Raw genomic sequence first — 72,089 nt, 5'->3', positions numbered from 1 at the left:
ATTCCTAAAACAATTTGTTGCTATAAGTTAACATGAAGACATTAAAAAAAAAAATCCTCTCTGCGTCTGTTTTTTTTCTTTTCATATTCACTTTGCATTTGACATTTCAGTACATTTACACAATACCATCACAATGATTAAATGGTGAGAAGTTAAAAACTCAATACAATAGCTAAAGGAAAACAGATGTTTGGGACTTGATTTTTTTTAATCTAGTTGACAAATCAGCTGATTGGTTAGAGACAAGCCAACCAGAAAGTAGGGATTCGGTTGGCCAAAATAAGAATAACAATAAGTTTTCACATATTGAGGTATATGGGGAAGCCATTCTGGATTAAACCTGATTCAGCCTAAAACTTCATTTTCCCAGAGCAGCCACAGCCCCCCACACATGCCTTGGGCATCTGCTTCAAACTTTTTCCCAGAGAAAGGAACTCACTGTTTAAAGATCACGATGAGCGTCTCCCTTCCTCTGATGCCCATACCAATACATTTTTGAAGATAAGCTTTACTTCCCAGAAAATCAAGGTCAAGTTGACCTGCTGTGTATGTGCTAACCTGCAGCAAAACTTCCCCTTGTGACTTTGAGGAAAAAAGTCATATTTCTGTCATGTTTGATGTGTGTTCTTTGTTCTGAAATGGTAGATAACCTGCTGTAAACCACGCTCCTCCGGAGAGCTTTCTTCCCTGGTGGGCACTGCATGTCCAGGATAGTCCTAAATGTCACTTTATCTTTCTAATCTATAGATTGGTTATTGATTATTTGTGTCAACAGTCAACATTATGAAAGGAAAATATAAATATTAATTTACATCACTAACCGTTAAAATGATATCCAGAAGAATGAAAAAATTAAAACTTGCAGTAAGGTTGAATTGTCAGCTAGTTGCCTAAAAATGTTTTTGAAAAAATTAACAGAAGCAATCACATGTGATGACTATCTAAACATAAAATGCATTGTGACTGTAATAGAAGTTTATGTAGAAGTGACTTTTCTTCCTCTCATCTTCTCTAAAGCACAAACATTTCAGAACTTTTAAAGTTTGCGTCCTTGGAAGATGATTTAAAGCTCCTGAGCTACTCATCCACAATTTAATTGCATAAAATTATAATTCAATATTGACTAGGCAAATTAGCCTTTTTTAAAATTGTTTTCTCATTTGCAGACTTAACAAATTTTTGTCAAAATGCTATTCCTTCTAGTTTTAAATTGTTTATAAATTGTAAGGAACATCTAAATCATCCTCTCTAATTAAATGACTTCTGGGAAAAAGTACTTATTTATGTCTGTTGTGAACAATTAACAGCCCCTAACAAATTTAAAATAAATTTCAGTTTCTGAATCAAAATATAAATTGCTCATAAAAGTATCTAACTGTGGGGATAGAAGTTTCTCTTCATATCTCTCTAGGCCATCATTGTAAAAATTCATGAAATCTATATGATGGTTTGAAATCAAAGACAAAGAGGTTCTCAGGAAGAGAGAATTTTCTTGTAGAGTTTTATCCAGGTGGAGTTGGTGGCAGCGGGGGGGTGGGGGGGGGCTGTCCTTTCCTGGAAGAAACCAAGAATAGGTCTAATCACCTAATTCTTTAGAAAAGAAAATGGAGATTCTGGGAGGTTGTGTGCCAGAAGTTGAAGAATAGTCAATTAGTTTGTTAACTCTTTATTAATTTAACAGACATTTGTTGAAAATAAGTTTATGCCAAACCAGCACCTAGGTTATAAGCACAAACATGAATATTAAACTTGCATGTCTCCTCCAGTTGCTCAGAACCAAGGGGATGTGCTCGAATATACAGAACACAGTGAGATAATCACTAGTAAATTGTGATTATGAAATGCTATTGCAGAAATGTATTGGAGCCACTGACAGGGACATGAATTCTTCTGACAGCGTCAGGGAGGGTTTCCCAGAGAAGGTGGCATTGAACCTCCAGGGAGAAGGCTGGGAAGATGTTCGCCCATGAAGAGATTTCACTCTGACTCAAGAGAAGGCATGTGCAGAGCTGCAGGGTGTCAAAGAAAAGAATGATGTGCTCATGAAACAAAACATAGCCGCGTGCTCCACGGGGTTGTCAGCTGTGTGGTACGCTCCCCCTCTCTTCGCACCCACACATCCTAAGGGTTTCAAAGAAGGTCAAGATGAAGGAAACTGGTTTAACATGGGAGGTTTCTTAATGGATAAGAAAAACAAGACATTAATATTATTTAACAAACCTAGTTGCTTCATGAAATCTGAGGCCCTCATTTTTTAAAAACACCATTAATTTATAGACTACTAAGAAAACATGCTGCCAGTTAAACTACAATATGCTTTTAATAGTAAAGTGCCTATTCCAATTTCAGAAATATCATGTTGCTATGTGCTAACTACTATTATAAGTATCATAGAAGTATTAATGCACTTAACCTCAGAACAACCCTATGAGAGAGGCATGATCATCATCATCATCATCATCATCCCCATTTAACTGATGGACAGACTGACCTATAGGCAAGGTTAAGGTCACACAGCTAATGAGTGACCAATATGGGAAAGTGGGTTTTACAGTGTGCACCATCCTGCCACCAGGGCCCTGATGGTGAAGCTCAGGAATGGGACGTGTGTCCTGGGGCCGCAGAGAGAAGGTGTAGTGGGCAGATCACCAAAGATACCATCCTTGAGAAGGGCACAGTCTGAGTTAGGGAGTCAGAGAGTGTGAGTAGGTAATGGTTTGAGGGTATGATGGGCAATACAGAACTGGACTGAGCACTTGCAAGGGGACGGCATGTCTGTGCCTGAGACCACTACTCTCTCCTAATGCCTATTCTCCCTGCTCATGAGGTGACCTGGGGAGGCTGATATGAATGTTTGGTGTCCTAGTCGGAGCCCAGCTCCTCCTTCACCTCAACTGTCGGGGGTCATGGGCAAGTCTTCACATTTCTGAGCCGAGAATGCTCATCTAGAAATGCAGACAACACCTGCCTGCAGGGCTCGGTGAGATGTCCTAAACCCTGGGGTAAAGCCCCCAGCACAGCTCCCAGCTCAGGGCAGGTCCTCAGTAAAGTGCAGCCAGGCATTACTTCTGATCAACGTGGAAGCCAGTAGCCCAGGCAAGTGATTCCCAACTGCTAATGGCAACCCTCCCCACTGCGCCCCCAAATGTTGGCCAAATCAGTGAAAGCCAGCAAGACATGTCTCCTACCCCACCCCGTGGTTTTCAGTATCAGTCACAGGCTCAGGACAGAAATTCATCCTAGACGGGAATTCATCCCGGCCAGTTACATCTTGATGAGACAAACAATCACATGTCAATTTCATTACCATCCACACTCCCCTTTCATGAAGACTTTTGTGTTTTGACTTCCTTGGAGATTTGTGTTACTGGTAAGTTCTGTGAAATTTAAAAAAAAAAAAAAAGGAAAGGAACTTCAAATCTCTAAGATAAAAAAATTGGATAATAATCAATCTATCTAAATGGCTCCCAGTAATCAGTTCGAATACCTTTATTCTCCTCACTGAATGTAATGGGTGTTTTCAAACCATGTGGGAGTGTGAGTATGTCCAACACAGTCCCTGGACATAGTAAATATGTTTTTTGATTGATATAAAAAGTAGAAAGAGAGGAGGGAATACCGAAAGAAATTTCTAGAAATAATTTCAAAGCTGTTATCTGGAGGGTAATGCAAGTTTTTTCTAGATTTTCCTTTTAGAATCATAAACTGTTGATTCAATCACTGACATTTATTTGGTATATGTCAGGCACCGTGCAAGGTATCTGGAACACAGTAGGCTGTGCAGCCCAGACCTGCACTCAACGAGCTCGGGGGAAGAGGAGGTGAAGTTAGGTGCCCACTCACATGCTGGGTGCCAAGCCAGAGAGCAGCTTAGGAAGAGTCTCTCTTGCAGATCACCCTGAGAAGGCATTACCTGAGGTGAGGCAAGACAGCTGGGAGATGTCAAGTGAAGGATCCACACTGTGCTAAAGGCATGGCATAGGGGAGGAAGCCGGGAAGCCTGGTGCCAAGGCTGCTGGCTTTCAGAGCACCATGCCATACACGGACTCACAAACACACATACATAGACAAACGTACTCACAAACACACATGTTCACCACACAGATCCTCACAACACACAGGCTCACAACACATACGAAAACACACACACATTCATAAACACATGCTCACAGACACATACAAGCTCCCACATGTTCACAGCACAGACGTTCACAACACACATTCACACACACACAACACGCACACACTCACAAACACTCACAAACACCCCCACAGCTAGGGCAGCTGACCACCCAGGTCTGCCAGGACTCTGCTAGTTTTAACACTGAGGGCCCAAGTCCCAGAGAACACTTCACTCCCCGGCACACCTGGAGGGATGGTCACTGCTGTCCTTCCTCCAGCTCTAACTAGTCATCCCTCCCTCCCTGCTTCGCTGCTTCCTTCTACCACAGAGTTTCTCAAACTTTGCAGTGCACGAGAATCAGCTGAGGGCTTGGAAAAACCCAGACTCCTTGACCCACCTCCAGAGCTTCGAATTCGGTAGGTCTGGAGTGAGGCTGGGAAAGCTCACGCCCAACCAGCTCGCCGATGGTGCTGAAGCTCCGGTTCTTTGAGCAGCACTGAGCAGTGTAATTCCTTCCACGAGTTTAGGATGTGAAGCAAACTCTCCAAACACCTCATGCCCCGCCCCCCACACCCTCTCGACAGCCTCCCATCAGCCAAGACACAGGCCTAGATCTCAGGGAGGGCAGAGGGACAGGGAGGCCTGGGAACCCAGGTCTCTCCTAAGATGTGTGTTCTTTCAAAATACAATGCTTTGTGCAACCTGAATGTCCAACGACAAATGAATGGACAAGCAAAATGTGGTGTATACACACAATGGAATATTATTCAGCCTTAAAAAGGAAGAAATTTCTGTCACATGCTACAACATGGGTGAATCTTGAAGACCTTATGGGAAGTAAAATAGGTCAGACACAAGGACCAACATTATATGATCCCACTTCCTTCAAGTACCTAAAATAGTGAAATTCAGGGAGACAGAAAGGAGATGGTGGTCGTCAGGGAGTTCTAGAGACCCATGGTGGTGACGGTTGTATAACAATGTGAATGTTCTTAATGCCACTGAACTGTACACTTAAAAATAGTTAAAATAGAAAATTTTATGTTATGTATGTTTTACCACAATTCAAAGTAAAAAAAGATTTTTGAAAAATGAAATGCCTTGAGGGCGATGCTGCCGCTCCGTTTTATTGAATTCCCTGCACGAAGCTTTGCTGCTTCTGTGGCAAAAACGCTCAGCAGGGCTCAGTTTTCACAAAACCCAAAGGCCACCAGTCTTTAGGGTGACATTATTTTGCAAGAAAATCAACTGTAATTTGATTCCAATAATGAGGCTGACATAAGGTAAAATATATTCCATTGAATTTTTTTCCCTTGCAGAAAACTCTTCAAGAAAATGTATCTGCTACTGGCTTTTTCCTTCCTCTAATATTTGCATAAGAAAAGCCAAACCATCTGCCATCCTAGACTTTTAGCTTCCTTTTCAGCACACCTGACAGGAAGGTTCTAAGAATATTGACAGCCTTTTTCAAGTGAGTTCATTGGCCAAGAGAGGAATTGGGAGCACTGGTCCACACTGCAGGTGAAGATTCGGAAATGAATGGGGTTTCACAAGGAGCTCGTAACATCGGACTGCTAAAGAAGCTAAAACACATTGCAGAAAATGTTTACATTTGCCAACATAGTTACTAAAATTGTCACTAAGCATTTGTTCATTTGAGTGAGGGTCCCATTGTAGCTGAGCTTTTAAGAAATCTAAGGATAAAATCATGTAGAAATAAGGAGCCGATGCTGGCAAAATCAATTCTAGATTAAATCCCCTCATACTGGAGGAGACACTGTCTCGCTCGTTTACGTCTCAGGCCATAGGGACTTGAAGCCTAGGAACGTTAAGGCTCTTGGTACAAAATGGCATTAAGCAGTAGGGAGAATCCTGAATGAGATGCTCCTTCAGTCAGCCACAGACGACCTTGCATATCCTCCCCCTCTCCTTTCCTCGACTGTGGATTTAGAAGCCAAAAACCACCTAGAAGTGGCTAGGTGCCTGGTTCTGACCCGTGATATCCAGGTGGGAGTTCCAGGGACTTTTAAAACTAATAGTTCTTGCTGTTTCCCTTTGGCATTTTGCCTTTCATCCTCTTCTGCCTGCTCACCTTCCTTCTCCTTGGAATGCAAATGTAGTGTCTCAAAGTGCAAGTACAGGAGTTCCATCCTCAGATAGGGGTCTGTGAGCTAAGAGGGTAGGTTATGGAGAGAGTCTGAATCCATCTCACGAGCCCTAGACAGCCTACCTCCTACCCCTGTCTTTTCATTGCATGAGACTGGAAACTAATATACAGAAACCTGATTAAATTGGAATCAGGAGGCCGAAAGTGGAGCTCTCACACCCCTGTGCCAACAGTAGAACCCAAGAGGAAGAAGAAAGACTACCCCTTCTTGACCAGCAAGAAGCTCAGCCAGTAAGAGACCATCGCAACTCAGCCAGTGAAAAGCCACTACACCTCCAACTCCGTGCAGTAGCCCTCCCAGCTTCCTCTTCCCCTCTATAAAAGAGTTTCTCCTCCCTTGCTGTAGCTCACCTTGTTTGCAGACTCCAAATTGCAATTCTTTGCTGATCCAAGATAAACTCATTTTTGCTGGAGAAATAACTGGCTGTCTATTTGGTCAAGATCAACAAGACAAACATACTGTGCAGTGGACAGTGTTGGCTCTCTGCCCAGGAGCCCTTTACCAAGACAAAGCATCTATTCCCCAGCTGCTGGTAGTGTTGGCTGCTAACAGCTCAAAGAGGTCCCCAAAATGTCCTCAGCCTTTCTCAGAGATGCCCTGGAGGTTTTAAACCTTCCCTTGAGAGGTGGCTCAAAGTGAATGCCTGACTGACGTGGGAATTTGCCAGGCCTGCCCCCTGCGTCCCGTGGGCTGTGGTGCTGTTCAAGCTCCAGAGCTCCCCATAGGATCAGGCTGCGGCCAGACCCCCGCAGAGCTACATTTTTACCTGCTTCTTCCCCTGCCTCATCCTGCTATCCTGGTGTCCAGCTGTCCTCACTCCCTTCCAGCTTTCCCTGAAGCCCTCCTGCAAGAAGCCACTTACAACAAAACCCCTGACACAGACTCTGCTTCTAGGGAAATAGACCCAAGACACAAAGTCTTACTTGTTCAGGTCATTAGTGACTTTTTGATAACTTTTATAATTCTAGGTTTTGTATAACTTGAAGCTGAATGCAATGCCAATCAGTAGGCTCTCTGGGTGCCAGATTGGGCAACAGAGGCAGCCAAATAATTAGCAATCATTCAGGTGCACAAAAAACAGGCACTTGAGGCTGCTTGTCGACTTAAATGCACGGGGAGCAGGGGTGGGCGGGGCTCCCGCGGGCTGGCTTCTTGCTCAGGCCTTCTTTCCCTGTTGATCTCAGGCCTGTCCTAACACTGCCTTCAAGACAGAGTCAGCCCCTGATTTCTGGCGACAACCTCTTCTACGGTTTTTTGTTGTTTGGGGTTTTTGTTTTGGGGGGCTTTTTGATCTTTTTTTTATTGTGGTAAAACATATATAACATAATACTTAACATATTAATGACTCTAAGCGTACAATTCAATGGCATCAAGTACCTTCACACTTTGTTGTGCAGCCATCACCACCACCCATTTCCAGAACTTTTTCATCATCCCAACCTGAAACCCTGTCCCCATTAAACAAGAACTCCCCATTCTTCCCTCCTCCCAACCCCTGGCAACCACTATTCTATTTTCTGTCTCTGTGAACTTGACCGCACTAGGTACCTCACGTAAGTGGAATCATACAGTATTTGCCCTTTTGTGACTGGCTTATTTCACCTAGCATAACGTCCTCAAGGTTTGTCCATGTTGTAGCATGTGACAGAATTTCCTTCTTTTTAAGGCTGAATAATATTTCATTGTGTGTATATACCACGTTTTGTTTACTCACTTATCCACCGATGGACACATGGGTTGTTTCCACCTTTTGGCTATTGTGAAAGGTCCTCTTTGTTTATACTACATTTTGGTGGCGTAGTTTATGTGTTATAGTGTGGGGCTACCCATCACCCTCTGAAAAACCTTATATATTTGGAGAACTCTTCACCTTTTGAGTCCTATCTCCTCTTCATGGAAACCAGAGCTCAGCGTCCCACCTTCCCTTACAGCTTGAACTCAGGCCTGTGAGCTTGGCTCTGCCATTCAGGTTCATCCATGCAAGCCTGATTAGGGAGGGGCCAAATAAGGAAAGGCTTGATGCCGACCATGTATTTGGCTGGCTCAATTACCACAGTGGTTTCTGTTGCAGGGTGACTGCCAGGTCTTGGTGCTGTCAGCAGAGTCAGTTCCCAGAAAGCAGAATCCCTGGGAGCAATGCAAACAGGAGCTTCTAGTCCTGGGCAAAGGCAATTTTATGGGCTGAGTTTTGACCCCCTCCAATTCCTTTGTTGAAGCCCTAATACCCAGTACCTGGGACTGGGACTGTGTTTGAAGATAGCGTCTGTAAAGAGGTTGTTACAGTAAAATAAGGCCATTAGAGTGGAACCTTAATCCAATCTGACTAGTGTCCTTGTAAGAAGAGGAAATGTGGACACACAGAGACACTAGGGATGAATGTGCACAGAGGGGAGGCCACGTGAGGACACAGCAAGAAGACTGCTGTCTGCAAGCCAAGGAGAAAGGCCTCAGGAGAATCGACCCTGTCAGCGCCTTGATCTCAGACTTCCAGCCTCCGGAACTGTGAGAAGATAAGCCTCTGTGGTGGACGTCACCAGTCTGTGGTGCCTTGTTATGACAGCCCTGGCCAGCCTATACAGGCAGAAATAGGAATGACTTTCTTAACCAGGCCATCCTGCAGCTTGGTTTCTCATGCTGTTTCTGGATCCTTATCCTAGAGGTACTTCCGGGTTACCTAAGGATTCAGTGATCCACCTAAAATCCTTTTATTAAATTCCTTTCAGCTTAAACCAGCCAGAGAGGTATAGATTTCTATAACAACTAAAAACCCTGGCTAATACAAACATATGCAAAAATGATTCAATGTGATGTGACACAATATTGGATGATGTACTTGGACCATGCAGCAGTGGCTGGGAAGGACACCGTAAACTAAATTAGGAGCCCATAAATTAATTGATGCTGTGCAAAAGCTATTTATTCAAAAGTGCTATGAAGTGCCTATTATGTGCCAGGGACTGATGTAATTAGTATTTCTGCCTTTAAATTCTATTCATTTCCTATTATTTTTGTAAAATACTATATATAACAGTAAAGATCTATAAAATAGGTGCATTGAAGTAAAAGCTAGAATATGCTATTGAATCATTTTATTTTATTTTTTTTTAAAGATTGGCACCTAGGCTAACAACTGTTGCCAATCTTTTTTTTTTTTTTTCTGCTTTATTTCCCAAACCCCCCTGGTGCATAGTTGTATATCTTAGTTGCATGTCTTTCTAGTTGTGGGATGTGGGACGCCGTCTCAACGTGGCCTGATGAGCAGTGCCATGTCCGTGCCCAGGATCCGAACCCTGGGCTGCCTCAGCGGAGGGCGCGAAATTAACCACTCGGCCACGGAGCCGGCCATCTATTGAATCATTTTAAGGCTTTGGTTATTGAAGTGAAATTCTAAATATACTTAAAAGAATTTAACCCAAGTTAGAAGTGCTATTTCACATTTGCCTTCAAGGAAATTTATTGGGTAACAAATGCCAGTTTTTCACGTTTGAGATCCTTTATGTGAGAAAAGGGCACTTTTACTTTGGACTTTTGTAGAGTGCTAAGACGGTTACATTATGAGCAATGTGATTTAAAGAGAGGCCTCTGAAGGTTATGACTTTAAGATTCTGATTTACCTTGTGGGCTATTTCTCTTGCTTACAAAGCTTGTTTATTAACTGATGATTCCAACAAGGCCCACATCTAGGGGGAAAGACAGCTATCAACCCCTCAGCTCTGCTCCCCTCCTGCAGGGTAGTGCTTCAGTGAGGAAGAGCATTTCCTGTAACCGTACCAAAGGGAATGCTACCAAGAAATAGGTCAGAAAGTTGACACCCACTTTCACAACTTAACTTACAAGTATATGACATGTATTTTCGTCGAAGTACAAAACAGCATTTTTATCAAAATAAATGTTATGGCATTGTCATATCCAACTGAAATGAAGAGTTCAACAGAAATGCTGGCTTAAAGGGAGCCCACCGTGTCTATAATACAGCATCCTCTGAGGACAGATGTCCTGAGTGTGGACATTTTCCTCCTCTTCTTTACCCTGATCATATTTAGAGACTCCCTGAAATTGAGTGTCTCTTGATCCCAATGCAATTGGACATAGATGCCTATAATTGGGGCTAACTAAATATTGTTATTAATAATGTTTTATTTTCATTTGTTATAAAATTATTTTTGAGGATTATTCTTTTCTTTTAATAACTTTTTTCTAAGCCAAGGGTTAGCAAATTACAGCTGGAAGCCAAACCCCCCCACTGCCTATTTCTGTAAATAAATTTTTATTGGAAAACGTCTATGCCCAATTGTTTTGTGTTGTCTCCAGCTGCTATTTTGCTACAATGGCAGAGTTTGAGTGTTTGGGACAGAGATGCACAGCGTGCAAAGCCTAAAATATTTGCTGTCTGGTCCTACACAGAAAACAATTGCCAATTCCTGATCTAAACCATGGAAAAACTGAAAAGATTTCTATATTTGCATTTGAGGCAAACAACATAAAACAGCAAATTTACATGCGTATTTCTCTTTATTGTTCTTTTTTCTTGCGTGTCTGTATTTTTCAAATACTGTATGATGAAAATGTATGAATTTTAACAGGAAAAATTTTAGTATAATTATTTACTACGCATGAAATGGCATAATATTATTTGAAGTTAGACTGTGATTCCTTAAAGTTGTGTATTGTAAATCTTAAGGGCAACAACTCAAAACGTTTTTTCAAAGAGGATAAACAATAAACCAATAGAGGAAATCAAATGAATCATGAGTAACTGCAGGGTAATTAGAACATAGCTCTAGAGACTGAGAGATTTTTCAGAGAAATGGGCTAACTATCAAGAAATACTATTATATTTAGTCCTTATGTAATGCTGGCTGAAATAAAAATACAAAATTTACTGTATGAGTTAGCCTGCACAAGTTCACACAGAACACCAGGAGAACTGAGAGCCTGATAAACTGAAGTGTTTCCACACACCCGGAAAACTGAAGGCTGAGTTTTCACTGGAGAAGAGAGTAGTTGGGGTTATAGTAAGGCCTCCAGCTGGAGAGAAGCTCTGGTTAACTTTAGGTAAAGAGAACCAGCAGCAGTGACCCCAGCAGCCAAGGTGAGGGATTGGCTCCCTGGTGTAGGTAGAGATGTCATCACGCAGCTGGGGGTAAATGATACCTCACAACAGTATTTAATAAAACCAGAGAGGGTGTCAAAAGATATTTTCCAATTCTTTCAAAGGAAAATCACTCGAGCTCTTGGAACACATTTGACAGTGTGCGCAATACTGATCACTGGGATCTTGGAATGGCAGTTGAATCGAGGATTACCTCCAGGGGCTGTGATCAGGAAGGGGGTTGTGAAAGGAAAATCTACTACAGAGGACAGGATTCTAGTCTCGCCAGGTAGTATTCCACTGGGCAGTGGGCTCTCAGAGGAACAGCATGAAGTGCCACCAGCTGTGCTGTGTAGAACTTAATGGCTGGAGTCTATATCTGAAAAGATCAGGATTCAGGGCACACACACTGGGAGGGGTAGACATCTGGAGTAGTTCAAACCTCTGTAGGGCAGACAGGACCCTGTTCCCCACTGTCCAAAGCACTTACTGGAGTGCCCTGCTCAAAATTCACTCCCAAGAAATATCTGTTGAATTAAGGTAGATTGGGAACAATCTTTGCTGGTTATTCTGTGAAAATATCTGAATTCAAAGAAAGCAAGATCTATTTCTATATTTAAGGATATTGTAAATATTTTAAGTTTCTGCATTTGCATAAAATCATAAAATGGCAAAGCTGGAAACAAGTTGATCCTATATCTCATTTTTACAGTTTGTTTATTCATTCAACAAATATATATTAAGCACTTTTTACAGTTTGTTTATTCATTCAACAAATATATATTAAGCACTAACTATATACCAGGTACAATGTTATGCACTACAGATGAAATGGTGAGTGGTCTCTGATCAAATAGTTCTACAGTCTTGCTGGGGAAACAGTGTTATACTACAAGGACATAATTCACATATTGTGATTGAAAAAATAATAATAATAAACACCGAGGCCTATAGAACCTATAACTCTAATTGGCGTTTATGAAGTGATGTTAAGTACAGATACTTCACCTGTATTTCACAGGTATTGTTGAAAATGTCTGTCCTCTATGAAACTATACCACTTAAGACACATTTTATGTTTTTCTCAGCTGTCGTCTTCTGGGGACTGTACCCCGTATGGTGGATCTCTCCTGTTTATCACGTAAATCGATTGTCATAATGATGTTACATCTTTGTAAATTTGTCAGCATAAATATGTGTGTGTGTTTAAGGACTATTCAACAAATATGTGCCTTTGCTTCCTCAGGGAGTTTAAAATGTGTAGTAGCATCAGAAATCACCACAAGCTGTGTTCAGAGGCTAAGAATGGTATTTGCTTAATTTTGCAGAAGCCAAGATTCTGAGCCAAATTATTCTGATTCTGATTCCTAGAGTTTGAAGGAAGATAAGCCACCACCTTCTTTTTTATATACAGATAAAGGTTCAGATTGCATTGCAAGTGGGCCCCATCTGCTGCTTCCTTCATGTTTGGTGTTCTCTTCGAAGCACTTAAATCTCTCTCTAGGAAAAAGGAGCCCACTAATAAAAGTGTTGCTTTAAATACACTTTTAATCCACCCTCCCTCTTTTTAGCTTGTCCTTGGTCCTACCCTGAGAATGAGGCTAAAGTATTCATTCAACCGAGACCCATAACTCGCCTGCTTTGTGTCACACTCTGGGCCAGACTAAGAGACACCCATGAGACCAGAACATTTGAGAACTTCAAGGCAAACATTTGTGTTTCATTTTCAACTGATTCACCAAATCTGACGCCTGATCACCATCAGCGGCGACTGCAACACCAAACTCCACTCCCAGCCAATCTCACCACGCAGGACAGACACCAATTTTTGTCAATACACCTGCCAGTGATTCTGCTGGTCTTTCTGACCCAGTGAGGATTGTGAATGGACCAGCCTGGAGAGTGGAGGGAAAGGCCAGGAGATCCTCCTTGAGATTAACCCAAAAGCTTCATGTCCCAGACACAGACAAATTAGAAATAATTTGTAGTTGTAGTTAAAACAACATGCTCCTTTTTCAAATATGATTTGACTGACAAGAGTTCAATTTAAATGGTTCTTTGGGTTTGCCCATCTGTCGAATAAGGAAAACTGTAGCATAAGTTGTACACAATTCTACATTTGTGCTGAAAGAAAGAAAGTCATAAACCAGGGTTCTCACAATGTGGACCATGTTATGACTGTGCAGATACGACACCCAGGGTAGACTTCCCCATTGAAAACTGCTGTTATGGGATGATGTAAAATGTGCCCAATTGGTCAACTTGTCTCTGACAAAAGTAGTCAGACTAATTATTTTGGTGTTTACAGAAGATTGGATTTTTCCACTTTTTTTCTAACCATTTCTTTCGGTATCATATAAACATGGCCTATGATGAACACTTACGAGTCATTTAATGACAAATAATATTAAGTGAGCTTAAACCATTGACAAATTTAACGTTTTCTTTTTTAACCACAGCATGTGTGCATTGTTGGAGAGAGGACCGGGGAGGGAGAGAGTAACAGATTTTCCCTTCATAGAGGCCTCTGGGCAAATATTTGAAATATATAGAAAAGATTGTATATTTTAAAAACACAAAGTGGTATTTAAAAGTCTTTTCTCACAAATCTTCCTTACAGGAGAATTCAAAATAATACGTGCAGAGATCCCGTTGTCCAAGAGGTGGAGCTTAATCCCCACCTACTCCTTGAGGATGAGCTGGACTTAGACACTCATTTCCGAGCAATAGAGTAGAGAAAGAGAAGAATAGCGACTTTGCAGTGGAGAAACAGGCAAATACCCCCTTAATCAAGTGAAGAAGTTTCACAGCATCTATGTTGTCATGCGGATGTGACGTATTCCCTGATACGATGTGAAGAAAAGAGCGCTTCACTTCCTTGGTCTTCATCCCAGAAGCCCGTGACTCTAGTCTCATCACAAGAAAAACATCAAACAAACCCAGATTAGGAGACATTCCACAGGATACCTGGCCACTACGCCTCAAAACTGCCATGGTTATGAAAGAACAGACTGAGCCACAGACCAGAGAAGACTAAGGGGTCATGATGACTAAATGCAGTGTGGTACCTTATATTGGAACAGGAAGAGGACATTCGTGAGAAACCTGGTGAAATCTAAATAAAATGTGGAATTAAATTAATTTGTTAGTGCCATTGAGTCAATTCCAACTCCTAGTGACTTTGTGGACAGCAGAGTGGAACCCTGTCTGGTCTTTTTGCACCATCCTTTCACCTTCCTGTCGTATATTAGACAATGCTCCACTGCTATTCGCAGGGTTTTCATGGCCAATTGTTTCGGAATTGCGCGGCTGGGTCCTTCTCCCTAATCTGTTTTAGTCTGGAAGCTCACTGGAACCTGTCTACCATGAGTGACCCTGATGGTATTTGAAATACTGGTGGCATAGCTTTCAGCATCACAGCAACACATGGCGGCCACAGTATGACAACCAACAGACAGATGGTGTCGTTCCCTGACCCGGAAATGAACCTGGGCCATGGCAATTAAATTATAGTAATGTACTAATGTCAGTTTCTTAGTTTTGATCAATGGGCCTCAGTAATGTAAGATTTTAATGATGGGAAAAACTACATGAGGGGTATACAGAAAGCCAATGCTATCTTTTCAAATTTTCCACAAATCTAAAATTATTCTAAAATAAAAGCTTATTTATAAAAAGAAGTTGCTCTTAAAGAAGCTGAATTGATAATTGAGAAATGGCAAGACAACAAGAAAAGTCACATAGCATTAGCTGTTCATAATTAGGGTAAGAAAAAGAATAGATTGAAAGTTTGAAAGTGTGACCAGATTACTGAAAACTAAAGATCATTTGGTTCTTGAATTCTGAGCACAGTTAGAAGGGAATGACACCTCTCATCATATCATTACAGTAGTCAGCTCTTTTTCTGCCCATTTTACCTTCAGTCATACTCTAGGACATTAAATTTTTAAAAAAGTTTCCCTCTGTTCTTCATTCTATATTTTTCTTAATTGCCTCTGTGAAACAGAAAGTTGCCTCCATGACCATTTCCACTCTCCCTGTAGCTCTTTGGCTTCCTAGTATCTGTTCTGTCTTATTTCAATGACAGCACCCAATTGTTTGGGGAGAATCACCTTGCCCCGTTGAGCAAGGTCTAGTAAGACTATGAATCAAATTGTGGAGCCCCCCCAGCACAGGCAGGACACATGCCCAAAGTTAGGACAATCCTGCTGCCTCCCTCACATATGAAAGCTGAGCAGAGGGGCATACCATGTGCCACTCTGTTATTCCAGAGGCTAGACTCTAATAAGTCTGCTGCCTAGACCACTTGAATTCCCCCAATTCTGTTTCCTAGTCTGGTTCTCCATTTTCCATCACTAAATGAGCTCTCCCATATTCTCCACACAAAATTGTCTCCCCCACAGGCCCAAGACAGAGCCAGTCATTCACACTGCCCCTCAGTAACGTTCTGGAAACGTGTATCTTCTAAGCAAATACATGGAAATGCAATGACTAAATTGTTCAGGTGAGCAGCCAAATGAAATCACACCAAATTTAACATTTGCCATTAACGTCAAAATATTCTCTTCTTTATGTTAAATCATAACTGTAAAACTCCCTGATACAGTTTAGAATTCTCTTTTTGTTTTGTTGGGCCTTGCGCAGGTTAAGAATGACTGATCAACTGAAGAACTTTGAACTCTGACGATGTTAAGGAATATCTATTAAATTTTTAGAAGTGATAATGATATTATGGTCATGTTAAATTTTTTACAAAGAGTCCTTGTCTTTTGGAAATGTATACTGAAGTATTTGTTGATTAAATAAATGACTGAAATTTGCTTCAAAATAACTCGAGAGCAGAGGGAAGTGGGTGCGAGTGAAGGAAACACATCAGCAGTTACTGGGTCTGGGGTTAGTGCACAGGCTTTCTCTATACTATTTCTCTACCTTCGTATGCTTGGAGTTTTCCATAATTTAAAAATATGATAACACAATGGCTGATCACATCTGAATTATACATTATTATTATAGTTACTGTTAATAGCAGGATTTTGTGAGGTTTATTTACTGAGTTAATTGAAAGATAATTAACTGATACATACCAAGAATTTCAACTCCTCCAATCCTCTGCCATACTTGCTGATCCTAGACCAGCTTGTAAAGAATACTGAGTATTCTAACGGAAGAAAGACAATTAAAATTCAAAGTGACTTTTTATTTTTCCTCCTGAGGGATCCATTTTTAAGTTCTTGTTAACTCTGAAACTTGATCTGAGTCTAAATTTCTAATTTTCTGATATGACATCAGGGTTAGGAAGTAAATCTACTTATGAGAAAAGGAATGAAGAACTCAGATTTCATAAAAGGCATTTTAGTCCTAAATTAATTTGTATAAACAGTATCTTTTAAGAAATCAGTTTGACATGAACATTTACACTTTAGTAACTTCATTTTAGAGAAGAATAAGCTAATTAGGAGCTGTTATTGCCGTTTTGTTTTGATCTTTGATTTTTGAACCTAGGAGAAGTATTTTTCTGCTCTTGCTGATATATAAAGAAACAAGATTAGGAGGGCATATATGGCCATGGCATTTGGGTTAACCAAACCCTGAGAAAAGATGCACTACTTAAGGATTATAATCCCCCAAAATTCCATATGCATCAGCACTGGAGTCACAGAATACTAAAAAAAGGATTGGTCTCCTTCATATCTTGCCATTTTTTGCCCAAATTCAGAAGCTTGGTTTGATGTCTGCTCCATCCTCCCTTTTAGTCTACTTGCAATGTTTTAAGATTTCAAAGTTGTAATTAACGAGTTACGTGAGTGCATTAAAATAATTTCCCCCCTTGCATGGATTCAAGGTTTCCTCTTGAACTAAGGCCCTCATCAGGGAGACAGTAAATTCCTAATGCAGGGAAGCCGCAGCATCGGCTCATGTGCTTGCATTTTTAATTTTTAGTTCTTTCTGCATTTCCATCATCTGAAAATTTCCTTTTCTTTATGAAAAAACAAGATATGCCTTTTAAAGTATTTTGCTTATTTTTTATCCAGCATTTCTAGGTGTGGTAGGAGGGTTTTTACATTAGTTTATCGACTATCCTTCTAGAACTCACTGTCTGATTGAATTGCATATATGTCTTTCCCCCTAGACTAGGAGCTCCATGAAGAGAAGGACTATTTTTCCTTTGTTCTTCTCATCACCAGCTCACACAAGGAAGCCAGCATACAGTGGTCACCCAATAATAAATGTTGAATGAAGCAGTAGGTTGATTTTCTTTTTGGTGACATAGGAAATGCTAATCACCTTTTAAAAATTTTTTACTGTGAACCATATCACAAAAAAAGGGAGAGTTTGATCACACTATTCCAAAAGACCTACCACTCAAGGATTACATGTCCCATAAATTCCAAATTTGATATCAACATTGGAATAAAGAAATGCTAAGCAAAACCAGTCTCTGTTATATCTAGCTTATTTTTGCCCCAAATTAAAATACTTAAGAATAGTTTAAAGAATAATAAGCACCATGTACAGATTACCTACTTCAAGTAAAAGAATATTGCAAAACATTAAAAGCCATCCTGTGGTCCTTCTCCAACTGTGTCCCGCTTCTTTCCCCCAAACGTATCCACTTTCTTGACTTTTTAAATTTACTTTACGGTTTTACCACTATGTGATTGTGTCCCTATACAAAACATTACTCAGTTTTGAAAAATAAAATAGCATATGACAAATTGAATTTACCCATATAAAGAAAAGCCAATACTTCCCATAACATATAAAATTTCCTTAGAGAATAAGAATCTAGGATCTCTGGACCATAGTGTTGACTGAGCTACCCTGTGATCTCATAAGATCCCCCATGGGAAGCCATTGGGCAAACTCATGGGTGAAACCTCAAAACCATAGGACTGAAGGCATTTGGTAAGCCTGCAGTGTGGACCAGCTACTGACGTCTAGCAGAAATGTAGTCAGATGGAGTGGGCTGCACAGTGCATTTTGCTTTCAAGCTCACTTTGACCTACCAACATCTTTCAGAAATAGGTCAAAACAGAACTTCCATGAGATGAAATGAGTGTCTTAACTGATCCAAGCAAGAGAGCATGCAGAGAACTACAGGAACTTCATCAACACAGAGTAAAGGCAAGCCAAAGACAGATGAGTCTTGGCTGAGTGAACTGGATATTGTGTCTTCAGGTTAAAAAGAGAACACAATGGTGCTAAGATCTCAGTGACAACAGTTCTCCATGCATCTGTCTCTTGAGTCATATTGCCCTAATCTAGACTGGTCACCGTCTCATGTTGGTACCCAGTTGTAATCCTGGGACCTCTAGTTACTGTCATTCTAGAGATTCCCTTGTCCCTCTTTTGTGCTAGATCTTCTGTTTCCTGTATGAATGTTTTCCTCTTTCTATTCTTACTGTTGTTTTTTGGTGGAGCACATCCTCCAATGGCTTTTTGAGAAAAAAGAGTATGGTAGTAAATTTTTGAAGCCTTAAATGTCTGAAAATATATTTATTTCATGGAAATGAATTTTGGGGGGAGATAATTTTCTTCAGAATTTCAAAGATACCTTTCCATTGCCCCATTGCTTCAAGTATTCTGTTGAGAAGTCCAAAATCATCCTGATTCTTTTATAGATGATCTGAATTGTTTTATTCTTTCCAGAAGGTTAGAGAAACTTCTGCTCTGTACTCAGTGTTCTGAAATTTCATAATGATGTTTCTTGGTCTATCAATCTTTGTGCTGGGCACTCAGTGAAACCTTTCAATCTGAAAACTCATGGCCTTCTATTTGAGATGTTTTCTGAGCTATTTTATTGGTGGTTTTATCCCCTCCATGTTTTTTTCTGTTCTCTCTTCCTGAAACTCCTGTTATTCAGACGTTAGACTTCTTAGATAGATCCTCAGATTTTCTTGTGTATACTACCTATGTTTCTACCTCTTTCTCTTCCCCATTCTTTTCTGTCTTGTTTTCCTTTTTACTTTATTTTAGGTTTTGCAATAAAATCTCTGTTGCATATTCTTTTTTCCCCCCAAGGCTTTAAAAAGTGTAAAGCAATTCTTAGCTTTGGGCCTATGAAAATAAGCCACAGGAAGATTTAGCCAGCAGGCTGTAATTTACTGGCCCCTGATCTAGACAACACCTTTACTTTGAAAGGTAGAGATCAATATTTATGATAAAAAATAGAATCTTGAGGAAAATAAAGATTATACAAGAAGAAGGAAATTTTAAAAAATAAATAATAATACCCTTAGATCAGTCTTTCTTTTCTTTTTTTTTAAAGATTGGCACCTGAGCTAACAACTGTTGCCAATCTTCTTTTTTTTTTTCCTGCTCTTTCTCCCCAGTACATAGTTGTATATTCTTGGTTGTGAGTCCTTCTAGTTGTGGCATGTTGGAGCCACCTCAGCACGGCCTAATGAGCAGTGCCGTGTCCTCGCCCAGGATCCGAACCAGCAAAACCCTGGGCCGCCGAAACAGAGCACACGAACTTAACCACTCGGCCATGGGCCAGCCCAGATCAGTGTTTCTTGACCACAACATTATTGGCAATTTGGGACAGATAATTCTTTATTGTGGGGTTGTCCTGTGCATTGTAGGATGTTTACCAGCATCTCTGGCCTCCATGTTAAGATGCCAGTAACACCTCTCTGTGGTGTAAAATGTAAAATTGAGGTTCAGTACTATGTACTGCCTTGGCATCTGAAAAATTGGATAGGACTTTGAACGGCCTAACTGCAAGTTCCTCTTCCCACTCTGTTCCCATAGATAAGGGCTCCTAGCCAAACAACTCTCTGTATCAAATGGACCAGCCCCAGTTCCTGTTTATCCCTCATAGCAGGTTTCAGTTCCCTGCCAGTCCATGGAATTATTCAAACAAGCCAATCACAACCTCCCATGGGAACCAGGGGACACCCCACCCTCTCAATACTACAAAGCTTGTCTCCCACAATCTCTGGCTATTCATTCTGTACCCAGGTGCAAATCCCATGTGGTCCTGAGTGGTGTGCAGTGTCCCCCATGCTACTTTTCCTGACAGCCATAGGCATAGTGGGGGAATATGGAAATTAAAAAATACTAATGTCATTCAAATCTGAACATGAACATGAGTATGAGAATACAATTGAGACCATTCATGAAGAAGAACCAGAAAGCCCTCTGTGACAACTTTGAATGAGTCCCTCAACCCCTAGTCACAGACGCTACATAACTAAGATAGAACTAAGCCACAGTCTGATTGCAATTTTAGGAGAGTTACAGCACCAAGTAAACGCTTGATGCTTTCAGGTTTCTTTTGCTAAAATAAAGGCTCTATTTAGAAGAAGTGGGACTCTGAATCACAGAATGGGGACATTTAGGTAGAAATGGATGGGGGCCGGCCCGGTGGCGCAGCAGTTAAGTTCGCACATTCCTCTTCTTTGGTGGCCCGGGGTTCGCTGGTTTGGATCCCAGGTGCGGACATGGCACCACTTGGCAAGCCGTGCTGTGGCAGGCGTCCCATGTATAAAGCAGAGGAAGATGTGCACGGATGTTAGCTCAGGGCCAGGCTTCCTCAGCAAAAAGAGAAGGATTGGCAGCAGATGTCAGCTCAGGGTTAATCTTCCTATAAAAAAAAAAGAAAGAAAGAAATGGACGAAGTTAAAAACCGATCTCCCAAATTCACCGACTTCCCTTCTCTCCCTCCCCTGCTTGCCTGCATTCTGAGGAAATCAGTCCTCCTCTGCATCCAAGTCTTTCAGTGATACACCTGTAAAAGTTGTTTTACAAACTAATGCTGATTCTCCTAAGGACACGTCCTACTACCTCTCATTGCCTCCAGTCCCTTTTGAGTTAGATCCCCAAGTATCACAGATGGGAAGAATGAGGCCTGCTCTAGAAAGATATAATGTATACACCAAAGGGTTAAAAGACTTTGCCAAACTTACTGACAGAGCCTGGGGGCAACAGTGGAAGTAGATTCTAAAAATTAAGACCCAGCCTGTCTGAATTCATTGACATGGGTACAATCCCACCTGGGATCTGGGATATACTACGCTGGTTTGACCTCCTGTGAATGGTATTAAAAGTCTGTTCAATTAGCTAATTGAAGCTTGATCTTAGCAATATCCTACAGTGAATAAAGTCAAAATGCAAGGACATCACTAGAATGCTGAACAGAAAGGAGTCTGTAGGTTCTCGTAAATGGGTCTTTCCTATAATTCTATCAGGGGCAATCAGATCATCACTTATGAGGGCCCTGAAGAAATTCCATTCACCAAGACAATATGAATATGAAGAGCTCTCTGGCTCTGTAGGCAGAGATAATGATGGGATATGCTACAATGAATTAATTTACCTGATCTAGTGGCAATAATGAGATTCTGGACTAGCAGAGGCCAGGTGGTAGTACTTAACTATCAGAGAAATACTAGGAAGAATTACCTGGTCTATGAGTGAGTGCCCATACATAGGCTTAAGCCAGAAGTGGCTGAGTTCATTCAACAGGAAGCGGCTTTGGACCACCTGGAGCACCAACCTTTGGGGACAGCCTAGGTATCTGACATCGTATACCCAGCAGCCAACCACTTAGAACTTCCCACTCCAGCCACATCCAGCCCATTCTACCACCTCTTGCTTTAGACAACACACTTAGAACTGTATTATTTCCATTTCTTGGCCCCAGGACCCACACCATTGTTGGGAAATACAACCAAAATCCTTGGAACAAGAAATCCTAGCCTCCAAGCACCACCGACAATAGTTGCCAGTACTTGATTCAGTTGGACAGCTGTGGCTGAGAGGCATATGTTTGGGATCTCGCTTCACAAATGGTTCCAGACACAACGTAGACTCACAACACAAAAATCAAAAAGCCCCAGAGAAACCCTGGTTCTGCACAGCTTGGCAAGTTACAGGGGATAGGTATGAAGGAGGCAGCAAGCTCCACGTAGCTCCTTTACACAACGATTCCCACTCAGTGCCTCTCCTGCACACCCCAACAGATCTAATCTACTTCCAGTCACAGACTCTCTCTTAAATATCTAAAGCCTCCATAAATCTCCTCTGCTCTCTCTTCACTTTTCCAGACAACAAGCTTATGTGTCTGCTGTATCCTAGACTTACATCTCATATTTGCTGCATGCTTTGCCTTTTCTGGGTATGACTTTGGGTTTTTGTTTTTTTTTTAAAGTAAGTCATCCTCTCTGTCTAAGCTGATTCATGAATTCCCCTTCCTGTCAGGTCTACCCTACAGACACCAGGTCCCGTGCTCCATTCCATGGATGATGACACACGCACTGGGCACATTTAGACCTGGCTAGAAGGCCTCACACTATTTGAATGATGTGACACAGTCCCAAGAAAGCAGTGTGAGAATCAGGAAACCTGAGAGCAAATCTTAACTCTACGACTTGTTATCTGTATACAAGAGGAAGTTTTCAGAAACCTCTGACCTTCAGTCTCCCTGTCTCTAAAACAAGGCTGAACACTGATGATATCTACCTCATAATTTAATTTCATGATAATTAAGATAACATGAGAAACTGCTCAGTCTAATATTTCACACATAGTATACATTCAAAAATAGTTACTGTCTCTGTTTCACTCTGATAGACATAAAATAGTTTCCATTAGAATACACTTCAGAAACTCTTTCATTTATTGATATTTTCATATTTAAAGTCATTCCACAAATGCTTTGAAGCTGCTGAACTAAAATTCTAATTTTGGAAGTTGCTATTTTAATAATAATGTCATAACTCCAAATGATGAGGGAGGGAGATTCTAGTTCTTTACAGCAAACCAAGTGCGGTCCATGAATCACTTAAAACTCTTTTGCACACTGATGATAATTTAGCAATGTGGTGGAATTAGTAAAATAAACAGAACCCAACTTCTTCCTTCTTACCCCAATTACAGCTTATCTTCTCAGCATTTAAGTCAAGCAAATGGATTAAAGAGATGTTCAATATTTCACAGAGGGGAGAACCTTTCACAGATCATTGGAAATGTGCAACCACTAGAAGAAGGCAAATAGCCAGTGAATAGCAGTTTTATTTCCCAGGAAATCTCACTCTTTAATGTCAACACATTCTCCAATCTGGACAGTCAGCTCCTCCCTACCAAAAGCTTTAACTTTTGAATGGAAAAATAGAAATTGAACATTTTAAAAGCTGGATCTTATCAATGGCAGTGTTCCCAAAGAAAGTTCCACAAATTCTTGCTCTTAGGGTCCGAAGATTCTGGATTCCTGTCCCTCCCAACGGCAGAGTTTGAACCCATGAGTTACCCTAATATCCTTCCCTAAACTATCTCTTTTTGCTTAATTTAAAACCAATTCTTCCTGTTATTTGGAACACAGACAATTTTGAACATTTACATAAATATATTTGATAAAAGAAAACATTTTTTGTTTGAAATATTTTACTGCAAAAACTAGCAATTTTTTTTCTGTTTTAGCATTAAAAACCACTAGGGGGCAGAAAAGTTTTCAGCTGAATTTTTTCCACCCCTGAAAAGCAAGCCACACAACTGAGTTTATGCTTCATTTTAAATGGACACCTGGTTCTAGCTCAATCAAACAGAATATTCAGTATTATATTTTTTAGGAGAGGCATAAGCTTATTATTAAAAAGGGTTTAAGCCTGATTCAGACATGTTTTCAAGCTTTATTTTTAAGTAAAATTTTGGAAATAACTTACATGGACAAAAAAAATTTAAGTAAAATGGGGCACGTATATTGGTATAATAATTATTAAAGTAAAGTAGGATACTATTACATAAAAATGCAGAAAAAAATCCAAATCAATTCTCAGAATGATTGTATTGGGCAAGGGAATTATACATAATTTGTCTTGGTTTTTCTATTTTCCAGATTTTTATGAAATATATTTAAATTATTGTAATAATGAACTAAAATTGTTTTAAAGTACAGAATAGAGAAATTCCTAAATTTAAATAATACACAAAATAAAACATAAGTTATTCCTTATTAGTGACAAATAAAAATGGCAAGTAATAGGATATATTGGAGTATATGAGGAAGCCATTTGGTGTAAACCTAATTCGGCCTGACCTTGTCTTTCCAAAAGGGCCTGACCGAGGCCGTTGAGCACGCATTGTATATCTGCTTTAGATATTCCCTATGGCAAGAACAAAGGCCCTTGAGATAATGGTGCAACTTCCCTCCCCCTCCCAACGTTGGCATCTCCTTAAAGATTAAGCATCTTTCTTTAGGCTGGGAACCGATTGCAGCGCTCATCTGTGACTGCCCAGCCCGAGGCAACACACCTGCCACCCCGAGGCGTTCACTGAAACAGCAGACCTATCTGCCGTTTCTATCAATCGCTGTGCTGACAGAGCAGCCTCGTGACTACTGTAAAAGGGACATTTCAATCATATGTGAAACATACTCTTTGAGGGTATATAACCACCCTGTGTACCCCCACTTCTTTGGAGTGCTCTATTCCTTTGTGGAAAGACTCTCCCAGGTTATAATCCTCAGATTTAAGCTCAGAATAAACTCACCCAAATTTTCATTTATAGATTGGTTATGGATTATTTTCATCGACATTAGGAAATATCATTAATGAGAAATTCATAATGAGAAAATACTCTTTGATGCCTTCAAATTAATTTCTAAAGTTTTATAGTCTTCTTGCTATCTATTTCTTTAGACTTTTTTGTTTTGTTTTGTTTTTGACAAATATGTAGTCAATATATTTGTATCACATTTATCTGGCATCAGAGCTCCAATCTAGTTGATAGTAGAGACTGACAAATGGGGAAGAGAAGAAGAGGTCTTCCCAGAGAGGGCGACATCTGCTCTAAGATTGGAAAGATAAGCAAGAATCAGGCAAATCGGTGGGGCACCTAAAACACTCTCAATTCATAATGAAAAATCAATAAACGTTCATTAACAGTAAACTAATTTTCAAAGATAAGCCTCCAAGGAACTCTAAAGGAAGTGCACATGTATTTTCTGGAGTGGAACATGTAATGGTCAATCGGGATAGACAGCTTTTAGTCGCTGTCCTAAGACTTCCGGGACTGTGATTCCATCTTGGCTCAGGAAATGCATTCATCCGCCTCCTGCCGGTGGCGAGTCTGATTCAGTGGTGACGTCAGCACGGAGCAGGACAGGAATTCATGCTTCTGTTGACAGATGTCGCCTGTAAAGAACCTATTTGTGTTTTCCAACAGCTTTCTTTTGGTCTAGACAGCCATTTAGAACAAATTACGTTATTTGCTTTTTCCAAAGGAAAATGGTAAGGTTTCAGAGCTGCTTCACTGACTGATTGTTTGCATATGACTTTCAAGATAAAATTGTTAATAATAACCAGAGGTGGTTCAAAAGCAAGTTCATCTCTCAGTTTTGAGCAGATAATTAGGGAACACAAGATTTTGTAACAAGAGTCAACTAACTATAGTTCTGTTGAGCGTTATTTTTTCCTCCTCCAACGCCTACATGGTCTAGTGGAAGTGATTTGTATTAGTGCTGGAGTCCAGGGGGAGGGCAAGCCTGGGACCAACAGACTGGTAAGTTCTCAGCAATATTTTAAGGACAAAACGATGAAAGCCTGAGGCCATAATGGTAAGTGTGATGCATCCTATACACCAGGCATGCTTTATTTATTTATGTAATAGTATGTAGTGCTCAATGTGCTCTAGGCACTTTCTTACCACTTTGATACTAGCTCATCTATTTCTCTGTGAGGTAGTTACTGTTTTTATCATCAGACAAGAAAATGGAAGCACCAGAGGCTTGGTAAATCGCCCAAGGCCATACAATTAGTAATAATTTACCTATTCAAAAAAGCTATCCAAAAATTCATTTGGCAAACGTGTTAACTTTTCGATTTACTCAAAGGCCTACTATGAGCCTCAATTTTCCCCTATTGTTCCAGAAGCCATCTCCTCCTGCGTCCTCAGGAGGCTGCTCTACTCATTTGTGCTGCTCTCACTAATATTTACGAAGGACCAAACCTTTAACATCTTATAAAAAACTCCTTGGGGGGCCAGTCTAGGGGCGCAGTGGTTAAGTTCAGTGCACTCCACTTCAGCGGCCCAGGGTTTGCAGGTTCAGGTCCCAGGCACCGACCTACACTGCTCATCAAGCCATGCTGTGGCAGCATCCCACATACAAAATAGAGGAAGACTGACACAGATGTTAGCTCAGGGCCACCCTTCCTGAAGCAAAAAGAGGAAGATTGGCAACAGGTGTTAGCTCAGGGCCACTATTCCTCACCAAAGAAAAATAAACAACAAACAAAAAAACTCCTTGGACTTTGCATTCCCTCGAACTATGCCTTCTCTCTCACCTCAGCCAGGCAATCAAACTTCAACAATAATCTACATTCATGGTCTCCCCTTCCTTGCCCCATTCATTCCACAACTCATTGCCCTAGAACTCTTGTCCCTGAACTCAGTGAAATTGTTGGCACCATTGACATCTTATCCTCCAAAGGCTGTTTCTTAGGACCTGTTTCAGGCCTTTTTTGCATCTCACACTATAATTCACTCTCAGGGGCTCCAATCAATTAGACCAGTGGTTCTCAACTTGCTGTGGGTCATAGATATTTCTGTGAATTTAATGAAAGCCACAGATCCTTTCCTGAGAAAAATGAAGCATGGATAATATAAAATATTATATATACAAAATATATGTATATATACATATGCGTGTATTCCATTCACTCTCGAAGGGAACCACAGATCAGCTGGGAGCACACCACTGGCCTGAGGCTCAGGACTTCTCATCTGAACTCTGATGACGTTTTCACAATTGCCTAGCTGGATGTTCCACAGGCACTACAACGTCCTCCTATCCTCATAAATTCACTCCCTCCAAGTCTGTTTTCTTTCCTCCTGTGTTTCTGTACTTCTAATGACAGCAAACAGCACAAGAATGTCAAAGACAGATTTTCCTCGAGGCTGGAGCCTGAGCTGAAGTTCTGACATTTGTCAGAAGTCTGATGACATCACTTGACAAAAAGTGGGTCTGTGCCTGTGAACAGAACTTTCACTTGGCAGCTAGGAATGCTCTAGGGATCCTGGACACCTACTTTCTTTTTTTTTTTTTTTTAATAATTACATGATCTTTTTCTTTTCTTTTCTTTTTGGTGAGGAAGATTGGCCCTGAGCTATCATCTGTTGCCAATCTTCCTCTTTATTTTTCTCAAGACCCCAGTACATAGTTGTATATCCTAGTTGTAAGGCATTCTAGTACTTCTATGTGGGATGCTGCCACAGCATGGCTTGATGAGTGGTGTAAACCCTCCTGAGGTTGAGAACCAGTAAACTCTGGACCACCAAAGCAGAGTGGACAAACTTAACCACTTGGTCATGGGGCTGGCCCCGACACCTACTTTCTGATGCACTGAGAGCTGCTCATAGTGACTAGGATGCTCAAGAGGTTTTTAGAAATTATTTCTTTGTTTTTCTTTTTATTTTGTGGTAGAACTCAAGACACTTGCATGAATATACCCCTATTCAAAGGAGGGACTGGACTGTTGAAGGTTAATCTTCCAAGTGTCCTGCATGGCCTCTGCCTCCCAACTACAATTCCACAACAGAGCTGTTATCGGTCATCATAACTGCTGCTGCTCCACAACCCACAAGTCTGAAGTAGCTGCTCCATTAAACTGAGAAAGAAGGTTGCAAGGATGATATTGCCCAGTACTTATTAACTGACCACTCATGCAAATGTATTTTTTGTTTTACTTTTTTTTGTTTTATTGAGGTCGTCTTGGCTTATAACATTGTATACATTTCACGTGTACATTATTATATGTCAGTTTCCGTGTAGATTGCATCGTGTTCACCATCAATAGTCTAGTTTTTATCTGTCACCATACATATGTGCCTTTTTACCCTTTTTGCCCTCTTCCCACCCACTTCTCCTCTACTAACCATCAATCTGTTTCCTTATCTATGTGTTCGTTTGTTTATCTTCCACATTTGAGTGAAATCATATGGTATTTGTCTTCTATACATGTTGTTGCAAATGGCAAGATTTTGCCTTTCTTTATAGTGGAGTAAATTTGCATTGTTTATATGGACCAAATCTTCTTTATCCAGTCATCCATTGTTGGGCACTTGGATGGCTTCCATGTCTTGGCTATTGTTAATAATGCTGCGATAAACATAGGGGTGATTATGTTTTTGAATTGTTGATTTCATGTTCTTTGGATAAATACTCAGTAGTGGAATACTTAGAACATATGGTATTTCTATTTTTAATTTGTTGAGAAATCTCCATACTGTTTTCCATAGTGGCTGCACCACTTTGCATTCCCACTAGAAGTGAATGAGGGTTCCCTTTTCTCCACATCCACTCCAACACTTGTAATTTCTTGTCGTCTTAATTATACCCATTCTGACAGGCATGAGGTAATATCTCATAGTAGCTTTGATTTGCATTTCCCTAATAATTAGTGATATTGAACATCTTTTCATGTGCCTATTCACTATCTGAATATCTTCTTTGGAAAAATGTCTGTTCAATTCTCTGCTCATTTTTTGATCTGGTTGTTCATATTTTTTGTTGTTGAGTTGTATGAGTTCTTTAGATATTTTGAAAATTAACCCCTTATCAGATATATGATTTGCAAACATTTTCTCCCAGTTGGTGGGTTTCTTATTTTGTTGATGGTTTCCTTTGCTGTGCAGAAGATTTTTAGTCTGATGTAGTCCCATTTGTTTATTTTTTCTTTTGTTTCACTTGCCCGAGTAGACATAATATTCAAAAAGGTACTGCTAAGATTGATGACAAAGAGCATACTGACTGTATTTTCTTCTAGAGTTTTATGGTTTCAAGTCTTACATTCAACCCTTTGATCCATTTTGTGTTAATTTTTGCATATGGTGTAAAATAACGGTCTGCTTCCATTCTTTGGCATGTGGCTGTCTACTTTTCCCAAAACCATTTATTGAAGAGACTTTCCTTTATCCATTGTATGTTCTTGGCTCATTCTTCAAAGATTAGCTGTCCATAGCTGTGTACTTTTATTTCTGGGCTCTCAATTCTCTTCCATTGATCTGTGTGTGTGTTTTTCTGCCAATACTGTGCTGTTTTGATTACTATAGAGTTGTAGTATAGTTTGAATTCACGCAGTGTGATACCTCCAACTTTGTTCTTTTTTCTCAGGATTGTTTTGGCTATTTAGGGTCTCTTGTTTTTCTATATAAGTTTTAGGATTCTTTGTTCTATTTCCATGAAGAATGTCCTTGGGATTCTCATTGGGAATGCATTGAACCTGTAGACTGCTTTAGGAAGTATGGACATTTTAACTATGTTAATTCTTCCAATCCATGAGCATGGAACACCTTGCCATTTATTTGTGTCTCCTTCAACTTCTCTCAACAATGTTTTATAGTTTTCAGGGTATAGGCCTTTCACCTCCTTGTCTGAATTTATTCCTAGGTATTTTATTCTTTTTGTTGTGATTGTAAATGGGATAGTATTCTTGAGTTTTCTATCTGTTAGTTAATTATTAGTGTATAGAAATGCAGCTGATTTTGTATGTTGGTGATGTACCCTGCAACTTTATTGTATTCGTTGATTATTTATAATAGTTTTTTTGTGGGTTCTTTAGGGTTTTCTTTATATATATTCATGTCATCTACAAATAGTGACAGTTTTACTTCTTCCTTTCCAATTTAGATCTATTTCTTATTATTACTGGATTGCTCTGGCTAAACTTCCAGTAGTATGTTGAATAAGAGTGGTGAGAGTGGGCATCTTTGCCTTGTTCTTGTTCTCAAAGAAATGGCTTTCAGCTTTTTCACCTTTGAGTATGATGTTGGCTGTGGTTTTGTCATATATGGCCTTTATCATGTTGAGGTAATTTCCTTCTATACACATTTTATTGAGAGTTTTTATCATAAATGGATGTTGGATCTTGTCAAATGCTTTCTCTGCATTTATTGAGATGATAATGTGACTTTTATTCCTCATTTTGTTAATGTGGTATATCACATTGATTTGTGGATATTGAACCATCCCTGCATCCCTGGGATAAATCTCACTTGATCCTGGTGTATGATCCTTTTAACGTATTGTTGTATGTGATTTGCTTATATTTTGTTGAGGATTTTTGCATCTATGTTCACCAGTGATCTTGGCCCATAATTTTCCTTTTTATGTTGTCCTTGTCTAGTTTTAGTATCATGGTAATGCTGGCCTTGTAAAATGAGTTAGGAAGCATCCTATCCTCTTCAATTTTTCAGAATAGTTTGAGAAGGATAGGAATTAAATATTTTTTGAATGTTTGGTAGAATTCACCAGAGAAGGCTTCCAGTCCTGGACTTTTGTTTTTGGGGAGGTTTTTTAAATTACTACTTTGATCTCTTTGCTTGTGATGGGTCTGTTAAGATTCTCCATTTCTCCTTGATTCAATTTTGGGAGGTCATATAATTTTAAGAATTTTTTCATTTCTTCTAGGTTATCCAGTTTGTTGATATATAGCTTTTTCTAGTTTTCTCTTGTAATCCTCTGTATTTCTGTGGTGTCTGTTGTAATTTCTTCTCTTTCATTTCTGATTTTATTTATTAGAGTCTTCTTTGCTTCTTAATGAGTCTAGCTAAGGGTTTGTCAATTTTATCTTCTCCAAGAACCAGCTATTAGTGTCGTCAATCCTTTATATTGTTTTTTCAATCTCTATTTCATTTATTTCTTCTCTGATTTTTATTCCTTCCTTCTACTGTCTTTGGGCATTGTTTTTCTCTTTGTAGTTCTTTTAGGTATAGTGTAATCTTGTTTATATGACATTTTTCCTCTTTTTTGAGGTAGACTTGTATTTCTATAAATTTCTCTCTTAGTACTGCTTTTGCCTCAACCCATAAGTTTTGGTATGTTGTATTTTCATTTTAATTTGTCTCCAGGTATTTTTTTATTTCTCCTTTGATTTATTAATTGATCCAATAGTTGTTCAGCAGCATGTTGTTCAGTCTCTACATATTTGTGAATTTCCCAGGTTTTTTCTTGTAGTTTATTTCTATTTTCATATGGAAAAGATGCTTGATATGATTTCAATCTTGTCAAATTTATTGAGGCTTGCTTTGTTTTCCAGCATGAGGTCTATTGCTTGATATGATTTCAATCTTGTCAAATTTATTGAGGCTTGCTTTGTTTTCCAGCATGAGGTCTATCTTTGAGAATGTCCCATTTGCACTTGAGAAGAATGTGTATTCTGCTGTTTTTAGATGGAATGTTCTATATACATCTATTAAGTCCATCAGGTCTAATGTTTCATTTAAGGACACTGTTCCCTTGTTGACTTTCTGTCTGGACAATCTATCCACTGATGTAAGTGGGGTGTTAAGGTCCAATATTATTATTATGTTGCGGTCAATTTCTCCCCTTAGGTCTGTTAATAGTTACTTTAGATACTTTGGTTCTCCTGTATTAGGTGCATGTATTGATAAATGTTACATTTTCTTGGTGGAATGTGTCTTTTATCATTATATAATGCCCATCTTTGTCTCTTGCTATCTCTTTTATCTTGAAGTCTGCTTTGTCTGATATAAGTACAGCTATGCCTGCTTTCTTTTGCTTGCCATTTTCCTAGAGTATCATCTTCCATCCCTTCACTCTGAGCCTATGTTCATCTTTAGAGCTGAGATGTGTTTGCTGGAGGCAGCATGTTGTTGGATCTTGTTTTTCAATCCATCCACCCACTCTGAGTCTTTTTATTGGTGAATTCAATCCATTTAGAGTGATTATTGATATATGAGGGCTTAAGACTGACATTTTATCTTTTGTTTTCTGGTTATTCTATATTTCCATTGTTTCTTTTTTCTTGTATTTCTGTCTGCCATTTCAGTTTGGTGGCTTTCTGTGATGGTTTTCTCAGTTTTCTCTTTATTTATGATTTGTGACTCTGCTCTGATTTTTTGTTTTGTGGTTACCATGAGGTTTGTATAACAGATCTCTTGGATGAGATAGTCCTTTTTCCAATAGCCTCTTATCTCCATTAGCCTATGCAGGTCCTGTCCCTTTCCTCTTCCCCTTCCATGTTTTTGTTGTCACAAATTATTCTTTTTTTGTGTTGTGAGTTTGTGACCAAATTAAAGTGGTTATAGTTATTTTTGATGCTTTCTTTCCCTTTAGCCTTGATGTAATAATTAAGTGTTTACTAACCTATTCTGATATAAAGCTGAAATTTTCAGATTTTGTCTGTCTATTTGTCTCCTCACTTCAAGATTTATAAACCTTTGCCTTTTTGTTTCAGGTAGGAGGACTCCCTTCAGCATTTCTTGTAAAGCAGGTCTAGCGGCGATGAACTCCCTCAGCTTTTTGTCTGGGAAAGCTTTTATTTCTCCATCACGTCTGAAGAATAATTTCACTGAATATTCTTAGCTGACTGTTTTTGTCTTGCAGTATTTTGAATATATCATTCCACTCTCTCCTACCCTGTAGGGTTTCTGCTGAGAAATAGGTTATTTTCTTCTTTCTTACTGCCCTTAATATTTTTTCTTTGTCATTGACTTTTGACAGTTTTAATATTATATACCTTGGAGAAGGTCTTTTTGCATTGAGGTAATTAGGAGTTCTATTGGCTTCATGTACTTGCATGTCCAGTTTCTTCCCCAGGTTTGGGAAGTTCTCAGGTATTATCTCTTTGAATACACTCTCTGTTCCTTTCTCTCTCTTCTCCTTCTGGGACACCTATAATCCTTATGGTACTTTTCCTAATTGAGTCGGATGTTTCTCAAAGAACTTCATTTTATTAAAATCTTAGTTCTCTCTCCTCCTCCACCTAAATCATTTCTAGGTTTCTATCTTTGAACTCACTAATTCTCTCCTCCATAAGTTCTGCTCTATTTTAAATGCTTTCTACATTACTTTTTATTTTTGGAGTTTCAGTCTCTGGTGAAGTACTCCTTCTGTTCATTAATTTTATTTCTGAATTCATTGAACTGTCTTTCTGAGTTTTCTTGTAACTCGTAGTTTCTTTATGACAGCTATTTTGAATTCTCTGTCAGTTAGATTGTAATCTTCTGTGTTTGGTTTCTAGAGAGTTGTCATTTTCCTTCTGTTCAGCTGTGTTGCTGTAGTTTCCCAGGGTGTTTGATGAATTGATCCTCTGCTGGCACATTTGTGGTATGACTTTGGTTACTTTAGTTCTGGGCTGTTTCTGATTTTACTTGAGGGCCTACACTTTCCAACCTCCACTGCCTCTTCCTGAAGTGTCATCCGTGCCTTCCTTGTGCTGCTTGTGCCTCTGGTGTTGCTGGTGCCTTGCTGCTTACAATATCACTACAGTCTCAGGTGATGCCACAAGGGTCACCAGGCTGCAGTCACATCTGTTGCTTCTAGGGTTACCTGGGTCTCGTGTTCCTCTGCTGGCTCTCTGTGGGCGCATATGCTGCTGCCCCATGCACTACCTGCACTGCTGTTCCCATGTTGTCTGGTGGTGCTGGTTGCACAGCTGCCAGAAGTGCTGGGTTCATGGATGTTGCTGTCACTGCCAGGAGTCTGGGGACCCAGGGACTTGTAGGCAGCCCCCACTGCTTGTGGAGCTGGTGTCAGGGGTGCCACCACTGGGGGCTGGGTCGTCAGTTCTGCTGTGGTTCCTGATGCCTCTGGTTGCAGGGTCCACCTGCCACCACTGGGTGGTGACTGGGGCTGTTTTTTTTCCTCTCACCCTGTCTGCCAGCAATCACATAGGCCGAACCACCGGTACTTTGCTGGCAGCTGTGCAGGCCAGGCTGCTGCCACCACTCCACCAGCAGCTGTATGGACCAGGCCAATGACACTCCCGCTCCGCATGCAGTCACATGAGCTACTGCATGAGGATCTGTGTCCTGGGTCACTGCCACCAGGGGAGGGAAACAGCACTGCTCCCTTAGTTCCACTGTTTCCTGGGTATCCAGTCCACCCATCTTCAGATGTATAGATGCATGGGTCCCTTAGGCATCCTGTTGTGCTTTGTAGGGAATCCTCTGTTGGTTGATGGATGACCATTCGGCTGTAACTTAGAGGAGAGAGACAAAGGGAACAACTCACTCCACCATGATGCTGATGTCACTCAAGTGTATTTTTTATACCAAGCTCCAGAGATGTGCAGTAAGGAACATTTTTCTGCCCTGATGCAGACAGGTGGAAAGAGTAGTTTCTATACCTCAAACTGTTGTCTCTCTCTCTCGCTTTCACTCCCTGCTGCCCCTTAATCTGCCTCTCTGCCCATTATTGGCACAGGCTGAAGAGTCTGAAGACTGTCACCCTTGTCAAGGATCAAGAGGCATCTCAGGGTACTGTGAGAGACATGGACATATGGTTTCCCTTGTCTGGGGCTACACAGCATGGATCCCAGGAGAAGCTTCCAAAAACAGGGTACTAGGGGACTGCCAGACCAAAGCCCAGGTAAAACCTGAAACTCATCACTGAATCGCCATGAGGACCAGATAGAAGAGGCATCCAAGAGCCTTCAAAGAGGATTAAAGGAAATCAAACTGAAGAAACTCCCAAGTTAAAATATCCATCAGACATCAAGTAATAGTAGCTCATAAACCAAATAGGGCTCAAAACTTTTTATTTGACTGGCACAGCATATTAAAAGTTTTCTGATTAAATGCCAACACTTAGAAGTTGAGATATTTCATATAAAAGTCCAGATTCCAGCTTTCCTAGAAAAATCAAAAGGAAGCCTGTATTCTAACATGGCAGCACAGGCCAGAGCTAAAACCTGCCCCTCCTTTCAAATTGGTAAACATCATCCACATCCCTGTGGCCCATTTAAATCATTTAGGTAAGTCACCTAGCCCCATAGCCATTTGAGTTTCCATGTGCAAGGTTAAATGACTCTTGCAGTTTTAATACTGTGCTCATTCCTATGAGTTAGATAAATTGAAGCAGTTACATGGGTAGAAATGAAGTGGACAATATGGTCCTTGTGGGTTTTACCACAGTGTTTTTTACATAAAACAAAAAACAAGAGTTTTAGTGCATAACTAGACAACTGCTTGATAGTGTTTCATAAATCAGTCTGCTTTTTATTGTGAGCTAACATATCTTTTTTAATCTCATTCATTGGATTATGAGATATATATTATTTTATTACATAAAGAATCTACTATGAGCCAGTCACTTTTCTAGGGGCTCTAGAAATACTTCAGAAGATGGTCTCTCCTCTCACAGACCTTCTTTATTGTGGAGAGATAGATAAGAAACAAATATCATTATTACAGAGTGATAAATGATATGAAGCAAGTTAATCAAGGCAATGTATGGAAAGGCTACTTTATGTAGGGCTATCTTTAGTAATTGCCTCTTGCCTTTCAAAGCAAAGGATGTACAATAGAAAGTGAAGTGGAAGGTCAGGTAACTTATCCAGATAGTTCAGAGATTAACTGGGCTGTTTGCTACATCCCTTAGGTGACTAGCTGAGAACAGCAAACTTAATCGATCCAGCTCTTAGTGTTCTGCAGTGAACATTGTTAACCTCCTGACTTGCTGCTCAGATAATAAAATTACACCTCTGATGTGTGGATGTTGCTTTACTAAGTAACCATCAGTATTTTACCTGAATCATCTTTCAGTCACTTGTTTCCCCATGTGAGAACATTTTCTCTATGGAGACAAATTCAAAGTCTCTTTATTCATTCCCCTCTCAACGTCTCTTTGTTGAGGTTAATACAATGAGAAAACAAGCATCATTAGTAAAATAAATATCATTTTCACTAGAGGTACTTTCAATCATCTTTGTAGGTTTTAAAAATATATATTGCACAGAATATATTTTTGAGGAACATTAGCCATCTTTGAGAATATTTAAAATTGAATTTGATAGAATTCCATCTGCAATAACTTACCTTATTGAAACCATACTAATCAGGAAGCCCCTTTAGATTATTTTCTGTGTTTCAGCCAAATATCTCTCATCAATAAGTTCTTATTTGCCATTATTCAATAACCTCTTCACTTTTATAAAAATAGCTCTCCAGCTCTCTAGATAGTTATAAGCAAAAACTACTTCATTTTCCAAATTGTTGAAAATATTATAATTACTATGTTAAGTGCAATGAACTAAAAATATGGTATTATTCTCATTCTTTATTACATAGCATTATTGCAGAATTCCATTCTTCCTGCCCCAGGTTTTTTAAACATAATTATTTTGTTAGTCTTTTCCCATAGGCAAAAACAAATAAAACTGAAAGTTGAAAATATAGCTTCACAAAATTTCTGAAGCTAAAGGGCATTTTTGAGCTTGTTTTTGTGATGGACAAAGGAGTATGTATGTTTACATATACAAATAGACACGATACACTCAGTTATGGGAGAGACCAAAGATGCTGAGCAGTGAAAGTGATTGCTAGTACAGACTTACGTATGTCTTTGTGATGCCAACACAAACAGTGGAAAAGTGACAAAAAGTCAATGATTGTACTGTCTATGCACCGTCAAGCAACTCCTGCTTTATCTACTCTAAAGGGATGGGGGATTTCTATCATTTTATTGTAGGTTTCTCATTTTTTCATTGTCGTTTTTAAATGAAACAAACTGAATGTATCAGGGTGTGTTGTTACATTCTAAACAGAGCGTGCAGGCAACCCACACAGTCTTCTCACTCCACGACACACATCTCCCCAGTCCAAGCACAACCGAACTCCTTTTTATTTAAGATGACAATATCATATGTTCTAACTTCAGAAAGACAGAAATTGCCTCAGGATCCTAGTTATCAGTTCAGAAAATACATGTTGATACATATATACCCATACAGTAATCATATTTCAATAGTATACTTCTGCTACAAATATCTTTAATTAAGAGAAAAACAACAGATTTTTCATATTTCCATTTTAATAAAATTCATACTTCAAATTAAGAGAAAAAACAGATTTTTCATATTTCCATTTTAATAAAATTCATACTTCAAATTAATGCAAATAAAGACAAGTTCTGAATAAATGTATTTAAATATTATTAAATAAAAATTTGAAAAGTGAACTTTGTACATGATTATTCAACAAACATATTACTAAAAATCATATATAAAAAAGTATTTTTCATTGGCACTCTCAGACACAATTTACATAATTAAATATATAATTTATACATTTATGGAATGTTAACCATATAAGAAAATAATATATATAGCAAAAATAAAGTAGAATAGCATAATTTTTAATATTTTATTTGCAATATGTGAATTAAGCTTTGTTTTAAAAAATTTCAAATTACTATATACACAGAGATAAACCAAGAAAGACTCCATTCTATAGTAGGCACAGCTAATCAGTTATTTCTGAGAATTCTCTTATTTTACTCATCTTAATACACCATAAAATGAGAAGTTTCATCTCTTTTTACATTTAGTATGATTCCAGGCACTTTTATTCTTCAAATTAAATTTACATTCTTAAGGAATGCCTGTGGTGGGAAGAAGAAAAATGTCATTTATGACCTGATTTTTAACATACTTAGAAATATGTATAGTTTTAATATAGTTATATTTTATTTTACTTTGCCTAAAGAATCTGTGGGTTTTTAGTTTATTGTCTGATCCTGAGAATATAGACTAATGCATGTGTGGAGGACAGAGAGGTCACTCAGTCCTTTAGAGACTTTAAATGATGAGTTCTCCATTAAAGTTTTATGATATCTAGATAAACCAAGAAATGAACTTGACATCACCTAAATAACTTAAAAATATTCCTAAAATTTACCAATTGGTAATACTGTGATTGTAATATCTTGTTAAATAATTAGAGACAGAAGCTATCACCGATGACTTCTACAGAGGAAATCACTAAATCTCCAAAGTCTGCAATTTTAAAGGGGCATACCCATACTCATCAGCTCTGTCTTCTATGGATCTGGTCCCAGGAGAATGTAAGTTTGCATGCGATATTTTAAATTATAACGCTGTACTTGTCTTTTGAGAACTTTTCCAGTTATCATGTTGTTCTTTGGATTTTATGTAAATTTACTCATTCACACAAAATATATTAAAACAAAGAGATAAATATCGCTTGATTTAGGTCACTTCAATAGTCTAATGAATTTTCTTGATTTATTCATGTTTTACATTATTCAAAAGTTTGAGATGGACAGGTTGAGCATAATTGATTCAAGTAGCTTGCCACTGAATGATTAAATAATCTAGCTCATTTTCTTACTCTAAAAAACAAGAAAAACTTAAATTTAGCAGAATTAAGAGCGTCCATTATTACTATTAACTTACAATTGCTTTTTACATAAGAATAGCAACAACAACAGGTCAGGATCATCTCAGTAACTGTCACAACAAACCTGTGAGATGGCTTAAGTAAATCCCATGCAGTTATTTGGGACAGATTAAGTTACACTGGCCAGATTGTGATATTCATGGATACTTCCAGACTACAGGTGCTCCATGACGTTCATTTCCCCCTCACAAGCGGGGATCAGTTTCTTTAAAGGGACTTGTCCGTGGTACTGAAATGCTTATCCAAAAAACTGGTGACTTTGTTCTCCACTGGAAACTGCTACTGATTAGAAAGATCTCTGCCAAAAAAAAAAAAAAAGAATATCTTTTAGTTTTTTGTACACAGTCTCCTTTTGTGAATAAATGCTGCAATCTGCATTAGATTTATTTAGGTTATACAGATACTCTTTTGCCCTAGGGCACCTCAGGGAATTTAGCCAGAAGGAAACTTCCCACCTACCCTTTCACTCTAGCAAAGTACATATGAGAGCAGATGGCAACTACATGTCCATGATATGTTTGATCTTTTGCTTTTTCTTCTAATCTTCCAATACTTTCTCTCTTCTCCTGACCTATACTGTGTAAACCAAAATTTTAGGACTCAGTCCTACTTTTATTATATCTTTTGACCAGTTAAGAAAAAGGAGACCTTTAAATAGTTTTGTTCATCTAACATCTATTACCATATGGTTTCTGGACAATAATAAAATACTACTAAATGTTGAAAGAATTTCAAAAATGATTCAAGACTGATAAGACCACCAAAAAGCTGTTTATCTTAATTTAATCACTGTTCAGGGCTTTTTTGGTTTTTTTGAGGAAGATTAGCCCTGAGCTAACTACTGCCAGTCCTCCTCTTTTTTGCTGAGGAAGCCTGGCCCTGAGCTCACATCCATGCCCATCTTCCTCTACGTTATATGTGGGATGCCTACCACAGCATGGCATGCCAAGAGATGCCATGTCTGCACCCAGTATTTGAACCGCCGAACCCCAGGCCACCAAGAAGCGGAACATGCGAATTTAACTGCTGCATCACCAGGCCGGCCCCTCAGGGCATTTTTAATTAATTCAATAAACCAGTCTGTGCAATTAGACCAAGATTTAACACTAAGTGAAAAACCCAGAGATTAAGTTCACTAGGTGTTGCTAAAATCAGCTTCCTGGTTTTTTTAAATTGTTCAAAATTTCTTACAAAAGTTAGGCAACTAAATAGAATATGAAAAATAAATAAATACATACTCACAGGGTATGTTTTCTAGGTTTGTGAGCATAGTGGACTCACTGCCAATCTTGTTAGCAATCTAGCACATCTTTTGTAATCTAGAAAAAACATTTAAAGGTAAATTATGTATATAGTTACTAAAAATGTGGGGGAAAGCATGTTAAATATCGTCACTGAGTCATAATAATGATAACTATAATTTAATAAGCACCTAATCCATCAAGTGCTTTACCTAATCTTCCCATTAATTCTTCTAAGAACACAGTCAGGTAGGTGCTATTGTTATCTTCACTTTAGACATGAGAAAGCCTCAAAATTTTCAGAATCTCACAGCTGGTAAGCAGTTTGACCCTGAAGCCTGCACTTTCTCCCTGCGCTGGGCTGCCGCTTAGTCATTCTGCCTCGTTTCCGACATGATGAATTTTCCCTGGTCATTAAACGCAAGTTGTTTTTGAAAAGATTATAACAACTTTGACTCAACATCCTGCATAAAATTAAATAATCCTCAGGATGACCAATCTTGTTACCGAGAAACAAAATGTTTAAAACACATTTTCTTTAAAAGGAAAGTTTAGGTTTAGAAAGTAATTTAAAAACGGCCACTAAGTTACCACACAATCATGAGTTGGGCAGTTTAAATGGTAGCATTTAAATACTGTGTTTGGAATTACTACTAACTTCAGTAACTTAAGTATCCGAAAGAATTCATTAGAGCAACCTTTAAAACACAAGCTAACATTATTCAGAAAAATCTATCATTCATTGTATGAATGATGTGATAGGAAAATATTTACTTTAAAATAACTTATGAGGAAATTTTGACTTATACTTCATTGTCATCTTACTTTTTTCATTTATGTGAGAGAGCACTGTATTTATGCCAAAGAATTTGAAAAATGATGAAAGGTTTAAATCCTGACAAACACTTTGGTCCTTAAGGAAATCTGGCTATTTTCAGACTTGGATATAATCCCATTAGGATGTGGTTTCATTCCTTATAGTGTCAACAACACACACACACACCTTAATTTAAGTACTGTCGACGTTATAAATAGCATCTCATACAATGTTTAGTCTAGTACTTCTCACCTACAGACAGTTGAAGTTTAAAATTACATGCATTTATTGTTAGATAAAGATTTAAAAAAAAAAAGAAGAAGAAAGAAAGAAAGAAAGACTGCCCAAGCTACTTACAAGCTGGCGTTGAGCAATCTCTGGTGTTGTGATAGAGTCGATGGAAGTGTTTCTTACATTCAGCTGAAAATGTGACTGGCCCTATTGGACAGGAAAAGAATGCTTATGATAAATACAGGCGTGGCTTCCAAACAAATTTGCTAGCGCTTTATGGATGGAGATAATATAACTGTAGTTTACATCCCTCCTTGCCCTTAAAAGAACTTGTGTGAGAGCTCGTCTCCTCACCCAGACTCTGTGGGAGGTAGTGAGTTGTGATCTGTGAAAAATAATCTAAATTCATTCCACATTCTCAACATCTCACATAATGGAATTTCGGGTGTCAGGACAACTCTTCTTAGAATAATGAAGAGGAAAGAGTTCTAGACAGAAAAAATTATATATATCTGTAGAGAGCAAATCAAGTGAATGTGAAGAAGAAAAAATAAATATCCTTGGTTTCTACTTTCTGTTCTCCAGCTTTTTATTTAATAGGAATTAATGTCTATATGCAGAGATATTTACTCCATTTTCTAATTATGGTAATTTCTGTCTTGTTAGTGTCAAGAACTATTGTAAAGTGGACAGGGCCTTGAGACTTGACTTATGTACAAATCCAAGATCGTCTCCACCAAGACTCATCCCCACATCTGGAGTCTGCTTTTTTGGAAGTGGTAGAATAGGGGAGCCTACAGTCATGCCGCTAGCTGAGTGCCTAGAAACACTCAGGATCACGTAACTGCCCACAATTCCCCGTGCCTCCAGTGGATCTCGGCGTGATCCTCATGACCATCATTCTGAAGTTAATTAACAAATACGGCCCTTGGCTTTGTTTAAGTGGGAAAACCATATCTTTCCCAGCTTATAGGACCGAGACGTAACACAATGAAAGGTCACCAGGATGACTAGGAACAGATAGGCAATAGCAATAGTAAAGGTGGGGTGCATGGTTCAAAATAATTTAGTGATTTTCTAGAATGTGGGGCATGGGATGATTTCTAATGATTCACAAAGTTGATGCAAAGAAAAAAAAATAGCGTCATGAGAGAGCATTTCATCTATGTTTCAGATATGGTACATGAAAGTCTGTCTCTCCCCTGTCCAAAAAACTTCTATCGCCCCCATTGGTTGGGGAGCACAGTCTAAAAACATTAGCACATCATGTCGGATTCTTCACAACAGGACTTGAACCTACCTTTCTAGCCCAGTAGCCACACACACCCTTACCCACACTTACCCCACAGTGTACCCCTAGCATCTACCTGTCCTGCCCCCAAACCAACCATGTGCTCATTGGGTTCCTTCTGACCAGAATGCCAATCTCATCCAAGAAAATCCTATTCATCCCTTAAAGATCAACTTAAATATCACATCCACTTCAAGCCTTTCTTGGTAGTTCTTGGCAAAATTATTCACTTCCTGTGCAACCCTAAAGTCTTGTTTACTCTTCTATTACTGATCAAGATCTGGTTTATATTACAGTTAATACAAGTGAATAGCATTTGTCCACCTCCCTAACACGACTGTGAGCCTCTTACAGATATTTATCTTCATATCTCCATTGCCTAACAGAGTAATCTGCATATAATCTTTTAATTTAATTGAATCACTGATAAATTTTATGCTTACCTGTGAAATGCTTTATGAATTTGTCTTTCAAGTTCAAATCTCTTGGGAACATTTCTGAAAAGTAAAAACATTGTTTTACTCACAAATCTGTATCTCAAACTCTGACCATTCCCTGGGGCTCCAGCCCTCCAGGGAGCTAGCTGCTTGCTCTCCAGCTCTATTAGGGAGCCCTACACACCTCTCCAAAGTGCAGAGCCAGAACTCAACTTGCGACTTCCCTTCTACCTCAGACCTGTTTCTCTCCTATTTCCCCAGTCCCAATAAATGGCATCTCTCTTTACCCCTTACTCAGACCAAATATCAAGAAGGTATGCTTGACTTCCTCTTTCCCTCACCACTACATCCAACCCATTACTTAATTTTGTGTATTCCACCACCAAAAATTATCTGAGACCCAAGCGTTTCTGTTTCCTCTCATTAACACAAGACGAGTCCAAACCATCATACTTTTGTGAGGGTACATGGGCAGCAGTCTCCTAACTGCTCTTCTCTTTCCTGTATAATCCATTCTCCCCACAGCAGCCAGAGCAAATGAATTGAAATGTGCGTCAGGTCATGATACTCTCTCGCCTTAAAGGCTTTGCGCTTAAACTGACAGAAAATAAAAAAAATCAAACTACACTTCAGACTTCACTTTGTACTCACTATAAATACAACATCCAGAAAACGCAATTTACAAAACAATTTGGGAGCATATGAAACTCTTTTAGAGGAAAAGAAATCTGAAACTTTAATAAAATCTTGAACCCAATGTTTGTTGGCAGTTACACATTTAAACTCACAATGTCCTTATTATAGACTGACTCCTGTGCATTTCAGACACCAAAAGAAGATGATGGGTCATGAATGTTTGTCACCTCCCTATAGGTGATTTGGAATCACTGCATTGACTTGTGTGACCTCACTGAGACAAGGCAGTAGAAAGTGAAGACATGGGAATTCTAAAGGCCCTGTACATTGGGGAAGTTAATGAGGGTGTGAGAGACCCTCCCTGGGTAGGTGGCTACCCTACTCCTGGCAGCCATGTGGGAGCCCAGGGCAATACTGTGAGGGGACAGCAAGAGGGGGGGCTGAATCCAGCTCTCCTCCCATTGACAACGAACACTTGCACTTTACAAGTAAAATCAACCCAGAAAAACAAAGCAGCAGTGAAGGTGAAAGTATTTCTTTGTAAAAATAATCTAGTGTTCTCGTCACTTCTATTCCAGCCTGAACATGGGTCTTTCCCCCATCGCTCTCTGAAATCAAGCATGGCAAATTAGTTTCTGTGGCATCAATACTCCTTGTTATATCTGGCAAGGTAGCTCCACGGGGCCATTTCTGAAAGCTGAGCCAGCTGAGTGCAGTGGAAGTACCATGGCTGAAGTGTGTTTGAGGACTTTATAAATAATTCTAGCTCCAAAAGCATTTTAAACTACGATTTTAATCTGTAGATCTGGCATAATGATGACACTGAGGTTTGTAAAGTGTAGATTTTAAATAAATTACCCTATCTTCTACACCCCCATAACTCATTTTATAATTTCTATAAAAGCAATTGTCTGGGGCCGGCCCGGTGGCACAGCGGTTAAGTGCACACGTTCAGATTCAGTGGCCTGAGGTTCGCTGGTTTGGATCCCGGGTGCAGAACATGGCACCACTTGGCACGCCACGCTGTGGTAGGCGTCCCACATATAAAGTAGAGGAAGATGGGCATGAATATTAGCTCAGGGCAAGTCTTCCTCAGCAAAAAGAGGATTGGCAGCAGTTAGCTCAGGGCTAATCTTCCTAAAAACAAAAAGCAATTGTCACATTCTGATCAGCATGATAGTGAACTGTGCCCTGTGCATTGTGTGTGTCTGTCTCCACCACAATACTGTGGGCTTCTTGAGGAAAGGGCCATGTCTGGTTCATCTGTTATCACCTGCAGGGTGTACAACAGTGTGTGCAGACAGGGCACATGGCAAATGTTTAAGGAACTGAAAGCTTAGAGGATGACCCTCAACTAGGTTTTTATCTTTGAAATGGACACAATCAATGTCTCACTTGGGCTCAATCTAGGCCACCAAGAAAACCATACTTATAATACACTTGAATTTTCATTTCAAAGTACAAACATCCTACCGGAATATAGGAACACAGAGCAGATTGACTTAACTGAAACAGAGAAGTGATGTTTAATTGACATTTTAAGTGATAAGCAAGAGCTATCTACGTAAGAAGAGATGGGAAGAGCACCCTAGACTGAAAAAAAGAAAAAGAAAAAGAAACCTCTGAAGAGGAAAAGACTATAGTGTGTTCAAGTATTTGAGAAACGTCCACGATGACTAAAGTAGGAACAAGGTGAGAGAGAGATGAGATGAGGCACAGATGTAGATGGGCCTTATCCCCCTTTATAACCTCTGTCCTTAATTCTAAGGGTGATAAGAAGTCAAAAAGTTTTAGGCAAGAGAATGACACAGTCAAGCTTCATTTTTAAAAGATCATTATGCCAAGTACAGAGGGGCAGGAAGAGATGCAGAGACAAGTTAAAAGGTTTACAGGGAAGTTACTGCATTTCTATTGAATACTGGCCTGTGTAGGCATTAGCAAACCACGAGTCAGGAGTCAAATCCCGCCCTAGGCCTGTTCTTGTAAGGGCATTGTATTGGAAAACAGCCATGCTCATTTGTTTACAGGTGGTCTCTCCCTGCTCTTGTGCTACAACGCAGAGCTGAGCAGTTGTAGCAAAGATCATATGGCCCACAAAACCCAAAATATTTACCATCTGGCCTTTTCTAGAAAAAGTTTGCGCTGCCTGCCCTGTAGCACACTCCTACATGTACTAAAACAAACTCAAATGGCGGCTGTCTGCAGGGAGGCACCAGGGGGTAGGAGGCTGGCGGTAGGAGAGAAGGGATGCTTCTCAACGTACACTCTTTTTATTAGTTTTGACTTTTTTGAACATAAATCTGTATTCATTTTTCAATAAGAAACTAGTTAAATGAAGTGAATTTGGATCGAGTGATGAGGTGCTCCTGTGATAGCTTCTGATCAACAAAACACGAAATGAATGACTGAATATGAGAGAACTACCCCAAACAACAAAATTAGCTGACTGATCTTCTATGGAAAATGGTCTTAAAAAGCAATCTCCACTATAGAAATGTGAGCCACATATGTAATTTTTAATGTTTTTAGTAGCCACATTCAAAAAAGTAAAAAAAAAAATAGGTGAAATTAATTTGATAATTTATTTTCTTTAACCCAATATATCCAAAATATTATCATTTCAGCAAGTAGTCAATATTTTTAAATCACCAATATTTTACATTTATTAATACTATGTTTTCAAAATCTGAGGTATACTTTATATTTACAGCACATCTCAGTTTGGACCAGCCACACTGCAAGTGCTCAATGGCTGCATGTATCTAGTGGCCACCATGCTGAAAAATTGAAATATTTGCTATATAATTCCTTTAGTTATCATTGCCATTAGTTAAAGAGATGATGTGATTATTCTTTCCCAATATATAAAAACAGTTCTACAGGAAGAGACAATTCATCTAAAAATGATATAAAAATGGCCACTAAGCATATGAAAAGATGTTCACTTGCAAAATATTGGAAACAATCTGAACCCCATATACAAGAAATGCCTGAGTAAACTGTGGTACATCCACATAAGGGAGTATAATGTGGCTATAAAATTTTTTTTAAAGAATAAGGAAAAACTCTATAACCAATATGGAGTGAATTTCCAGGATACATTAAATGAAAAAGCAAAGTACAAAAGAATATCTACAGTATGCCATCCTGTGTGTAAGAAAGCAGAAATAAGAAAATATACATGTGTCTGCTCATTTGTGCAACAAGAAACCCAGGAAGGAGAAACCAAACTCCCAAGAGTGGTTAACTACAAGCCCTGGATGACATGGACTGCACAGGACGGGGTGGGAGCAGGACAGGAGCAGGAGGAGAGAGTCTCTTCTCTGAGTGCACCTGCTTTAAAGGGTCCAACTTTCAGACACTTTTCTAATACTCCAAAAGAAACAACTATGTGGTGCGTATATATACACATATACATACACACACACGATGGAATACTACTTAGCCGTAAAACAAACAAACAAACAAACAAAAAACAGTTCTATTGTCAAAACTAACTAGATTTAGTACATCAGGGCTGAGAGAATTACTAACGGAAATATAAGTATTTGAAAATTCAAATTTATTAAATATTTGAGAGAAAAAACCAATGACATACATATTCATATTCATACATTTAGTAAAAATACTAAATTAAAAGTATATTTAAATACACTGTCATAAAAGGTGTACTTTGTTCTTTCCTTGTATAGTTATACAACATCTGTACTAGTATATATTTGTAAATGTGTAAATATATGTTTTTATATTATGCCTCTTCTATTAGAGTTTAAGATATTTAAATAGAGAGATGGATGGCTGTAACTCTCTTTGTATATAACTTACTATGGGGCTATTTAACCTGAAAATTATACTCAGGATAAACAAGTAAAAGTTGTGTATGGGGGCCAGCCCCATGGCTGAATGGTTAAGTTCAGGCACTCCACCTCGGCTGCCTGGGGTTCGTCAGTTCGGATCCTGGGAGCGGACCCGGCACTGCTTCTCAGGCCATGCTGTGGTGGCGTCCCACATAGAAGAAATAGAAGGACTTACAACTAGAACATACAACTATGCACTGGGGCTTTGGGGAGGGGAAAAAAAAGGAAGATTGGCAACAGGTGTTAGCTCAGGAGCGTAGATACTTAAAAATACAAACCAGATTTTTATAAAAATGTTAAAAGAAACATTTCAAAAACAAACAGATGTACAGCATTTTATACCATGCTAATGTTTTTATGCACAATCAGTTATTAAAGAATGACAACCAAACCATAGTCGATTAGTGCTAGCAGTAAACCAGAATCCAGCCCTTCTGATGTTCTTGTTAGATTGGGCAGCTAGAAGCTCATCAACAAACCAAGCCACTGGAAAAGCCCACAGGGCTGTTAGTCCAGTAGTGAATTCCCACCACCCTAGAAGCACGGCCTCTAAGAAGCAAAACCTGCCTTTACCGAGACCAGAAATACTGAGGCAGACTTGAAGGCAGAAGCATGGGTTGAGTTACAGAAAGGTCAAGTTTGAGGTTCTTATAGTGGAGATATTCAGCAAATAGGGGATCTATGTGTTTGAAGGACATGGAAGAGAAAAGGGAAGGAAATACGTTTTGGAATCAGCTTCACAGAAGCAACAGTTGAAACTAGAAAGGTGTATAGGACCACACAAGGGAACACTTTGAGTGCAAAGAATTCATATCAGGAACAGACCCCTGGGGTGCACTCTTAAAGGGCAGCCAGAAGACAGATGGTCGGGAAGAGAAAGAAGAATAGTCAGAGAAGTAGAAGAACTAAGCAAGAATAATCATGGAAACGTGAAAGAATCATTTAAAAAGGACAGAGAAAGGTCAACAGCAGGAAAGCATCCAGGGTCAAGCAAGATAATGAGTGACAGATGGCCCCTGGGAGATGGCTGGAGCCCAAGTGCACCATGGCAGGAACACGTAACAGAGGGCCAGCTAGCACCCAAGTGAGCTGGTTAAGGAGGTCAGATTTTTTCCTCTAAGTTGTATTAATCATGCTTTTTATTTTCTGTATTTCTGATGCTTTGACACCCGAGGCCTTGCTTATCCTGGAGAGACTGCCCCTCCCAGAGCTGGCCAATTCCTAGAGATAGTGAAGCCTGCCAGCCTGCCTTTCATTTGCAAACCAACCAACCCAGAGCCACACCCCCAGGAACTCCTTTATCCAGCTCTCACACTCAGGGCCAATATTCCCCAGGGTGGGAACCAGATAACGACAGACAGCCCTGAAAACCCAGAGCCTCTGACATTATTCAAACTAGCCAATCTTCAGCCTGCTTACCTGGCCTTGCCTCTCTAGAACAAACCATGATAAAGGCTCTTGCCCATGTTTTCCCCTCACTCCCTCTGCTTCCTGACTGAGCATGGCACGTCCCCCTGTGGCCCTGCATGGCACGCTGTGTCTCCTGTTTCTAGGGAACTGTGAGTAAAACGTCTTCCCTCATGACAGTCATTTCCATGTCTATGTGTCTTCCATACTTGATTAAAATAAATCCTGGGTGTGTTTTAAAACACAAGTGGTAGTAGAAACCGGAAGAAATGGTAACCTAATCATATTTGTTTTAGATCATCTAACAACAATGCAAAAACATGGTTACAAGAAAGCTTCTATCTCTCCTTGTAATCCATGACAATTTTAAAGTACCTTTTTCCAAATATGTTGCTTCCTATATGAGGTAAAGGAACAGAAGGAAAAAAGAGTGAGGGAGGGAGGGATGGTCGGAGGAAGGAGAGAAGGGATAGAGGGAGAAAGGAGGGAAGCAAAGTTAGTTTGGCTAATACTGGTTTACATCAAGTTTCCTGTACTATGGGTCGTCATAGTTCTTGCATAGTGTTTCTCTAACAAAGGACTTAATGGTCATGTTCCTGAAGCCGGCAGACCAAGGAAGCCTTTTGTCATAGAAAACACACTGGAAAATGTACCTCTAGAGCTGTGGGTGCATGTGGGGATGAGAGTGAGCTACTGAAGGAATAGAAGCATGGCCGGGGTTGTGGAGGACAGTCAGGAATTGTCTCTCTCTCTCAAAGAAACTCTCCAGAAGATTCTGACATACCACTTTTCTCCTCCCCACGCCTCACAATTAAAAATCTCTGGTGGTTCCAAAAACTCAACATACACAAGAATCCTCAAAGAGCTTGTTGATGCACACCGTGGGCTACACTCAGAGATTTAAGACATCCAGAGTGAAGCGCAACAACGACATTGGAAACCTGCCTCCCAGTCGATTCTGAGGCATATGGCCCCAGGAGCCTCATTTTAAGAACCACTGCCCTAGAAGGTATTAAGGGCAGCAAATGTTGTATTGTCTAAACTTGGTTATAAGTGCTAAGAAATTAGCTCATGACTCAGAATGGCAGAGGCAACAGATCTAATTTGGTTTGGGGGTCAAGTAAAAAACCAAATTCTTTTAAAGTTAATTTTTTTTAAAAAATTCAAATTTTCAAAATTTTGGTTCCAAAGAAAAAATTCTTCCTAAATGTCAACTTTATACAGTGACTTTTGGTAGGCTACAGGGTATTAAAACTGAGTAATTCTCAGGGGTCAGCCTGGTGGCGTGGTGGTTAACTTTGCGTGCTCTGCTTTGGCGGCCCAGGGTTCGCAGGTTCAGATCCTGAGCGCAGACCTAGCACTGCGCATCAGGCCATGCTGTGGTGGCACCCCACATAAAACAGAGGACAAATGGCACAGATAGTAGCTCTGTGACAATCTTCCTCAAGCAAAAAAGAGGAAGGTTGGCAACAGACGTTAGCTTGGGGCCAATCTTCCTCACAAAAAAACCCAAAAAACTGAGTAATTCTTAGTCCTCAATTTAAAGAGGCTTACATTCAGCCAAATATACTAATATTTGATAATAATATCAAATATACACAAATTACAATATAAGGATTGTTGTAGGAGAAAAACTCTGTCTGTTTAAAGGAGAAAGAAATTACAAAATGAGATAAACTAAGCAAAAGGCTCACAATAATTCCAAGTAAATCACATTTTTAAGAGTATTTTAATGTTACTAATATGTAAAAAATTACACATTTTCAAACATGATACAAATATTGTAGCTGCTATTTCCCAAAAGTTTATGTTGACAGTTACATAATTAGAGTTACAACAAATGCCTGAACTCCAGAACACGCCATTTCTTACTTTTGTGATGTTCCCTACAGTAGCAGACACAGGAGGAAACATCTGGACTCTGCACGAGTCACTTGGTCACATTTTCCTGTCCTCCTACACAGCAACAAAGATCTTAGAACTATGCTCTTAAATGCTTCAGAGCTCATTTCCAGCAATAAAAGGAATAAAAAATATGGGGCTGGCCCTATGGCGCAGCAGTTAAGTGTGCATGTTCCGCTTTGGCAGCCCAGGGTTCACCAGTTCGGATCCCAGGTGTGGACATGGCACTGCTTGGCAAGCCATGCTGTGGTAGGCGTCCCACGTATAAAGTAGAGGAAGATGGGCATTGATGTTAGCTCAGAGCCAGTCTTCCTCAGCAAAAAGAGGAGGATTGGCAACAGATGTTAGCTCAGGGCTAATCTTCCTCAAAAAAAAAAAAGTAATAAAAAATAAAAGGAAAAAAATTAACATTAAAAAGGAATTTTTACAATTCTAGTTTTCCTAGCCAATATATGATTGAAAAGTAGTCTCCTAGGATTGTGTCATTACAGGGAAAAAGAAGCCATCACGTGTGATTCTGTCAACTTCCTGCACAGAATTTCTCTACTTAGCAGCTAGATGAATAAGCTCCTGCAAATAGACAACAGTTACTACTCAGAAACACTGTGAATAGGCAGAAGTTCATTCATGTAAGTTAGTTCTGGCTGCTCATAATAGGATTTCTTCCGGTGATAACACTCACCAGCCAAATATGCTCAGCAAAATACCACACACAACCTTTCCATCTTGACCTCTTCCCATGCCAACAGTTTTCAGTAAATCAAATACCTTCAAGTAACGCTGCAAATCAAGTATTAAAAAGTACCCATCTGGGGTCAGCCCCGCGGCCGAGTGGTTAAGTTCGTGTGCTCCACTTCGGCGGCCCAGGGTTTCGCCGGTTCGGATCCTGGGTATAGACATGGCACCACTCATCAGGCCATGTTGAGGCAGCATCCCACGTGCCACAACTAGAAGGACCCACAACTAAAACTACACAATTATGTACTTGGGGGGCTTTGGAGAGACAAAGGAAAAATAAAATCTTAAAAAAATAAAGTACCCATCTGTACTCCCTTCTTGGTGATATGCAAAGAAGGGAAAAATTATTTTCATTATCATGTGGAAGAAATTGTTACTCACTAGGTAGGACTGGCTAAGGGGGCGGATATAATAGTAACAGACTTACAATAAGGGGAATTTGGGTAGCACACATAAAATTCCACCATCATGTAAGTCCCAGCAGTATTCAGTATATTTTTTTAAGTTTTATGTTTTTTTCTTAAGTTGTATCAGAACTGTGGGGATATTTGCAAAGTGAATTTAGGATTCAGACATTTTTGAACATGGAAACAACTGCAAAGACATCACGGAGGAAGAAAGCCTGGAAGGATAGGTAGGATTCTGACAGACAAAGACGAGAGTACATTCCAGGAGACAGCAGAAGAGCCGAGGCAGAGGCTTCTGGAAGGAGCAGGCCGAATGTGTGTGACTGTGGCGCCCTGTGGAAGCCATAGGAAGGCAGACAGTGCAGGCCACGGGGGACTGAATGTCCTGCCTTCAAGAGAAGGTAGCACTTTCTCAGAAAATCAAGAGAAGCCCCTGCAGATGTGTGACTGGGGAGGAACCAGGCCAGCACTACTTACTAAGAATATTCATTTGCGATTATTCAGAGCAATCTTATCAAAATGACCTTCGCATTCTCGCCTTAAGCCTCATGCCAGCAAGGTTTTATATTTAAATTAAAAAATTTTTAAAAACACAAACCTGATTCCAGAAAGTCTGCAGAATAATGTAAATGTTTACTGAAATCTCTTGAAAAGGCAGAGGGGCCATAATATACATCAAAACTGTCTAAAAGTTTCCCTTATACTTCTATCTCCCCACGTCTCACACCAACTCTTCTTCTGTCCCAAATTCCTCCAAACCTCTCCTCTCCTCCCACCGCTGCCCATCTCTCAGACGTCTGATCTTGTCTTTATTTCAGTGGCAAGGACTCCAACGCTCCCGTTCTCTGGACAGAGTTTGGGGTAGGATTCTTTGCCCCATTCTGCTGATATGATGGTTAGAGACAATGGGAGGATAGAAGGAGTAAAAGCTATGAAAACACACACTTTCTAATTCTTATCCCAATAAGACAGGCTCTGGCAGGGGGCACTAATGGAGCTGGGGAGACACTCTAGAAGGTCAATGTGACACTGGCTTGAGGGCTTGAACTGGGGTGATGGGAAGGCAAAAAAGGGGAAGAATTAGATTCTAGAGACATTTGAAGCATGATTTGTTAACTAAGCTGAACTCCTCGAGAACAAGAGCCAACAATATTGGTTAACTTTGTATTGCCAGGCCCATCAGAGCGAGACCTCAAACGTGTGTTGAATTGGTAGATGAACAGATGAATAAATGCATGAACAATGGGCGGGCTGTGGGGAGGAGGGAGAGCCAAGGATGGTAAATCCCAAGTGTACCTGAGAACCTGACACTCACATCTCCTCCTACCCCCCATCCCACAATCTTAATGGTATCCTCCTGGTCCCCGGCTCCACCAGGATTTCGCCCTTGCTGCTCCCTCTACCTGCAATGGTCCCACTACCGCGAGCCTCACACCCGTATTTAGGGAGATGGCCTAACCTACAAAAAAGGGAGAGCGCACAACTGCACATGCAGCAAGGATTTCAGAGCCCAGAGCACGTATCTTAGGTCTGGGTGATGGTGCTTATTATTGTTGCAGAATTAAAGCAGTGGAATTCCAGATGCATCTGGCAGGGATGGGAGTCTTCGGCCTCCAGAACCTAGGAGATGTTTCCTCCTGAATGAGCTATGACCCCCACCAGCATCCCTGAGCATGTCCTGTGAGAACATCCAGATCAGTCGTCCTCTATTCTCATGTCCTTCTTGCTCCCTGATCCACACCTAGGTGTTGCACTCACAGACTCAGATATAGATGGAATGAGCCACCGCTTCTCCTCATGTTAATAAACTACAATAATCGAAAGATGAGACCCTCATAAACAGCTACAGAAAACAGTGGACTTTGACGGTGACCCACAGATCACTTTCTCTTAGGCTACCCTGTTTTTTAAAACTTTGGATTGTGGCCACTTTTATTTTAACTTTTAATAAAATATTCTGTTTTCTCCTTTGTGACTCACTTCAGTAAGTCTTCACTGTCTTTTAACCAAAGAGAAAAGATCTGTTAAAAACTTAAATGAAACAGGTCGGAATTAATGTGTTATCAGAAACGTTCCTGTAGTTTGAAACTTTCTCCCACTCTTCTACATTCTAAAGTGACATGTCATTCTCTGAGATAAATATTTGGGCTAACAGTAATTTCAAGTCCAAGTATATGAAAGGGGAGGCACCCTCACTGCATCGCTGCTGTGGTCACTTCCTGTCCCACCTCTCCTCCCTGAAAGCCCTGTGCTGGCCTGTCACCCTGGAGAGCTCTGGCCAGGTCCTGGACAGGGGGCGCTCAGCAACCCACCTCAGCTTCCCAGGCTGTCTCCATCACCTCCTTCGCTCCTGTCACTGCCCCCTTCCTTAGGTTTACCTGTGCACCAGCCTGCCCCTCCCTCCACATGCAGAATGTGCCCTCGGAGAGTCCACACACCTGGCTGCCTGCTCCTCTGGGTGACCTCAGCACTGTGCATGATGACTGGCATGTAACAGCTACTCCATGAAAGTTGGTGGAGTGAATAAGTATATATTTATATCATAACGATTATAAAAGAAAAATGATGTTAAGTAATCCCTCTTTGCTTTCTTAAAAGTGCGAAAGAGTTAGGAGATGACAGCAAGGGGGAGCCAGCTGGGCTTCCCCAGGCAGCAGGAGCTGTGTCCTGTCAGCAGGCCGGCGGCCTTGAGGGGCCCTTCTGCTCCCTGCCAAGGCGGGCAGCTCCACCTTACCCTATATTTTCACAGGCTCTAAACAGAAACACTTTTGAGTAGCTTCCCTCTTCTTTCCTCACTACTTTCCTTCCTGCTCTGCGCGCCCTGCGCTCCTCTGCCTCCTTGTGCCCTGAGCCTTTACGGTTTTCCCGTCAGTTACTGGACTGCTCCACCTTAGAGTGTCTCCTGACCCCCTACACTGGCTATTTTTCCTCCCTCCTCATTCTTCCTCTCACCCCTCCGTGGGCATCTAAGCAGCCAGAAACCTGAGTGCCCGGAGCTGGTTTGGAGCCGCAAGGCAGCGTTTGGGGCCTGCTAAACTGGCCTAGGAAAGGTCAGCGTTACGCCACAGCGGCTTGGTGAAATTCGCGCGCTCCTCCACAGTCCCCGCGGCCAGCTCGGAGGGGGAAGAAAGGAGCACTCCCGAGCATGTTCAGGCGTGACGGCGGTGATCGCGTTTAATTCTCAAAACCCAGGAAGACCCAGAACGAACGAGGATGGTGACAGGTACTTTGTCAGCTGGGAACTGAAACCCAGGTCTTCTGGCTGCCCTACGGCGTCTCAGAAGGCCTCTCACCCCGGGGAAGCGCCCTATCAAGGACGTTCCTTTGTGCGATGGGCTTTGTTGTTACCTAAGTCTCAACAGTGGTAAATCTAATCCACTCATTACCCCTTTCCCTGAGAACCGGCTACCTGCAGAGGGTCTATTGTCTGCTGTGTTTCGTTCAGGCTTCCCAAAGCAAGTGCCTCTCCCGGCTCTGAGAGTAACCCCCTAAGCGCCAGGCTCAGCGCCAAGGACCGGCTGGGACTGGCACTTCTTACCTGCGCTCCGGGAGGCGCTGGAAACAGGGCCGGCTCCGGCCGCGGGGAGGAAAAGCGACGGCTTGGGTTCCTCGTTTGCGACACGGGCTCCCCTGCGCCCCCGGGGCCTCCCCTGGGTCTCATGCGGGGCCAAAGCCAGCGCGAGCAGGAGCAGCGCGGGCAGCGTGGCGCCCGGCTTGGCCGGCCGCATGTCCGCTTGCCCGAGGACTGGACTGGGGGCTCGGCGCGGGCGGTCCCGGGGTGCGGCGTGCAGGGTGCCCCAGCAGAGGCCGCCGGACTCCTCCCGGCCCGCCCGCCGCCTCGCCGTGTCCCCGGGGGCTCGGGCCGGAGCTGCCCTGGGACTTGGCCCGAGCAGGCCGATCTTGCGCTCTCGGGGTCGCGAGGTGGGACGGCAGCTGCGGACCGCGGGGTTGTCCCCGGGGACAAGGCGAGTCCCAGCGCACGAGATGCTCAGGAGTCAGCGCTGCCTCCCTCGACGGACCTGAGCCCCGCACCCGGGGTTCGCGTGTCCCGCTCCGTCCCAGGGAAGGCCGGGTGCGGACCGCCGCAGCGCCGCCGGTTCTCTCAGGGCTCGGTCTCCCGCCCCCGCCCCGTCTGTGGGGTCAATAGAATCCGCAACTCTGATCTGGACGGAGGAGAGCAGCGCCGGGACTCGGCCTGCGGGGCCAAGACCGCGATTCTCGAGGCCGAAAGGCACGGAGCTCTTTCTCCTGCCCAGGGCCCTCCCTCCCGCTGCCCAACCTGCCCGGCGGGAGCTCCGCCCGGCGCGGCGCTGCCCTCCGTGGGGCGGGGGCGGCGCTGGGGCCCGGGGTCTGGGCTCCGCACCGCCCTCCGCGGACGCCCAGCTCCTCTGGCCTCCTGTTGGAGTTCCTCCCGGGAGTCCCCAGTGTGGGTGCTCCCACAGGTGAGATCACCAAGCTTTACCAGTGCGCCCAAGACCGCAGACGGCTAGATGTTTTTTCTTAAGACAAAGAACTCTCCACATGTTTTGTCTATGCTATCGATAGAAAAATGAGATTAAGTCCACTTATTCTGATTCAAATAAAAGTGGACATCTCTGATCAAACCGTTGCTCTGTAAATTATTGTGATTTTACTCATTTCACTAGCCCAGTTTATTGCTTTATATTGAGTAGATTAAGAAATGTTTACATTGCTCGCTAATCAATTGATTGCTAATTATCTTTTCAGATGCAAAGCAGCAAATAGGTGAAAGAGAGAGGGAAGCAATAACCACATTAGGCATTGCTCGAAGTGAAATTACCCTACAAAGAGATTTGTTAGTCACAAAGCCTGAAGAATAATACCAACTCACTCAAATAGTTTTTCCAGACTTTGTATTTCCAACATGTCCAGGAAATTGGGGCAAACATAGCAGGTTTAAAAGAGCCCCATTAAAAGCATGCTTCTGAATGAAACTCTAGGAAGTTGTTAGACGGCTGAGACTGCCGCTTCGAGTCGCTAACGGAAGCTTATAAACTTATAATCTGCTGTTTCCAAAGCACGCGCAATGTCACATGAGAATGGCTTCCATGGTAGGAGACAGAAAAGCGATCTGAGAAAAAAGAATACTTTCCAAGAGTCTCAGAAGGCCCTAGTTGGGTGGAATAAGTTCTCTCTCACAGCTCTACTCAAGTGAAACAGGAAAACAAGTCCACCAACATTGACAAACATTTCAAAAGTTAATTTTAATTAGAAATATAATGAGTTAGGGATGACTATGATAAACAATGAGAAAAATACAGTGTGAAATAATGCTGGTAGAAGAAATGACACAGAAATGACAATGAGAAATAGACTCCAAATCAACCATCAGGAAGCTGGGTGGTTTCCCTACTTTCTCCACATTGAAACTAAGAAAGTGAGCACTCTGATAAACTTTTCAGAGCCTGACTCTTTGAGCTCTACTTTTTGTCCAGTCACTAGCCAGGCGACCTTGAGCACGCTAGTTAGCCTCAATTTTCTCTCTGACAAAGTCAAGAGACTGAATTTTAGTAGTTCCCAGACTGCAGTGTAACATGTGAAAGAAGCACTTGCTGTCTGTCTGTGAAGAATGCAAATTCTGATAGCCCCAGGGATTTCAGTCCCATGTAGGAAGTGCCCAATGAATCTGCGTTTTAAAGGACTCAGGTGGTTCTGAAGTAAGTGGTCCTTGAAACCCACTTTTATTCATTCATCAAAAATTATCTGGGGGCTAGCCCCAGGGCGTAGTGGTTAAGTCCTGTGTGCTCCACTTCTGTGGCCTGGGTTCGTGGATCCTGATCCAGGGCACTCATCTACACCACTGGTCAAGCCATGCTGTGGCAGCGACCCACATACAAAATAGAGAAAGATTGGCACAGATGTTAGCTCAGGGCTGATCTTCCTCAAGCGAAAAAGAGGAAGATTGGCAACAGAGCAAATCTTCCTCACCAAAAAAAAAAAAATATCTAAATGCAAAAACTGTAGGCCAGGCACAGTGGAAAATACCAGAGCTACAACTGTGAGTAAAATAGATAAGATCCTTGTCCTTACAAAGCATCTAGCTTCAGGGATCACATTCTCCAACATAATAGTTTTATCATAAATAAACAGGTTGCTTATAACTAAGTTACTCTTTTCCATTTTTTCCTTCTTTTGTTCATTGTTTACCCTTGACTACCTGTCTTACCAGCCCAACTAAATGCTACTTGGTCTACCTCTTGCTAATTAATTCACAGGCAACTTTAAGTGTTCATATAGATACAATCTCAGTAACATATGCTAACTTATTTGTTTAATAGACTTATTTTTAGAGCAGTTTTAGGTTCACCGCAAAATTGAAAGGAAGATACAGAGATTTCCGGTATACTCCCTGCTCCCCCATACACACCCATAGCCTCCTCCATTATCAACATCCCCCACCAGAGTGGTACATTTGTTACAACTGATGAACCTACATTGATACATCATTATCACCCAGAATGCATAGTTTACATTAGGGTTCACTCTTGGTGTTGTACATTCTATGGGTTAGACAAATGGTATCTACCACTATAGTACTGCATGGAGTAGTTTCACTGCCCTAAAAATCCTCTGTGATCCACTTATTCATCCCTCCCTCTCCTCATTCAACCCCTAGCAACCACTGTCTCAATAATTTTGCTTTTTCCAGAATGTCATTTAGTTGGAATTGTCAACACAAATAATCAATAAGCAATCTATAGATAAGAAAGAGCGATATTTATTGAGCCTAATGGGAAGACTAGCCCAGGGCCACTCTCTTCCACAGGGAAGAAAGCACTCCGGAGAAGTGTGGTCCACAGCATGGTTATATACCATTTCAGAGCAAAGAACATACGTCAAGCATGATAGGAATACAATTTTTTTCCCAAAGTCACAAGGAAATGTTTTGCCAAAGTTTAGTACATTACACAGCAGGTCAACTTGACCATGGTTCTCTGGGAAGAAAAGCTTATCTTCAAAGAAGTACAGGTGTCAGCATCAGAGAGAGAGAGAGAGAGCAGCTCATCCGTGTTTTAAAGAGTGCATTCTTTACTTCAGACAATGTCTGAAGCAGACGTACAATGTATGTTTGGTGGGCCATAAGTCAGGCTGCTCTGGGAAAAACACATTTTAGGCCGAATCAGATTTAAACGAGAATGACTTTCCCATTTACCTCGATATGTGGAAACTTGTTATTATTGTTTTCATCAGAATCATACAGTATGTAGGCTTTCCAAATTGGCTTCTTTCATTTAGTAATATGCATTTAAATTTTCTCTAGGGCTTATTATGGTTTGATGGCTCATTTCTTTTTAGCATGGAATAATATTCTGTTGTCAGGATGTACCACACTTTATTCATACATTCACCTACTGAAGGACATCTTGGTTGCTTCCAAGTTTTGGCAATTATGAATAAAGTTGCTATAAACATCTGTGTCCAGGTTTTTGTGGATGTGTTTTCAGTTCCTTTGAGTAAATACCAAGGAGTGCAGTGTTTCATTTTGTGAGAGCCCACCAAACTGTCTTCCAAAGTGGCTGTGCGATTTTGCATTCCCAACAGCATGAGTGAGAGTTCCTGTTGCTCCACATCCTTGTCAGCATTTTGTGTTGCTAACTTGTTCTTAATCTATAAAGGAAGGATATCTGTGTGGAAAAAGGTACTTAGACAGTAACTAATGTTTTAGATAACTCAATATTTAACAGTGAACATATTTTTTTCTTACTAATTTGTTTTTTGTTTTTTTTTTAAAGATTGGCACCTGAGCTAACAACTGTTGCCAATCTTTTTTTTTCTTTCTGCTTTTTCTCCCCAAATCCCCTCAGTGCATAGTTGTATATTTTAGTTGTGGGTCCTCCTAGTTGTGGGACGTGGGACGCCGCCTCAACTTGGCCTGACGAGTGGTGCCACGTCCGTGCCCAGGATCCGAACCAGCGAAACCCTGGGCCACTGTAGTGGAGCGCGAGAATTTAACCACTTGGCCACAGGGCCGGCCTCCATATTTTTTTTTTAAAGATTGGCCCTGAGCTAACATCTGTTACCAATCTTCCTTCTTTTTCTTCTTCTTCTTCTTCTTCTCCCCAAAGCCCCCCAGTACGTAGTTGTATATTCTAGTTGTAGGTTCTTTTGGCTCTGCTGTGTAGGACATCGCCTCAGCATGGCTTGATGAATAGAGCTAGGTCCACACTCAGGATCCAAACCGGTGAAACCCTGGGCTGCCGGAGCAGAGCACACAAACTTAACACTAGGCCACGGGGCTGGCCCCAACAGTGCACATATTAAAAACAACTTTTTAAGTCTTAAAACTGAAATCTTCATTTCTTTATAAATTACCTATTAAATTGATCAGGTAAAGTTCCCCTAAATATTTAACACCAACAAACCCTATTCAACATTTCAAATTACAATCACAAATTTAATATATATGATTCTTTCAAACATTTTCTTTTGTGGGGGGGTGAGAACATTTAAGTTCTACCCTCTTACCAAAGTTCAGTTGTACAATACAGTGTTATCACCTATAGTCGCCATGTTATACATTAGATCCTCAGAACTTATTTGTCTTATAGCTGAAAGTTTGTACCCTTTTACCAACCTCTGCCTATTTCTCCCCTCCCCAGCCCCTGGAAACCACTTTCTACTCTCTTTCTATGGGTTGATTTTTTTTTAATTCCACATATAAATGATATCATACAATATTTGTCTTTCTCTAGCTGGCTTATTTCACATATATATGTCACATCTTCTTTATCTATTCATCTTTTGATGGACACTTAGGATACTTCCATATCTTGGCTATTGTGAATGATGTCTCAGTGAACATAGGAGTGCAGATATCTCTTCAATATCCTGTTTTCATTTCCTTTAGATATACAGTCATGCCCCACATAATGACGTTTCAGTCAACAACGACCCCATATACAACTGAGGTCTCATAAGATCAGTACCGTATAGCCTAGGTGTGTAGTAAGCTATACCATCTAGGTTTGTGTAAGTGCACTCTATGATGTTGCACAGTGATGAAATTGCCTAACAATGCATTTCTCAGAACATATCTCCATCATTAAGTGATGCATGACTGTATACCCAAAAATGAGATTGCTGGATCAGTTCTTCTGTTTTCCACAGAATTTTACCAATTTACATTCCCACCAACAGTACACAGGGGTTTGCTTTTCTCCACATCCTTGGCAATGCTTATTGGCTCTTGTCTTTTTTATAGCAGGCATTCTAACAGGTGTGAGGAGATATCTCAGTGTAATTTTGCTTTGTATTGCCCTAATGATTAGTGACGTTGAGCACCTTTTCATGTACATTTGGCCCTTTGTGTGTCTTCTTAAAAATGTCTGCTCACTTGCTTTGCCCGTTTTTCCACAGAGTTGTCTGTGTTTTTGCTGTTGAATTGTGTGAGTTCTTTATATATTTTGGATGTTAATCTCTTATAAGATATATGGCTTGCAAATATTTTCTCCCATTTGGTAAGTTGTCTTTTCATTTTGTTGATGGTTTCCTTTGCTGTGCAGAAGCTTTTTAGTTTGATATAGTTCCGCTTGTTTATTTTGCTTTTATTGCCTTTCCTTTTGGTGTCAGATCTAAAGAATCATCACCAAGGCCAATATCAACGAGCTTTTGTGGTGTGTTTTTTTCTAGAGCTCTTATGGCTTCAGGTCTTACATTTAAGTCTTTCATCCATTTTGAATTAATTTTTGTGTATGTTGTAAGATAGTGGTCCAGTTTCATTCTTTTGCATGTGGCTGTCCAGTTTTCCCGACATCATTTATTGAAGAGACTGTCCTTTTCCAATGTATCTTATCCATTGCATATTCTTGGCTTCTTTGTCACTTTTGGTTACTATAGCTTTGTAATATAGCTTGAAATCAGGAAGTGTGATGACTCTACGTTTGTTCTTTTTTCTCAAGATATTTTTGACTATTTGGGCTCTCAAACATTTTTAAAAGACAAAATGTTAAAATGCACAAGTATTGAAAAAAGTCTGCCGGCCCAGTGGTGCAGTGGTTAAGGATGCACCTTCTGCTTCAGCAGTGCAGGTTCGTCAGATCCCGGGTGTGGACATGGCACCTCTTGGCAAGACAAGCTGTGGTGGGCGTCCCACATATAAAGTAGAGGAAGATGGGAACAGATGTTAGCTCAGGGCCAGTCTTCCTCAGCAAAAAGAGGAAGATTGGCAGCAGTTAGCTCAGGGCTAATCTTCCTCAAAAAAAAAAGAAAAAAAAGGGGCCAACCCAGTAGTGCAGTGGTTAAGTTCGCACGTTCAGCTTCTTGGTGGCCCAGCGTTCACTGGTCCAGATCTTGGGTGTGGACATGGCACTGCTTGGCAAAAGCCATGCTGTGGTAGGCATCCCACATATAAAGTAGAGGAAGATGGGCACAGATGTTAGCTCAGGGCCCATCTTCCTCAGCAAAAAGAGGAGCATAGGCAGTAGTTAGCTCTGGGCTAATCTTCCTAAAAGAAAAAAAAAGTCTTACTACATTTTCCCAAATTACTGCTAATATAAACTTAATTTTTAAAAAACATTTCTATACATATTTTGTACCTTCTGAGATAACAAGGTTATTTTTCCTCACCGAGATGAATAGAAGTTAGCTGAGACTATGGATTCAGGGTTTTCTGTTAGAAATTCAGGACCTCAATTCAGCTTTGAATTTCGGGAAGAGGTCAGGATTATAACACAAAAACCTGGGAGAACGTCTAAGACAATTAAACCATGTCATGGTGTTTATGAACCATGCCCCTTCTTACAGTAATAAGACCTTTCAAGCCCATCTCTCTCTAGAACTTGGTGATTACGTTTCATTCTTACCTTTTTTTTTTAACTATAACTCTTACACTTTTAAAATAATTTCTTTCACAGTTTTCTTCTACCTATATTAATAGAATTTTGCACACACACACCTCAGGCTGCAAGATTGTTACATGATATTTCACTGTCTGGTTTGAGCCAAACTTCATTCAATACATACATAGTTTGCATTGAGTAATATACAACATGTTCTGTAAATATGATTGAAGAATGACGTATACTTTTGCCTACCTCCTTTGAGTAACGTTAAGTATTCACAATAATTTTTACAAAATTATTATTATTTTTTTTTGATGCTCAAATAACTCAGTTTGGTCAGCTGGAACCCCACATACTGTTTCCTCTCTCCTTGATACTCCGCAAACATCTGTGACAGCATCAAGCATTCTTGCTTCCTAGCACCAACAAAGGTGTCCAGGCACATCCTGATTTCCCTGATTCCTTTCTGTCGAGGAGAGACGTTGAATTGACTACTCTCCAGGAGGTTTCAGTGGAGATGAAATCAGATTGCTCCACATGACAAAACAGGGCAGGTGGGATGAATGTCAGCAGGGTAGCAAAGACCTAAGTTTTAAAGGTTATGAATTCATCTGCTATTTCCAGTTTAACTCTAACTTTACTAAGCCCTTTCTTGAAATTATCTTTCAAGTGTGCTTTTAATTTCCCCATTTTTAGCTAACAGCTCTTCAGAGTTTTTTTGGTTTTTTGTTTTTTGGTGTTTTTTTGAGGAAGATCAGCCCTGAGCTAACTGCTGCCAATCCTCCTCTTTTTGCTGAGGAAGGCTGGCCCTGAGCTAACATCCGTGCCCATCTTCCTCTACTTTATACGTGGGACGCCTGCCACAGCATGGCTTTTGCCAAGCGGTGCCATGTCCACACCCGGGATCCAAACCGGCAAACCCCAGTCCACCGAGAAGTGGAACATGCGAACTTAACCGCTGCACCACCGGGCCGGCCCCAGAATTTTTGTTATATGTATGTATATGTGGTTCATACAATTACACCGTAGAACAAAGAAAAGGAAAGGAAGAGAGAAAACCAGTAAGGTCATTTATAGCTTGAATGAATAAGTAATAGGCATATTTATGAACTAACACTTCCTATAACAAACTGGTTTATGACAACATGCAATTTCCACAAACCTGTTTCGGGAACGTTTAAAATGAGCAAGCTTTGGAGCTGAGTTGCATTACAGACAGTGAAAGACTCTATGGGAAAACAATCGACAACACAAATCCTTGTCCCAACACTGCAGGCCAGGAACAGAAAACAAAGAATCTGTAGCCCCTGGTAAATGAGGCAGCCAATCTGATTTGCAATCATTGAGTTCAACTGAGCAGACAGGTAATGTGAGGCTTTTTGTGTAGTATGCTGAGTGGTAAGTATTCTGTGTTTCCTATCATCTTAGGAAAAAGAAAACATTTTACAGTGCAGCATTTAAATGAAGAAAAGATGTTCATGTCTAAGGAGATTGGGAAATTACTTTCTCTCTGTGCAAGACTCCTTGCCCATATTCCCTTTTAATCAAGGCCAGGCAAGAAGAGAATGATACAGTTTATTTGACTACACGTTTCTCCTTCACACTGATGCCAAAGGAGGCAGCAAGCTGGGCTTCATCGAGAAGCTGTTCCGGGCACATGCAAACCCAGGAGACAGCACTGTACAAAGTAGCCACTCTGAACGCCATGGTGGGATTTGAAAGATACTACTAAATTACATCCGAATTATAAAAATTTTGATGTACAAGTGTTTGTGCACTTCCTCTTTTACGTGCTTAGTCTGAGTTACATTTACATCGCTTTAACGATTCTGAGTCAGCTGAGTGGCACACTTAAATGAAGCGGAAAGAAAAAGATATTGTATAATTCTCTAGCAAGTGCATCACAGTATATTCTATTCATATTTTTGAGCTGAGATACTCAGATACAAAGAAATTGCAATGCTCTTAGGTAAACGTTGGAATCATTACAAACTTTTAAATGTTTATGTCCTATGCTGAGGTCATATAAACCTTCCAAGTGATTGGGAATAAATCAAAAAAGTAAAAGATTGAAATTTTAAAGTACTTAATAAACTTTTATATGTAAAATGTTATCCAGGGCAAAAAGAATTATAAGACAGCACTCTGATCTTGAAGGAGAAACAAGGTATTATATGTTGGATTGTGTTCAGAATAATAAAAGTTGGTCATAGCCCATGATACCAGCAATTTACTAATGCCTATTGACTAGCTGCTGTTAACTCAAGTAAGAATAGAGTATCGGAAATACTCTAATGTGATAGTTCCAGAAAATGGGCTCCAAAATCAATCTACCTGGATTCAAATCCCAGCTACACCACTTCATAACTGTGTGAACCTTACGGAGTATTTAACTCTCTCCAAGCCTCTTTCTCCTCACTGTAAAACAGGAATAATAACCCACTCACCCACCCACTTTACGTGACCGCCATGTCTAGGTTAGACTTAATTTTAGGCTCCTTTAAAATAAATTACAGGGGCCGGCCCGGTGGCGCAGCAGTTAAGCGTACACGTTCCGCTATGCAGCCCGGGGTTCGCCAGTTGGGATCCCCATCGCCGACATGGCACAGCTTGGCAAGCCGTGCTATGGTAGGCGTCCCACGTATAAAGTAGAGGAAGATGGGCACGGATGTTAGCGCAGGGCCAGTCTTCCTCAGCAAAAAGAGGAGGATTGGCAGTAGTTAGCTCAGGGCTAATCTTCCTCAAAAAATAAATTAATTAATTAATTTAATTAAATAAATTACAAAGGTAAAAATTCCAGGACAGCCAAAGACCAGCTGCCATTTCAGTGTCGATTTCAGCACATGCAGTTAACTGCTCGCAGTTTTCAGTCCTCTGCTAGCGATGTAAACCACCTTTTTATTTCTTTGGATGGATCGGGGTCTTCTACTTTTGAGAAAGTGGCCATAAAGGGTTTCTTCCTCAAATGGTGTCTGCTTTAAAGAAAGGAGATGTTTCTATCCCCCTCATAGCATCTCGGAAAAGTGCAGCTGGCTTAAAGCTTGAGATGATTAATTCTCAAACCTGTTTGTTAGAAACACCAGTAGAGTCTGAGTTTGAACACCCTTGGGTCCATTGGACCTGTGTGCTCTCTTTTCAAACCACATCTAAAGCTTCCCTTCCATGTGTATCCTTTTTGCATGGACCACATGCCACCACCCTTTCAGCTAGCAGCAAGCTAAATTAGTCCCATCAAATTCTCCCTCCTGGGGCCTCACGTTGCACTTAAACAGATTAGCAGGTAACTGTTTCACATATATTATCTCCTAAACCGTACCTTAAACTTTTCCAGCCTGAAGACAGAGCATTTCTTTTTCATTCCCCTCGGTACTTTGAACAGAGCTCAATAAATATTTTGGGACAGGCTGATTAGAGAGTGAGAAAAATCATCATCATTCTTTCCAATATATTGTAAAATGTTACTCTTTCTGTGTTAGGGCAACTAATGAGAGGCTTACGTACCAATAGGTGGCAGTAGTGATTCAATTTCTGGACAGAGTATGATAACAGATAAGCAGTAAATTGCCCAAAATGCCTGATTCGTTTTCCATCCTTACATTGTGTTTTCTGCCAGCCTCCAATGCCCTCACCATCTCCCTCAGCTCTGTCTGCTGCCTGAACAGCTGTAGTTGCAGTAGCTTCCTTGACTAGGCTTCCCAGCCTCAACTTTGTGCCAAGCCACCCTGGTCTTTCTACTAAATCATTCATAAAAGCCAATCTGATCATATCAGTCTCCTGCTCAAACCGAGAGGGGCTCCCCATGGCTTACACGCTTCCAGTACCAAGCCCCAACAACTAACTTGGTCCTCAAACTCTCATTGTTTGGAAGCTTTGTAACTTTTACTCTTACTTTGTTATCTGGCTAAACTAGTCTTCTCAATTGTTCTTCCAAGCAAGGGTGTCCATATATATATCCAGATATTTCCTCTCTTTGCCTGCAGTCTGCTCAGTTGGAATTGGTCTCTCCATGCCTTATTTCCAAAGCACTTTGTTCCCTTAAGGCTTTCCTTTCCCTCTAGGTTTGTTTTCAAGATCAGATGAGAGACATATGCTCTCTTTCAAAATACTGTGAACTTCCAGAAAGAGGGAGGGACATATATGTGTTCATGGGTGAGAGGGAGAGAGCACAAGATTAGCTGATAAGTTTAACAAATTTTCATTGTATTTTGATTACAAAATTCTTGCCAATACCATCAAAAAGGAACAACAGCAATTCAGTGGAGAAAGGGCAGTCTTTTCGAAAAACAGTATGAAGAAATTGGACACTTATATGCAAAAAAATGAACGCAGACACACACCTTATACCTTTCACAAATATTAACTCAGAATGGATCATAGACCTACATGTAAAATGCAAAACTATAAACTTCTAGAAGAATATGTAGGAGAAAGTACAAATGAACTTGGGTTTGGTGATGAGTTTTAGATACAAGAGCAAATGAATGATCCATGAAAGAAAAAGTTGATGTTAGACTTTATTAAAATTAAAAACTTCTGCTCTGCAAAAGACACTGTTAAGAAAATGAGAAGACAAGCCACAACTAGGAGAAAATATTTTTAAAACATATATCTGGTAGAGAACTTGTTCCTAAAATGTAAAAAGAACTCTTAAACTCAACAATAAAAAAACAACTCAATTTAAAAATGGACAAAAGATCTGAACAGACATCTCATTAAAGAAAATAATCAGATGGCAAATAAGCATATGAAAAGGTGCTTAACATCATTTGTAATTAGGGAATTGCGAACTACGACAATAATGAGATCCCAACATACAGCTACCAGAATGGCTAAAACAGTAATAACAACAAAAAAACCCTGACAATATCAACTGCTAGAGCAACAGGAATAATTGTTGATGGAAATACAACTTTCCATACAATAAAAGAATAAGAATATAAAGTATTGTCCTTGATTTTATAACTTTTTTCCAACAACTACTGAACACACTATCACATTTTATATTAATGTTAACTGTCATAGCATTTTGATGGGCTTTCAATGATTCTTAAATGAGAGTCATACTGTCTCCCCGCGTGCTATTGGAAATATATGAGAGTGAGTTTGATTAATATGTTGCCTAGGAGTTATTACTGATGTTTTGTGGGTGGAACTTGGGCTATTAAAAGTCCTGCAAATCAAGGATAAGTTCCATACAATGGAGAATTTTTCGGCCCCAAATACCAACAGGCACTTCTCTGAGAAACACTTACAATGGAATATTATTCCCATTTTCCAGGTACTTAAACTATCAGATCGTGGGACTACATTTTACTGTTACTTCCATCATCCTGATTTATTATAACTTTTTATTTTTTATTTTTTGAGGAAGATTAGCCCTGAGCTAACATCTGCTGCCAATCCTCCTCTTTTTTCTGAGGAAGACTGGCCCTGAGCTAATATCCACACCCATCTTCCTCTACTTTATATGTGTGACGTCTACCACAGCATGGTTTGCCGAGCAGTGCTGTGTCCACACCCAGGATCCGAACTGGCAAACCCTGGGCTACCGAAGCAGAACATGTGAACTTAACCGCTGCACCACCAGGCCGACCCTGTTATAACTTTTTATATATTGAGATTACACTCTTATATTATTGTCATTTTCTCAGCAAAGTTCTGTGAAGTAGCTAGAACAGTCACCTTAATGGTACAAGTCAGTAACAAGAAGAACAGAGGTGGTGTGGTACCCCTATATGACGCAGTAACCAACCTTATCATTGTCTTCTTCTGTTCGTTTTCTATCATTATTATTTTTATTTTTGGTGATGAAGATTGGCCCTGAGCTAAAATCTGTTGCCAATCTTCCTCTTTTTGCATGAGGAAGACTGTTGCTAAGCTATCATCTGTGCCCATCTTCCTCTATTTTATGTGGGATGCTGCCACAGCATGGCTTGACAAGCAGTGCTAGGTCTGCGCCTGGGATCCAAACCTGCGAACCCTGGGCTGCCAAAGCAGAGCATGTGAACGTAACCACTAGGCAAGTAGGCCAGCTCCCTGTTTATCTTTTTATGTATGAATACAGGTGACTCTATGTTTCTCAGTTTGGAGAAATATCTGAAATGATGAACTGGATTTCTCACATTGACTCGTCATTCTAATCAACTCTCAGATGGAAGAGAAGCTTGGCAGTAATTATTTACATAAATTACATTCTTCTTCCTCATGCCCACTAAAAAGAAGGTGCAGTTTTATTGCCATAAGATAGATTTTCATTGATTTAAAGTTAACTATATTCTAAGGGAAGATATCACTAACTTGTTAGTCATCCTGATGAGGATTTTTAGGCTGCTTAATTTTAAAACGGTATATGATGAGGACTTTTAGGCTGGTTACTTTTAAAACTACAGATGAGAAGCAGGCTCCAAGGAGTGGAATTTGCTTGCTTGTCCCTTTGTTGGGAAAGATTTACATTTCTAAGGGAAACCTCTATCTGTAAAGATGCCTCCCTCTCTGTGCCAAGAAGAAGGGGGATGGCCTTATCTCTAGAAACTCTTAATGCCAGAGGCAAGAGCTTAAGTTGGTTGCTGTCTGGCAATCTCATGTAACTGATTTAGGGTGGTGGCTTCTAACCTTTCTAACCTTTACTTAATCCGATTTGATTCTTGTCTAAAAGTCATGGGATCACCCAGTGACCAGACCCCACCTGCACTGGCACCATTTTAACTTTTTTTTCATGTTCTTGTAAAGAAATGACTCACATACCCATGCCTTATAAAATTAGCCCTAACCCTCAACTCGGGGCAGCAGCAGGAGCTCTGAGTGCCAGTGGGTCTTGTCCCCACGCACCAGCTCTGCCTGCCCATGGGTCCTGTCCCCATGCTATTCCACACTATTCTCTAAATAAAAGAGCACTCCTGCCAGATCTTGAGAGTCTAAGAAATTTTTCTTTCGACTCCTTGGCTCACCGACCCCGCATCAATCCTTTGTAAGTAATTCTTACACCCTACTGTCTATTCTTTCTCTGTGAGATGCTGCCTTCTATAAAGATGAAGTGATAATTGAGGGGTGTATTTTCAATTTTTTAAAATTTGTACTATAAGTTTGTCAATGCAAATAATCCATAACCAACCTATAAATCAAAATTGGCATGAGTTTATTATGAGCCAAAGTGAGAATTATCACCCGGGAAGGCCTTCGAAGGCGTTCCAGAGAAGCATGGGTTCAGTACAGTCTTATATCTTTTTAGAACAAAGAAGATACATTAAACACACCCAGGATACATTTTCAAAGAGGTATTCAGTCGCAAACTATCAGGTCAACGTGACTAAGATGCCAGGAAAGGGACTAATCCAGGCTTTACCAATGGGGCGTTACCAATAGGGTGTTGTTACCAATAGGTCATAGGAGGGGAAGTATGCATTCTTTATATCAAGAGAGATTCCTTACTTTAGTGGATAAGCAGATGTACAATGTATGTTTGATAGGCCATAAGTCAGGCTTTCTAGTTCAAGCCGAATCTGTTTTAAACTCGAAGTTACCCCATATACCTCAATATGCGAAAATCTCTTGTCAAGTTTTACTTAGGAAAACTTCTGAAGTTACTTTCCAAATTAATACCATCAACAATAAAAATGAACACAGTTGACTTCACAATGAATAAATTGTATTTTTGTGACTATTGCACTAAAGTGATTCCTGGTTAATTTTATTTGTGGTTAACTTAAGGTTCACCATTGTCGACGAAAATAATCCATAACCAATCTATAAATGAAAATTTGGGTGAGTTTATTCTGAGCTTAAATTTTAGGATTATAACCTGGGAGAGTCTTTCCACAAAGGAACAGAGCACTCCAAAGAAGTGGGGGTATAAGTGTGGTTATATACTCTCAAAGAGGGTGTTTCACATATGATTGAAATGCCCCTCCCACAATAGTCACAAGATTGCCCTGTCAGCACAGCACTTGATGGACACAGCAGGTAGTGGGTCTGCTATCTCAGAGGGCGTAGCAGGAGGCAAGTCTATTGTCTCCAGCTGGGCGGTCACAGGTGCTCGCAGCAATCAGCTTCTAGCCTAAGGAAAGATACTTAATCCTTAAGGAGACGCCAACATTGGGAGGGGGAGGGAAGTTGCACCTTTATCTCAAGGGCCTTTTGCTCTTGCCATAGGGAATCTCTAAAGCAGATATACAATGCATGCTCAATGGCCTCGGTCAGGCCCTTTTGGAAAGACAAGGTCAGGCCGAATTAGGTTTACACCAAATGGCTTCCTCATATATTCCAATATATCCTATTACTTGCCATTTTTATTTGTCACCGTATACTACATTATGTTTCAAAACTTTTTTGGATGTGCAATGTAAACCAAGGAAATATATTCAGCTGGATCACAGGCACAGAACACGTTGCCCAAGGCAGTCCCCAGTGGTAAGCAGAAACACATGAGAGGCTGCTTTAGATACAAACCTCACCTGATAAAAATGGGCTTTCGAGGGAAAAGGTTATATATTTCTTAAGGACTATTTCCCTGAAGCTCTTTTCTCCACCCTTGGGATATTTATCTCCAGATAGCTAGCAAGTGTTTTAAAACAAGAGAAGAATCTACCTAGCAAGAGATAAATGTTGTCAAATGGTTTGCCTTATATTTTGTTAATCTGTCACCAGATGAACCATTGCTTCGGGAAAGGTAAACCACAGCATGATTGAATAATTACAGTTTTCTTTATATCAGTCTGTGATCAGCTTGTAGGATCTGGGTTGATGTTGTGGGGGACTGGAATTGGCCACCCCAGGATATGTCTCTTTGGCATGAAGATTATTTTGGGCTGGTTACTTTTAAAAACTGCAGACATGAGAGAAACTCTGAAAAGTGGAATTTACCCTTTGTTAGGAAACATTTACATTGTAAAGGAAATCTCCATCTGTAAAGGTGTCTCCCTCTCTGTAACAGGCAGAAGAGGCGATGACCTTAACTCTAGAAACTCTTGATCAATGCAGAAGGCAAGGACTTAAATCTGCATAATAACCTTACCCTTGTTTACTGTGATTTCTGGTAATCTCCCATAACTGACTCTCCCCACCCCCAACATCCTCCTTTGTCTTTAGCTGAGGATGGTATTTAAGGTGATAGCTTCTGCCATTTTGGCAAGTTACTCAGTTTTTCTGGGTCTCTCCCACATATACATGTTATAAAGCTTTGTTTAATTTTCTCCTGTTATTCTGTCTCATGTGAATTTAATTCGATGTCTGGCCAGAAGGACCCAGATCAGGTAGAGGAAATGTCTTCCTCCCCTACAATGTCCTGACCTCTGGTGGAGACTTGGAAATCCACTTAATTAACCTCACCCTTCACAATGATTTAGCTTATGAGGCTAAACCGATCCATTGTATGTTGATTCTTATACCTTTCAATCCAGAAGGTAAACTTTTTCTGACCTCAGAAGTTCTTTTTGGAGTTTAATACAGGAGTTCTTACTCTTCTCAAGCTCTAGTGTTCTTAAGACCACCAGGGATTTTATGAAAATGTAGTTTCCTAGGTCTCACCTCTAGAAATTCTGATTTGTAGATCTGAGTGCAGGGTCCAAAGACCTCCATTTTTAATAAGCAACCCCTTCCCTCAAGAAAGATTGTGTACAGGGAGTCTTTGAACTACACTTTTAAAATGTGTTTAATTTTTAAGTGTTTTATGTTGAAATCATTTCAAACTTACAAAAAAGTTGAAAAAATAGTACAAAGAGTTCCCATATACTGCTTACTCAGCTTCCCTAAATGTTAACATCTTACACAACCATAGAAGCGT

At 40.4% G+C, this 72,089-nt stretch overlaps 1 protein-coding gene across 1 annotated transcript; it reads right to left on the bottom strand.

Annotated features, from left to right (window-relative positions):
• Positions 1-37,151: 37,151 nt before the first annotated feature.
• ALKAL1 (ALK and LTK ligand 1) lies at positions 37,152-55,778 on the bottom strand. Its single transcript, XM_014844142.3, has 5 exons — positions 55,048-55,778; positions 42,569-42,622; positions 40,961-41,041; positions 39,788-39,864; positions 37,152-38,843 (listed from the first exon to the last, which is right to left on the bottom strand). The coding sequence occupies exons 1-4, from the start codon at positions 55,235-55,237 to the stop codon at positions 39,800-39,802; spliced, it is 390 nt and encodes a 129-aa protein (XP_014699628.1). The 5' UTR covers positions 55,238-55,778; the 3' UTR covers positions 37,152-38,843; positions 39,788-39,799.
• Positions 55,779-72,089: the final 16,311 nt, after the last annotated feature.

This window comes from Equus asinus, chromosome 12, assembly GCF_041296235.1.
Source record: "Equus asinus isolate D_3611 breed Donkey chromosome 12, EquAss-T2T_v2, whole genome shotgun sequence".
NCBI classification, from domain to species: domain Eukaryota; kingdom Metazoa; phylum Chordata; class Mammalia; order Perissodactyla; family Equidae; genus Equus; species Equus asinus.
The sequence above is the reverse complement of the archived record's forward strand: the minus strand, read 5'-3'. Positions and strand labels throughout refer to the sequence as shown.

Excerpts from the sequence above, each read along its gene's own strand:
- ALKAL1 (XM_014844142.3), bottom strand. The coding sequence starts at position 55,237 with ATGCGGCCGGCCAAGCCGGGCGCCACGCTGCCCGCGCTGCTCCTGCTC. Across the intron at positions 42,623-55,047 it reads CAGCGCCTCCCGGAGCGCAG|AAATGTTCCCAAGAGATTTG; the intron begins GTAAGAAGTGCC and ends TTTACTTTTCAG. Across the intron at positions 39,865-40,960 it reads AGATTGCTCAACGCCAGCTT|ATTACAAAAGATGTGCTAGA; the intron begins GTAAGTAGCTTG and ends TGTTTTTTCTAG.